The sequence below is a fragment of the Triticum urartu genome, chromosome 7A (assembly GCF_056163025.1).
Source record: "Triticum urartu cultivar PI428250 chromosome 7A, HENAU_Tu73, whole genome shotgun sequence".
Lineage (NCBI taxonomy): Eukaryota > Viridiplantae > Streptophyta > Magnoliopsida > Poales > Poaceae > Triticum > Triticum urartu.
Window position 1 is genome coordinate 315,987,787 of NC_141879.1, and position 72,089 is coordinate 316,059,875.

General features: G+C 45.3%; 2 protein-coding genes across 2 annotated transcripts; one reads left to right on the forward strand and one right to left on the reverse strand.

The window, feature by feature from the left end:
• Window positions 1-30,397: 30,397 nt before the first annotated feature.
• Window positions 30,398-31,511, reverse strand: LOC147959459 (uncharacterized). Its single transcript, XM_087532661.1, has 3 exons — window positions 31,436-31,511; window positions 30,999-31,323; window positions 30,398-30,890 (listed from the first exon to the last, which is right to left on the reverse strand). The coding sequence occupies exons 1-3, from the start codon at window positions 31,509-31,511 to the stop codon at window positions 30,398-30,400; spliced, it is 894 nt and encodes a 297-aa protein (XP_087388787.1).
• Window positions 31,512-33,596: 2,085 nt separating this feature from the next.
• LOC125518873 (uncharacterized) lies at window positions 33,597-37,159 on the forward strand. The gene is made up of 3 exons (XM_048683750.2): window positions 33,597-35,457; window positions 35,804-36,796; window positions 36,893-37,159. Exons 1-3 carry the CDS (start codon window positions 33,616-33,618, stop codon window positions 37,034-37,036), a joined length of 2,979 nt encoding a protein of 992 aa, XP_048539707.2. The 5' UTR covers window positions 33,597-33,615; the 3' UTR covers window positions 37,037-37,159.
• The last annotated feature ends 34,930 nt before the right edge of the window (window positions 37,160-72,089 follow it).

The following is a 72,089-nucleotide window of genomic DNA, read 5'->3' on the forward strand; positions in this document are numbered from 1 at the left end:
GAAGAAGACAAACCCCAGACCACAGGCATCATACGGTCCAAAGGCTTCATACAGACAGAGGACTCACTTGAGTCGCACTAACGCAAATGTTTTGCAGGGAAACCATACTCAGGCCTATGAATATGAGCGCGGTTCATCAAACCGCCATGTTCATAAGACCAAGAACTATTCTTCTTATTCTTATGAGTACTATTGTCCTCCTGCAAGACTTTTTGCTAGGGCTCCAAAGCCAAAGTTCTCAGATGCTGCACTTAGACTTATTGCTTCTAAGCCACCCTTGAAGATGTGGGTGGCTAAGAAAGCTTAACTCTCTTTTGCAGGGAAGGGTCTCCAGCAGAAAACCAAAATTGTCTGACGCTATTGCTGGGGACCTTAAACATCTTGTAGGGCGCAAGATCAAATGCCCGAATGGTCTTATTATGTACTTCGTTCCTGAACTACTGTCCCTATCAGTCCAAATCTCGATCTAAGCTTTCATAACCCACTAGTTCGTCAAATGTTTTTGCTTCACAATTCTCTTCGTGAAGCCTATCCACCTAACTGCACTATAGGGTACGACACCAGCAGCTTCAGAATGGATTATTGATAGTGGGTGTACCAATCACATGACTGGCAAGAGAAGCCTTCTTATGGACTCAACCTTACGTCCATCCGACAAGAGTCACATCACATTTGCTGACACTGGTAAAAGTAAGGTATTGGGTCTAGGTAGAGTTGCAATCTCAAAGGATCAACACATGGATAAAATCATGCTTGTTGAATCCCTTGGCTTCAACTTAATGTCTGTCTCAATGCTTTGCGATTTAAATATGATCGTGATGTTTGGAAAATATCGTTGCCTTGTTCTAATGGAATCTGACAAGTCTCTAGTGTTTGAAGGGTATAGGAAGGATGATTTGTACGTGGTAGATTTCTCAGCAGGACCACAGCTTGCCGTATGTCTTCTGGCAAAAGCTTCAAAATGCTGACTATGGCATCGGAGGCTAGGGCATGCTGGCATGAGGAGCCTCCACACCCTTGCAAAGAAGAAGCATGTCATAGGCATCGAGGGCGTCAAGTTCAAGAAAGATCACTTATGCGGTGCCTATGAAGCAGGAAAGATGACGAGGGCCAAACATCCCTCGAAGACGATCATGACAACAACTCGACCCTTCGAACTGCTCCACATGGATCTTTTCGGTCCCACTCATTACTCAACTCTTACTACTACTACTTGTCTCTATGGCTTTGTCATTGTTGATGATTATTCTAGATATACTTGGGTGCACATAATCCTCTACAAGACTGAAGTGCAGGATGTCTTCAGACGCTTCGCCAATCGAGCAATGAACAACTATGGCGCCAAGATAAAGCACATAAGAAGTGACAATGGCACTGAATTCAAAAACACTGGCCTTGATACATATCTTGATACTTTGGGCATCACACATGAATTCTCAGCTCCGTACACGCTACAGCAGAATGGCGTCGTCGAACGCAAGAATAGAACACTCATTGAGATGGCCCGAACGATGCTTGATGAAAACAAGACTCCAAGAAAATTCTGGCATGAAGCCATTGATACTGCATGCCATACAATCAATCATGTTTATCTTCACAAGATTCTGAACAAGACATCTTATGAGCTCCTTACTGGCAAGAAGCCAAATGTCAGTTACTTCAGAGTATTTGGCTCCAGGTGCTGGATCAAGGATCCACATCACACTTCAAAATTTGCACCAAAAGCACATGAGGGTTTTATGCTTGGATATGGAAAGGATTCGCACTCCTAAAGAGTATTCAATCTCTTTCATTATAAAGTGGTTGAAATAGTGGATGTGCGGTTCGATGAGACTAACGGTTCACAAAGAGAGCACCTGCCAAATGTGCTAGATGAAGTTCCATCCAGTGAATCAATAAAACTAATGGGAACTGGAGAAATCATACCCTCTGAAGCTCAACCTGAAGAGGAACTTATCATCTCCGCACCTGGTCAACCTGAAGACGATGCTCATCCTGAAGACAATCTCTCTAACATTGACAATGATCAGCAAGAGCAAAATCTTCGCCATGTACATCCTCGTGTTGCCAATGAAGTGTAGATTGAGAGAATAATTGATAGCATCAATGCACCCGGTCCTCTCACTCGTTCAAGGGCAACACAACTAGCAAATTTCTGTGGGCACTTCGCATTCGTCTCAATAACAGAACCCAAGAAAGTTGAAGAAGCCTTCATGGAACCTGAATGGATTCAAGCTATGCAAGAAGAGCTTCAACAGTTTGAGCTGAATAATGTATGGGAACTGGTTAAGCGTCCTGATCCTTGGAAGCACAATATAATAGGCACCAAATGGATATACCGCAACAAGCAAGATGAGCATGGTCAAGTTGTCAGAAACAAAGCTCGTCTCGTTGCTCAAGGATATACTCAAGTGGAAAGGATTGACTTCGATGAACCATTTGCTCCTATGGCTCGACTTGAAGCCATACGCATACTGCTGGCCTATGCAAATCATCATAACATACTTCTATATCAAATGGATGTGAAGAGCGCTTTTCTAAATGGCAAGATTGAAGAAGAAGTGTATGTTGCACAACCGCCTGGCTTTGAAGATCCAAACCATCCTGACATGGTATACAAGCTCAACAAGGCACTGTATGGCCTCAAACAATCCCCTCGGGCTTGGTATGACACACTCAAATACTTCCTGAAGAGCAAAGGCTTCACACCTGGTTCCCTCGACCCCACTCTCTTCACGAAGACATATGATGGTGAACTGTTTGTGTGCCAAATATATGTGGATGACATTATCTTCGGCTGCACCAATCAGAAGTACAGTGAAGAGTTTGGATATATGATGCAAGAGCAATATCAGATGTCCATGATGGGAGAGCTGAAGTTCTTCCTCGGTCTTCAAATACGACAGCAACGCAACGACATCTTCATATCTCAAGAGAAGTATCTCAAAGATTGCCTGAAGAAGTTCGGTATGCAAGACTGTAAAGGCTTCACGACGCCAATGCCAGCCAAACATCATCTGGGTCCCGACGACAATGGTAAAGAGTTCGATCAAAAGTTATACCGCTCCATGATTGGTTCTTTACTTTATCTATGTGCATCTAGGCCAGATATTATGCTTAGTGTTTGCATGTGTGCTCGATTCCAAGCGGCACCAAAGGAATCGCATCACTTAGCTGTGAAGCGAATTCTTCGATATTTGGCTCACACCCCAACTCTAGGATTATGGTATCCAAAGGGCTTAGAGTTTGATCTGGTTGGATTCTCGGATGCTGATTATGCTGGTGACAAGGTGGATCGCAAGTCTACATCAGGCACATGTCATTTTCTGGGACGATCACTTGTATGTTGGTCTTCAAAGAAGCAGAACTGTGTATCTCTCTCCACTGTTGAATCTGAATACATTGCTGCTGGATCTTGCTGTGCTCAGCTTCTGTGGATGAAGCAAACACTCAAAGACTATGGCATACATCTGAAGCAAGTGCCACTCTACTGCGACAACAAAAGCGCCATCAAGATTGCCAACAACCTAGTTCAACACTCGAAGACAAAGCACATTGAGATTCGTCATCACTTTCTCAGAGATCATGTTGTGAAGGAAGACACTGATATCATACACGTCAACACTGAAGAGCAATTGGCAGATATCTTCACCAAGCCCTTGGATGAGAAGAGATTGTGCAAGTTACGGTATGAGCTAAATATCTTGGAATCCTCAAATGTCCTGTGATCAGGCACACATCCTAACACTTATGCATATTGATGACTTAGATGTGCAACACACGAAGTAAAGTATATCTTCAATCAATGAAGACATGCATTCTAAGTGTGAATACATTAATGAGGAATTTGACTTCGGAGCGCCACGATAATTGTGCGCCGTGTCTAGGTCTAATACTTCGTATACGGTGGGTAACGCCACCACCAAATGTTCTGTTTGAAGTGTTTCACTCATGGCGTTACATTTGCTATGTCTTCACATTTGGTTTGGCTTCAATCTCAACATGTCTTCATGATTATCTTCACTATGTTGATTATATATATATACTAGTGTTCTGGCCTCTACAGCATTCACTTATAGCTATATCTTCTTGTTGAATCTTTTGAACTAAGTGAATGTGATCGGACCCTAACCTCTCTATGCTTTCTATCTCAAACTCTATCTCTCCAAATCATATGCATTCTTTGGAAACTGTCAAATGTCTTCTCTGCGTCCTTGTCAGAAGAAGATACAGGGACAAACATTAAGTCCGCTTTCAATGCTAATTCCTTCACCTGAAACCCGGAGAAGTGGGAACGACCACCCGACAATCCAGGCGTGCGTGGGACGTGGAACAACCTCTGACATGCTGCATGATGGCCACGTGTTCCTTAGATGTGAATCGCCAGGGGCACCTGTGTAATAACACTGAGCCGCCCCTGTCCCTATAAATACACGCCTCACCACAGTCATTATCTCTTCTTCCACTCTCGCACGAACCCTAGCGCCACCGCTAGCCCTCGACGACGCCGGTGACGAAGCGCTTAGCTGCCGCAACCTCTCCGACGCCGTCTTCACGCCGACCGCGGACATCGTCTTCTCCGCCATCACCGTAGGTGTCCTCCGTCGCCAAGTTAGGGCACGGACGATCGGACTGCTCAGCCTCCTCTTCCACTCCGTCTAGCAGTTCTTCGTGTGGTAAATAAAACTTCCTTTTTACGGCCCCTTTGATCCTATAGATTCGTTACTTTCTACCAAAAGCAGTTTCTGTTCACACAAGTTGGATCTATTTCATACTGCATCTCATAACTTGCCTAGTACATTCACTTATGCTTCACAAAGTAGTTAGATTCCTCAATTGTACTGATTCGTGGATTTGTACAAATCTGGAACCAACTCCTTATCTATGAGTGAATGTCTTCGCACGATGAGGTCAATGTTTTCTAAACTGATTTATCTTCAAAATCTTCTGAGAATGCATATGACCTCTTCCCCTTCCCTCGCACCTTAATGCTGTCACAGGTACATGTCCGTGGGAGAATCCCTTGGTTCTCATAGTCTGCATTCATTTGCAGAATTCTTACAGTATCACATAAATTCTCCCGAAGCCAGTTGCTGTTTGTCTAGCAAGCGAAAGCCTTTGAAGCCTTTGAACGTATTGAAGCCATTCAGTTTAAAGTTCATGGCTACAGAGAAATCAGCAAGGAAGGGTGGCAGAAAGCGTCAAGGAGAAACATCAAGAGATCTGCCCGATGACCTCTCAGAGCTGTACAAGACAGATCCTGAAGAGGATTACAATCAGCGCAAGACACGAATCCAATGGATTCGACGATATTGGGCAGAACAGTGGTTCAAGTACAGATTTGTGACAAAGGAATATGCTGAAAAGAATGCCATCAAGCGACCATGGGGAGACATCCTCTACAAAAATCTTCAACCTAGGTCCAGAGATGAAGCCAATGAACAAGGCTTCTATCCCTGCATGGTCTGTGGACCACAGCCTGCGGATGCTGACCCATCGTCACTGCTATGGTGTCGTGATGACAATCTGTTCAAGCGCAACTTCCAGTTTTCCCAGAATTCGGCAAAGCAGAACAAGAAGTCTTTGGGATTAGACTTCAACCCTGGTCCCTCTGCTCCCCGTGCCGATGGCACCCATGAAGCTGAACCCAATCTTCTTGGGCCCTTCTACAACTTGGAAGGTCTCATCACTCATATCATGGTTCAAGGGACAGCCGTGAATGAGCCTGCAGATGACGCTGAATCAGATGAAGCGCCTACAGCGCCGAAGCCAAAGAAGTGGAAGCAGCCTAAAGCTTCAAAGCCTGCCTCTGCACCAAAAATCTCACGGGCGAAGCCACTGGCTACTGCACCTCCTGAAGACAGTGTGCAGTCTGAAGATTTGTCACGCATCTCCAAGCCCCAGAAAGTCAAGATGCCTCTGCCACACACCAGTCAAGAACTGACAGCTGCTGCTATTCTGCGCAATGATGCCATCGATCTGTCAAGTGATGATGATCTTGCAGATGACGCTCTTGAGCAACTGATCAAGAGCAAGGAAGAAGCAGAAATTTTCAATGATCTGCCTCTCTTTGACATGGCAATCATCCACAACTTCATTGATGAGTGGTTTGACACGCCCAACCTCAGCTTCGAAGATCTGCAACTTCCAATTGGCCTCAGTGTCGCCTTCCATGGCGCCATTGCTTCAGAATTAGCTATTGCCCAGCGCATTGTTGAACTGAAGCAAAAGATTGACTTTGAGAAAGCTCAGTTCAAGAAGCATATGGCCAAGCTCAGCGTGCAAGAGGTGAAAAACTTTAAGATTATGCTGCACGAGCTCAAAGAAGCCTTTCTCAATAAACGTGTAGAAGCTCAGGGTTCTCGTGAGCGCATGAAGAGCCTGGCTGACAAGTGTGTGCAAGGATACAATGAGGCTGAGAAGCGCAAGGCCCTTGGGCATCCGGGCATTGATCCCAGGATGGCTGCTAAGCAGAAGAAGAAGCCCACTGTGGCCGAACCCAACGCACCAAGGCAGGAAGCAGATCACATTGTCTTCCCAACTAGCATGACTGGCTCGAAGCCAAAGGCCAGGTCAACCGCTTCAGAACTGAAGAAGACGAGGACTGCTGAGGCTGAAGCCAGAAAGAGGAAACATCCTGAAGCCTCTGATGCTGCTCCCTCCAACAAGAAGCGGAAGACCGAGAAGGAACGGGCTGCTCCCACAGAGCCCTTAATTGTTGAACCCATCTCCATGGTTCGCCCTGCCACTCAACATCAAGAGCGCCAACTGACTGTCCATGAGCCTGCTTTCACAGAGGCTCATGAAGCTGAAGACTTTCCAGCAGCTGATCCCACCGCTGGTGAAGACATAGGTCACCATGACCATGTTGAAGATGATGCAGTTCTTCCTTAGATCGAGCACCAACAGGTATCATCACCTATGCTAACGCACATCGAACTCATCAGCATTGGTCGTCCTCTGATGCCAATTGCTCAGGATGCATCATGGGCTGATCACCCACAAGCACAAGAGGAAGATGACTTTGAGGCCCAGCCAACTCCAACTCCACAGGCGTCGCCAGTGTTACGCAGGCTTCGCAAAGGACCAAGGCCTCTAGTCTCCGAGTCTGAAGCTAAAGCTGCTGAAGACATTCTGGCTGCATCAGCCGATGAAGAAGAAACCCCAACAGTTGCCACACCCCCGTCTCACCAAGAAGTTGTTCTCGAGGAGAACGTGACTGTGACCGACCCTCCAGCTCATCAAGTGGAGGTTGAGACTCTTGAGGCTGCCACCGAAGCCACTGACGCTGTCATGGCTGAAGCAAATGTGGAGCCTACACCAACCCAAGAACTAGAAGTCAGCGAAGCCAATGATGCTACTACTTCTGTTCCTGCGCCTGCTGCTGGTCCTCAGTTTGACTATCATGTTGAGCACAGGCCTCAGGTACAGAAGCCAATTCCAAGGTTGCCCAGGTTTCCAGGTCCTGCATCAGCACCTGGATCCTCCAATGTCAACGGCTTCAAAGCAGACAACACTTTCTTCAATAGCTCCAAGAACCCGTACTCAAGGGAAAGAATATCTTCTGATCGGTTCTGGAGCTATCCGCAGCGAAGCTATTACTCCTGCATTCTGTACAATCAAGGTCGCATCTTCCCACATAAGTGTCTTGACACCGAAGCAATAGCTGGTCTGCCCTGTCTGGAAGAAGCTCTGGATTGCTTCAAAGAGGTTGGATTGTTGCCGTTTGTCACCGACCAAGAGCACTGGAATGAAGAGTTGCTACTCCAATTCTATGCCACACTTCACATCCCTGGGTACAACAGAGATCCGAAAGACTTGGGTGCTGGAGTGGATGACAGGAAATGTTCATCACGAAGCCAAAGCCTTTGATATCATTGAGCTCACTGGTCTGCCCACTCCTGGCGATCTCTACGAACCTGGCTGTCAGCTTCACAGTGAAGCTATGGAGAGCATCTTTCAGAAGCCTGAACCAAACATGAGTCAGATGCTCAGTATGATGAAGCCCTTGCCACAAGATGCTGCATATCCTAAGGAGTTCTTTGTTGAAGACCTTGAGTATCTGCCAAGGACTATCTATCACATCATAAGGAGAACTCTCTGGCCCATCAAAGGACATTCTCCACATGCCAAGCTGGAAGGTGCAATGAAGACTTTGGTCTTCTATATTCTTCATGGCAAATGCTTCAATGCACAAGACTTCTTCATCCGCCAACTTGCTGCATCAGGCTCTGATCTTTTTGGCTTGAAGTTCTACGCTCCATGGATAATGCGGCTGATTAAACTCCACTCCGCTATCTCATATCAGCCATCTGCTCGCAATCATCGGATCTTTCTGCCTGATGTGGATATGTCCGTTGAAGCCATTTATCCTGAGCCTGCCAAGGAGCCTCTTAGTCTTCAGAATGTGGAGCATCAAAGTTTCTCTCAGCACATTGAAGGAGTTGAAGCAGTCACCCGTGTTTATCCTCTGGCTAGAACTACACGTGCACCTCATCGTGCCCTTACTAAAGCCACTGTAAGCACTATTGCCCAACGACCCAAGAAGCGATCTCGTGTTCTCAACGACCGAGAACTTCTGGTGGCTCTTCATCAGAAACAGGATAGGGATCATGACTGGCTGAAGCACCAAATGCAAAGCCTCTTGGTGGATGTCAGCCGCATTCGCAATCTTGCCACCAAGAATGCCTTTGTTGCCCATGAAACTTCTCGACGCACATGCAAAGGGCTGACGCTTATGTTCTCTGAAGATGATCTTCAAGAGGATGGTTTCTTTGAACGCTTCAAGTTTGACTCTACACCTCCTCGAAGGGCAGTGCTGCGACGAACTCCATCTCTTGATGACTCTGAGTTCTCTTCCTCTGCGGCAACTGGGAATGCCAGAGTGATCGAGGACGAAGACGATGCTACTTCACCGCCACCTCCTTCAGCACGCTTCGACACTGCTCCAAGTTCTTCTGCACCGCCGAACACCACCGACGACCCTGCTGCTTCACCTACTCTTCATGGGAACGAGTAGATGCTCTATGTCTTCAAACCTTTTTGGTCCTTACTAACAAAAGGGGCAGAAGCATATGAGTTTGATAGTCTTCAAGAGGGTCCACATGGGCAGTTGCTTTATATTTTGCCTCGTGTTTGTTTTGATACATTTGGTTCTTTGAGTTGTAACACCTAAACTCGATGGTCGTCTGCTACTTATTTGCTACTTTGTGATGCGATGATAAATTCCGCATGTGCGACGATAAATTCCGCACTTAGATCATTTTGTAGACGTCCATTTTCCATTATATATGTCATTATCTTCACATACCTTCACATGCATAATGAACTGCCATCATAAGTTGAAGAAGATCTCCACGGGTACAACCTGCCATGTGCATTTGCATTCCAAAAGCAAATTACTTATATGCACATCTTCAGGGGGAGCCTTTGCAACTTATGAAGACAATTCCTTATCCTTTTCAATTTCACATATTATATTCCCCGTTGAAAACTTCAACTAGTTTGTCACCAATCACCAAAAAGGGGGAGATTGTAAGTGCATCTAGTGCCACCCCTAGTTGGTTTTGGAGTATTGACAACAAACCTAGTTGAGGGACTAATGTGTTTGTGAGAATTGCAGGATAACACAGGTAGAAGTCCCTCATTGATTCGGTTTTCCTACCAGAGATGACCCCTAAAAATTTATGAAGACATTGATGTCAAAGGTGGTATGTGAAGATATTCATATTGAAGACTATGACAAGAGAAGACATCGCATGAAGCCTATGGAGCTCGAAGACTCAGATCTTTAGTAGTTCTTTTTCTTCTTTATTGAGTCATAGGAACCACCATACTGTTAAGTGGGGTCCAAGAGAACCCGTCAGAATGACTGAAGTGATGCTTAACCAAAACCTATGTCTTCGAGTGAAGACTATGAGAGCAAATCTTGTCCAGAGTCGGACAAGTCAGCTTTGCTTGTAGCCCAAGTAAAGTTGCCGTGTGTGTTTGAAATCTGACCGTTGGAACACGTGTCAGTTCCTTAGTGACCCAGGGTCATTTCGGAAAAATCAGGTCGGGTTGCCTAGTGGCTATAAATAGCCCACCCCCTACAACCATAAACGGTTGGCTGCTCAGAGTTAGAGTACGGCTTTTGTCGTTTGAGAGCAACCCACCTCGAAGCCTTTGAGAGAGAATTCCTTGCGAGGATAAAGCCCTAACCACCTAGAGCCAAAGAGTGTTAGGCATCACTTAAGTCTTCTTGTCTGTGTGATCTGAAGACTTATTACACTTGAGGACTGTGAATCCTCCAGCCGGTTAGGCGTCGCGTTCTGAGCATCCAAGAGTCATTGTGGATCGCCGATGAACATAGTCTGTGAAGGTTTGGGAGTCTACCTTGAAGACTTACCAGAGTGATTGGGAGAGGTCTGTGTGTCCTTAGCTTAAGGGGAATACGGTGAGGACTGGGTGTCCTGAGCTGCGTGTTCAGGACTGGGTGTCCGGGACTGTGTGTCCTCAGGTTTAAATACCTAGCCGGCCTAACCAGACGTACAGTTGTCATAGCAAGTGGAACTGGTCCAACAAATCATTGTCTTCAACAAGTCACTGGTTTCATCCTTCCCTTTACTTACTGTTGGTCCTTGTGAAGTCATTGTATGATTGCACTATCTTCTGTCTTCATTGAGTGACTGCTTGTTCCGATTGGCTTCATAATATCTTCCTACCTAATCCTTACTACCTAGCTGCTATTAGTCATTGTGCTTTCACTTCATTGAATACTTGACTATGGTTTGCCTAGTGTAGTCTACCTTCCGCTGCATGGTAATAGGTTTATTTCTATCGTTTGTCTACGAAACTTCCACGTTTTGAAAACTTTCATAAAAATCGCCTATTCACCCCCCCTCTAGTCGATATAACACACTTCATTCCTCCCCATTTATAGCAAGAGAAGGCCAACCGGAACCTCTCACGATCGCAGGGTCTTGTCAAGTCATGCAGTTGCCGAGGCAGCATGGGGAAGCGGAGACGCCCACGTCGAATCAACCACCATGCGTCAACCGAGACCGCAGGCTTTTGGGGGCCCGCTGTGCTCCATACTTGACCCTTGGCTTCACCGCGAAGCCAAGCCCGAGTGCACCTTGGGCCCGGAGGCTACTGTCGGCGTTCTGGGAACAGGGGTCCCCAGACTTGCCTGCCTGCGGCCCGCTGTGTGGCTAAGCTAGCAGGCCGTACGACCCATCTTCATCAACAAGGCATCCATGACCCTCGCGAGGGGCCAAGCCTCGCGTGGCGGACGACACAAGACCTCCTCTGGAGTGGCCTAGTCGGGTAGGCTCACGAGGAGCGGAGATATCAAGGCGAGGCAAACCTCATGAGGCTCTCGTGACGTGAGCCATTACCATCGACACCAGGCGGGCGCCAGCGCGCGCACCGTCCTTGTTTCCTCTTTGGTACTAAGGAGGCCCGCGCAGGCAAGGAGTACCGAGGCATCAGGCAAAGGTTGCTATATTAGTGCAACAAGACTAGGACCAAAAGGATGGCAATACGGAGGTCATCATGGAGCCCAAGACGGCGTCACCACCAGAGCCTTTCGCAGGCGGAGACCACCTTTGTCAGGATAGCTTGTACTAGCTGCCCCCCTTCAAATTTGCCTGTCGTTGTTGGCTCCCTTCCCGTTCAATATTTGGGAAGAGGACCAGGGCCTCTATAAATAGGACTAGCTGCCACCATAGGCAGGGATGGACCGTTTTAAGACCATCCAGAACCACACAAGTTAGCCAAGCACAAGAACACCTCAACCTCAGGAGGCTGTTCTTCCCCTTGTATTGTTCACCATCAACCCTGGAGGTAATCCACCAACACCACACTGGAGTAGGGTGTTACACCACAACGGTGGCCCGAACTAGTATAAATCTTATGTCTTTCTGTGTTGCGAGTTCATCGAGTTCGTCCGCGAGATCTTAGCGAGCTAGGGCGCAGATCGGTGGGAGCAAAAGACTTCGTGCGCACCCCAGTGTTCGAACCTCAAGGGTTTGCCGGAACCCCACATCCGACAAGGATGGGAAAGGAACTGCTGGCTCAGATTCACAGAGGAATGTGTGGCTCACACATTGGATCAAGGGCATTAGTTGGGAAAGCATTCCGGCAAGGATTCTATTGGCCCACAGCCCTCCAAGATGCAATTGAGCTCATCACGAAATGTGAAGCCTGTCAGTTCCATTCAAGGAGAATACACCTGCCTGCCCAAGCCCTTCAGACAATCCCTCTATCATGGCCATTTTTGGTCTCGGCGCTCGATATCCTCGGCCCTTCCCCCAAGCAATCGGGCGCTTTGAATTCTTGTTCGTTGCCATCGACAAGTTTACAAGGTGGCCCGAAGTGACTGCCATCAGAAAGGTGACTGCTCACTCAGCTATCAAATTCTTGAAAGAATTGGTGTGTCATTTCGGAGTTCCGGCAAGGATCATCACTAACAACAGCACCCAGTTCACGAGCCACGCTGTCTTGCATTATGTTCACACCCTTGGATGCAAAATCTCATTCGCTTCTGTGGTACACCCCTAGAGCAATGGACAAGCTGAGAGGGAGAACGCTGAAGTGCTTCGTGGACTCAAGACAAGAACTTTTGATATGTTGCAGAAGCATGGCAGGCTGTGGATCAAGGAGCTACCGGTAGTTCTTTGGTCCCTCAGAACGACACCTAACCGAGCTATCGGGCAGACTCCCTTCTCCCTGGTCTACGGGGCAGAAGAAGTTATCCCCATGGAACTCATTTATGGGTCCCCTCGAGTGCTTGCCTACGATGAAGTAGCGCAAGATCAGCACTAGCGTGATGACGTTGTTCTACTCAAGGAGAACCGTCTCTGGGCTACTATGCGTGTTGCACGCTACCAGCAAGCCCTGTGTTGCTATCATAGCCGCAGGGTTCACGCCTGATGTTTTGAGGAAGGTGACCTATCCTTAGGCGCATTCAGTTCGGCAAGGGTACAAACAAGCTATCACTGAAGTGGGAAGGCCCTTACCAGGTGGTACGACTCACCAGACCTGGCGCAATACGTCTGGAGACCGGAGATGGCACACAGTTGCAAAACTCATGGAACATTGAGCATCTCCATAAGTACTACCCGTAAGGCACGAGGCTTCCGGGCACCGCCCAGCAGCCGCCCTTTTGTACATGCCTTGCCTCAGTTGCATGTAACCCCTTGTACAAAGCCGGGGTAATGACCCCGTGCAAGATAAAATAAGGAAGCGTTGTGGGGGGGCGGTCGAGATCGCATGCATGCACGAGCACACCCAGATCACTACATAAGCATTTCATGAGCATTTGCATGTGCATATAGATAGGACTTCATCCTGCATTCATTCTCATCTACATGGAGTTCCAGGTTCCTGCCTTGAACTTGACTCCGACAAGGGACGCGAAGATTGTACGGCATAGTGATCCTCGGCAAGCCAAATGGATAAGTTCACCTCTTGTCCATTAGTGTTCTGTAAGCTATAACTTGTGCATAGAGAAACCTCGCCGCTCTTTTGAAACTAGGGTGCTCCCATCCTTGGCTCGAACGCTGCTTCGGCCTGGATGGTCGCAGTGGCCCTTGGAGAAAAGGGAGTAGGCGGGGGGATGGCGCCTCAGTCTGTTCCCCAGTAGGCGAGGTTCTCCGACGGACAAAAAGGGTGCCGGTAGGATATCCTGTCGAGGAAAACTCATTTCATTATAGTAAAGAGGCACTCCAACTCTGCATGGACATATACATGCACGAGTTCTCGTCAAGGTTTATTTCTTTCATTGACATGCGAATACAAGTACAAGCATTACAGAACACAAACATGGATGAAAGGATTACATTATTTGAATTAAAATTTGGCAAGTGTCGGCTGATTTAAGACTGAAAAAAGATAAGTGCCACGTGATCCCCTCTTTTCATTTTCCCTCCTTCAGGCACTATGGAGGAAGGATAAAAAGACGAGAAAAAGAGCACCCAACAAACATTCTCGATTACGGCTCCGAAGACTTCGACTGTACAGATGACGGTGTCGAAAAAGAGTAGGGTCGAAACCCGCCACTCACTGGACGCGGGACAGTCACTTCTTCATACGACGTATACATGGTGGATACACCTAAAGAAACTAACGACGATGACAAAGAAAATCCAGTTGAGGATAAACCTCCTGAGACACTCCCAGATGCCGGTGTCAGCAGCACCGCTCTAAGTCACGTCGTGCAAAAGATAGTAATACCGTCACCGGAGAAAACAACACACCGGACTATGCCGAAGAAAATGAAGCCCCTGCTGGGGCAACATCCGAACATGATGAACTAGAGGACGGACATGATAGATGCTACCTCTTGAGCACTACGTTGGATTTCCCCGAACAGGAGAGGATGATGCAGCAAAGTAGCGTAAGTATTTCCCTCAGTTTTTCAGAACCAAGGTATCAATCCAGTAGGAGGCTACACACGAGTCCCTCGTACCTACACAAAACAATAGCTCTCCGCAACCAACGCGCTTAGGGGTTGTCAATCCCTTCACGATCACTTACGAAAGTGAGATCTGATAGAGATGATAAATAATATTTTTGGTATTTTGGGTATAGAGATGCAAAGTAAAAAGTAAAATGCAAAGTAAAAAAGCAAAGCAATAATAAAGTGATGGAGATTGATATGATGAGAAAGAGACCCGGGGACCATAGGTTTCACTAATGGCTTCTCTCAAGAGCATAAGTATTCTACGGTGGGTGAACAAATTACTGTTGAGCAATTGACAGAATTGAGCATAGTTATGAGAATATCTAGGTATGATCATGTATATAGGCATCACGGCCGAGACAAGTAAACCGACTCCTGCATGCATCTAGTACTATTACTCCACTCATCGACCACTATCCAGCATGCATCTAGAGTATTAAGTTAAAAACAGAGTAACGCCTTAAGCAAGATGACATGATGTAGAGGGATAGTTTCATGCAATATGATAAAAACCCCATCTTGTTATCCTCGATTGCAACGATACAATACGTGCCTTGCTGCCCCTTCTGTCACTGGGAAAGGACACCGCAAGATCGAACCCACAACTAAGCACTTCTCCCATGGCAAGAACAACCAATCTAGTAGGCCAAACTAAAATGATAATTCAAAGAGACTTGCAAAGATAACCAATCATACATAAAAGAATTCAGAGAAGATTCAAATATTATTCATAGATAGACTTGATCATAAACCCACAATTCATCGGTCTCAACAAACACACCGCAAAAAGAAGATTACATCGAATATATCTCCACGAGAGAGGGGGAGAACATTGTATTGAGATCCAAAACGAGAGAAGAATACATCTAGCTACTAACTATGGACCCGTAGGTCTGAAGTAAACTACTCACACTTCATCGGAGGGGCTTGGATGATAATGTAGAAGCCCTCCGTGATCGATGCCCCCTCCGGCGGAGCTCCGGAACAGGCCCCAAGATGGGATCTCGTGGATACAGAAAGTTGCGTCGGTGGAATTAGGTTTTTGGCTCCGTATCTGATCGTTTGGGGGTACGTGGATATATATAGGAGGAAGAAGTACGTCGGTGGAGCTTCGAGGGGGCCCTAGGGGAGGCTCCCTCCACCCTCGTGACCGCCTCGTGGATTTCTTGACGGAGGGTCCAAGTCTCCTTGATCTTATCTGATGAGAAAATCACGTTTCCGAAGGTTTAATTCTGTTTGGACTCCGTTTGATATTCCTTTTCTTCAAAACCCTAAAATAGGCAAAAAACAGCAATTCTGGGCTGGGCCTCCGGTTAATAGGTTAGTCCCAAAAATAATGTAAAAGTGGATAATAAAGCCCAATAATGTCCAAAACAGTAGATAATATAGCATGGAGCAATCAAAAATTATAGATACGTTGGAGACGTATCAAGCATCCCCAAGCTTAATTCCTACTCGTCCTCGAGTAGGTAAATGATAAAAACAAAATTTTTGATGCGGAGTGCTACTTGGCATAATTTCAATGTAAATCTTCTTAATTGTGGTATGAATATTCAGATTCAAAATATTCAAGACAAAGTGCATGTTGACATAAAAATAATAATACTTCAAGCATACTAACAAAGCAATTATGTCTTCTCAAAATAACATGGCCAAAGAAAGCTATCCCTACAAAATCATATAGTCTGGCTATGCTCTATCTTCACCACACAAAGTATTTAAATCATGCACAACCCCGATGACAAGCCAAGCAATTGTTTCATACTTTTCACATTTTCAAAACTTTTTCGATCTTCACGCAATACATGAGCGTGAGCCATGGATAGAGCACTATATGTGGAATAGAAAGGTGGTTGTGGAGAAGGCAAAAAGGGAGAAGGTAGTCTCACATCAACTAGGCGTTTCAACGGGCTATGGAGATGCCCATCAATAGATATCAATGTGAGTGAGTAGGGATTGCCATGTAACGGATGCACTAGAGCTATAAGTATATGAAAGCTCAACAAAAGAAACTAAGTGGGTGTGCATCCAACTCGCTTTCTCATGAAGACCTAGGGCATTTTGAGGAAGCCCATCATTGGAATATACAAGCCAAGTTCTATAATGAAAAATTCCCACTAGTATATGAAAGTGACAGAATGAGAGACTCTCTATCATGAAGATCATGGTGCTACTTTGAAGCACAAGTGTGGTAAAAGGATAGTAACATTGTCCCTTCTCTCTTTTTCTCTCATCATTTTTTTGTTTTGGCCTTCTCTTTTTTGTATGGCCTCTTTTTTTTCGTCCGGAGTCTCATCCCGACTTGAGGGGGAATCATAGTCTCCATCATCCTTTCCTCACTTGGGGCAATGCTCTAAAAATGATGATCATCACACTTTTTATTTTTGTTACAACTCAATTACAACTCAATACTTACAACAAAATATGACTCTATATGAATGCCTCCGACGGTGTACCGGGATATGCAATGAATCAAGAGTGACATGTATGAAAGAATTATGAACGGTGGCTTTGCCACAAATACGATGTCAACTACATGATCATGCTAGCAATATGACAATGATGGAGCGTGCCATAATGAACGGAACGGTGGAAAGTGGCATGGCAATATATCTCGGAATGGCTATGGAAATGCCATGATAGGTAGGTACGGTGGCTGTTTTGAGGAAGGTATTTGGTGGGTGTATGATACCGGCGAAAAGTGCGCGGTATTAGAGAGGCTAGCAATGGTGGAAGGAAGGAAAGTGCGTATAATCCATGGACTCAACATTAGTCATAAAGAACTCATATACTTATTGCAAAAATATAGAAGTTATCAAAGCAAAGTATTACGCGCATGCTCCTAGGGGGATAGATTGGTAGGAAAAGACCATCGCTCGTCCCCGACCGCCACTCATAAGGAAGACAATCAATAAATAAATAATGATCCGACTTCATCACATAATGGTTCACCATATGTGCATGCTACAGGAATCACAAACGTTAACACAAGCATTTGTCAAATTCACAACTACTCAACTAGCATGACTCTAATATCACCATCCTCATATCTCAAAACAATGATCAAGCATCAATTTTTTCTTAGTATTCAACGCACTCAAAAGAAAGTTTTACAAATGTTGAAAACCAAGCATATTATTATTAAGCAAATTACCATGCTATTAAGACTCTCAAAATAATCTAAGTGAATCATGAGAGATCAATAGTTTCTATAAAACAAATCCACCACCGTGCTCTAAAAGATATAAGTGAAGCACTAGAGCAAAATTATATAACTCAAAAGATATAAGTGAAGCACATAGAGTATTCTATCAAATTCCAAATTATGTATGGCTCTCTCAAAAGGTGTGTACAGCAAGGATGATTGTGGTAAACTAATAAACAAAGACTCAAACCATAAAAGATGCTCCAAGCAAAACACATATCATGTGGTGAATAAAAATATAGCTCCAAGTAAAGTTACCGATAGAAGTAGACGAAAGAGGGGATGCCTTCTGGGGCATCCCCAAGCTTTGGCTTTTAGGTGTCCTTAGATTATCTTAGGGGTGCCATGGGAATCCCCAAGCTTAGGCTCTTGCCACTCCTTGTTCCATAATCCATCAAATCTTTACCCAAAACTTGAAAACTTCACCACACAAAACTTAAAGTAGAAAATCTCGTGAGCTCCGTTAGCGAAAGAAAACAAAAGATCACTTTAAGGTACTGTAATGAACTCATTATTTATTTATATTGGTGTTAAACCTACTGTATTCCAACTTCTCTATGCATTATAAACTATTTTACTAGCCATAGATTCATCAAAATAAGCAAACAACACACGAAAAACAGAATCTATCAAAAACAGAACAGTCTGTAGTAATCTGTAGCTAGCGCAAGATCTGGAACCCCAAAAATTATAAAATAAATTTCTGGACGTGAGGAATTTATCTATTAATCATATTCAAAAAGAATTAACTAAATATAACTCCTCAAATGAAAATGACAGCAGTTCTCGTGAGCGCTAAAGTTTCTGTTTTTTACAGCAAGTTCAACAAGACTTTCCCCAAGTCTTCCCAATGGTTCTACTTGGCACAAACACTAATTAAACACAAAAAAACAACCAAAACAAAGGCTAAATAATTTATTTATTACTAAACAGGAGCAAAAATCAAGGAATAAAAATAAAATTGGGTTGCCTCCCAACAAGCGCTATCGTTTAACGCCCCTAGCTAGGCATAACAAGCAAGAATAGATCTAGGTATTGCCATCTTTGGTAGGCAATTCTTCAATGAGGCATCTATCTCCCTTAGGAATTTCTTTCTTTCTAGTGATTATCAAACTCTTAGGAACAAGATCGGAAAATTCATTTGTAGCAATTGGTTCCTTCATGATAGCAAAAAGATTGGTATGAATACTTATAGATTTAAGATCCGCAGCTTCCTTACTAGATGATTCACCCTTATTTTTAGGAATATACATAAGCTTGGCAATTTTAGTAGGAGGACTTGGAGTATTCTTTACGGAAGAAAAAGTTGTTCCCAAGTTCGTAATGATACCCTCAAGTTTATCGATTCTAGTAGAATCTAAGTTTATTTTCTCATTAACTATGGGTTCCTTTTCCTTAATATTTTTCAAAGTCATTCCTACCTTAGATCCATATTGGGTAATTTGATTGTGGATCTTTTTATCTAGATTTTCAATTAATTCAATAGTAGAAACTTTATTTTCAATAATTTCAAGTCTTGGCATAATATGCTCCAAAGTTAACATAGTTCCATTAACCAAAAGAGGTGGTGAGCCAAATAAATCTAACATAGCATTATAAGAATCAAAAGTATGGCTACCCAAGAAATTGCCTCCGGTAATGGTATCAAGGATATATCTATACCAAGGACTAGCACCTACATAAAAATTGCAGAGAAGAACTGAAGTAGATTGCTTCCTGGTAGATCTATTTTGAGCATTGCAAATTCTATACCAAGCATCTTTTAGATTTTCTCCCTCCCATTGTTTAAAATTTAGAACTTCATTCTCGGGAGACAACGGAGAAGATATGAGACTAGCCATGACGACAAGCAAACAAACTAACACACAAGCAAACAAAATGCAAACGGGCAAAAAGAGGCAAAAAGAGAGGGAGAGGGAGGATAGAGAGAGATAGAGCGAATAAAACGGCAAGGGTGAATTGGGGGGAGAGGAAAACGAGAGGCAAATGGAAAATAATGTAATGCGGGAGATAGGGATTGTGATGGGTACTTGGTATGTTGACTTTTGCGCAGACTCCCCAGCAACGGCGCCAGAAATTCTTCTTGCTACCTCTTAAGCACTGCGTTGGATTTCCCCGAAGAGGAGAGGATGATGCAGCAAAGTAGCATAAGTATTTCCCTCAGCTTTTGAGAACCAAGGTATCAATCCAGTAGGAGGCTATGCACGAGTCCCTTGTGCCTAACAAAACAATAGCCCAACGCAACCAACACGCTTAGGGGTTGTCAATCCCTTCATGGTCACTTACGAAAGTGAGATCTGATAGAGATGATAAATAATATTTTTGGTATTTTGGGTATAGAGATGCAAAGTAAAAAGTAAAATGCAAAGTAAAAAAAGCAAAGCAATAATAAAGTGATGGAGATTGATATGATGAGAAAGAGACCCGGGGGCCATAGGTTTCACTAGTGGCTTCTCTCAAGAGCATAAGTATTCTACGGTGGGTGAACAAATTACTGTTGAGCAATTGACAGAATTGAGCATAGTTATGAGAATATCTAGGTATGATCATGTACATAGGCATCACTTCCGAGACAAGTAGACCGATTCCTGCCAGCATCTACTGCTATTACTCCACTCATTGACTGCTATCCAGCATGCATCTAGAGTATTATGTTAAAAACAGAGTAACGCCTTAAGCAAGATGACATGATGTAGAGGGATAGTTTCATGCAATATGATAAAAAAACTCATCTTGTTATCCTCGATGGAAACGATACAATACGTGCCTTCCTGCCCCTTCTGTCACTGGGGAAGGACACCACAAGATCGAACCCAAAGCTAAGCACTTCTCCCATGGCAAGAACAACCAATCTAGTAGGCCAAACTAAACTGATAATTCAAAGAGACTTGCAAAGATAACCAATCATACATAAAAGAATTCAGAGAAGATTCAAATATTATTCATAGATAGACTTGATCATAAACCCACAATTCATCGATCTCAACAAACACACCGCAAAAAGAAGATTACATCAAATAGATCTCCACGAGAGAGGGGGAGAACATTGTATTGAGATCCAAAAAGAGAGAATAAGCCATCTAGCTACTAACTATGGACCCGTAGGTCTGAATTAAACTACTCACACTTCATCGGAGGGGCTTGGATGATGATGTAGAAGCCCTCCGTGATCGATGCCCCTCCGGCGGAGCTTCGGAAAAGGCCCCAAGATGGGATCTCGTGGGTATAGAAAGTTGCGGCGGTGGACTTAGGTTTTTGGCTCCGTATCTGATCGTTTGGGGGTATGTGGATATATATAGGAGGAAGAAGTACGTCGGTGGAGCTTCGAGGGGCACACGAGGCAGGGGGCGCGCCCTAGGGGGGCGCCCTCCACCCTCGTGACCGCCTCGTGGCTTTCTTGACGGAGGGTCCAAGTCTCCTGGATCTTATCTGATGAGAAAATCATGTTTCTGAAGGTTTAATTCCGTTTGGACTCCGTTTGATAATCCTTTTCTTCGAAACCCTAAAACAGGCAAAAAACAGCAATTCTGGGCTGGGCCTCTAGTTAATAGGTTAGTCCCAAAAATAATGTAAAAGTGGATAATAAAGCCCAATAATGTCCAAAACAGTAGATAATATAGCATGGAGCAATCAAAAATTATAGATACGTTGGAGACGTATCAATAGCCCGCATGAACAGGCCATACACGAAGACTCGGAGGATAGTAATTATCTTCCGCTCTCCGAGGACGAGGAGAGCCTCGGTGATGAGGATTTCATCCTGCCTGAGGAACCTCTTGAGCAGGAGCACTTTAAACGCCGGCTATTAGCCATGACAAGGAGCTTGAAAAAAAATAGCAGCAGCTTCAAGATGACCAAGACCTGCTCAAGTATAGATGGATAGACATCCTAGTGGCCGAAGAATACGGCCCCAAGCACATTGCTAACTCAGTTCGATGAGGACGCGTTGGCACTTGTACCACGCGGTCAGGACAACGCGGCTAACCGACCACTATGCAGTCGGGATAAAGCGGCAGCTCAAGCTGAACAGCATCCCGCCTCACCCCAAAGAAAAAGCAGAGACAAACAGCTCGGGGTCATACATACGATCCTTGGCAGAACCTGGACGGTAGAACACGACACAACAGGTCAATCTACGGATCGCGAGGACGTGCCTCGACACACGATGTCGGCTACCTATTCGGACGGGACAATTCTAGTTATGCCCAGGCGGAAAACTGCAGACGGACTCCATTTGAGCTACGTCGCGACATGGCCAAATATAGAGGCGCCACACACCCACTCTGCTTCACTGACGAAGTAATGAAGCATGAATTCTCAGAGGGGTTTAGAACCATGAATATTGAATCGTATGATGGAACAACCGATCCCGCGGTATGGATCGAGGATTTTCTTCTCCTTATTCACATGGCTCGCGGAGACGACCTTCATGCCATGAAATACCTCCCACTAAAACTCAGAGGACCAGCAAGGTACTAGTTAAACAGTCTGCCTGAAAACTGTATCGGCAGCTGGGAGGATCTGGAAGACGCTTTCCGTGACAACTTCCAAGGTACATATGTACGGCCACCTGACGCCGATGACCTAAGTGACATCATCCAACAACCCGGAGAGTTAGCCAGAAAGCTCTGGACTAGGTTCTTAGTTAAAAAGAACCAAATCGTAGATTGTTTGAACACGGAAGCCCTAGCGGCCTTTAAACACAGTGTCCGGGACAAGTGGCTCGCCCGCCACCTCGGTCAGGAAAAACACAAATCCATGTCAGCCCTTACCGCTCTGATGACCCGCTTTTGCACGGGAATAGACAGCTGGCTCGCCCGTAGAAGCAACAGTGCCCGCGACCCAGGAACTTCTGAAGTTCGAGACGGCAACGGGAAACCACCACGCAATAAGCACAAACATGGAAATAGTAATGAGGGAGCACACGACACAGTGGTGAACGCCAGATTTAGCGACCCCAAACCCGGTCAATGGAAGAAGCCATTCAAGGCAAACCGAGCCGGATTATCCAATTTGGATAATATGTTGGATAGGCCCTGCCAGATTCATGGCCACCCCAATAAGCCAGCTAACCACACCAACAGAAACTGTTGGGTCTTCAAACAGGCTGGCAAGTTAAATGCCGAATACAAGGGGAAGAAGCCTCCCGGTGACCGCGATGACGATGAAACTTGCCAACCAAACACCGGGGATCAGAAGAAGTTTCCCCCCGAAGTAAAGACAGTGAACATGGTACACATGGTACCGTCTCCAACAGGGGAATGCATGGAGCGTTCTCTCCGTGCAGAGGATCACACTACGGCTATCTCAGCCAAACTACACAGCGGGGGCATTACACCACATACCTCGTCGGCCATTAAGCCACCGGTCTCCATTCAACATGACCGTTCAAAATCCATACAGGACTAGTAGTTCGGCTTCCACCGTCCGCCTCATATACCTGGAAAACCTGTACCGCGCATACATAACTACGCACGTAAAATACCCTAGGCACCGGCGGAAGCACAACATGGACGGACTTGAAAGTACTCCCATAATTTTCCTTTTTTAGTTATTTTCTTCTTCTTCTTTTTCTTCTTTCTTGTTTCCCTCCACAGGTGGCTCAGTGGCTGGCCTCGAACTCTATCAGAGTTCGGGTTCGTACACTCACTTAAGGGCTATTTCCGTCAAGGAGTCCCTTCACCGAGGACAGGCACCGCAGAGGTGCGACAAGAGGTCCAAAATAACTTTTTGTAGACCGCACTCTCTATTTTGAGCCTGTAAAGTGGCTTTTCCCTCCGCCGTCGACCCCTGGCATATCAAATAGTCGGGGTTGCGGCTTTGTTATCTATATACACGATTGGCACATCACTCAGATCCGAGTAAAAATAATCCATTCTTTTCAAAAAAGACCGAGTTTGGCCCCTACGGTTGTCTCAAAGATACACCTCGGCATAACTTGCCAGGGGCTCGGTATGGGAACAACGGAGTTGCCAACAAGTCCGAACAACTCTATAGTGTACTTCGGCGTCGCGAGTTTGGCCTTATGTGCATCAGCTCCGAATCATGTCTTGGGTCAATAGTTGTGTTGCCCGGCTCCTGTGCTTGCTATCCTACGTTCCTCTCTATCGGCTAGGGTAGTAAAGGGAGAACTACTACGATTGTGCTTCCGGTTCACCTGGTTAAGCACCTTAGTAGAGAAAGCCAAAAACCGACTGTCATGATGTGACGAGAGCTGGTCAACCACTCGATGACCTATCAGAATCTTTCGTGATTCCCTCCGTGTTACACGAAGGACCTCTTACCAGTCAAATATGTAAACACATCGCATGAATAAGCCGCATACATACCAGGGGCTATGTCGTAGACCCACCATAAAACTCCTATGGCTAAGTGAAAGAGTTAACGCCCTATAGCCTGGTTGCCTGGTTCGCCGCATTGACACCTCCTTCATGGACCAAGACGTTGGGTCAAGAGTGATCAAATGCTTTTCCGAACACCCCCATACTTCCTACGAGGGGGCTGAAGCCGACGAATGTAAAACTTTCAGTTCATATACAAATGGCTGCACAGGAAGAACAAAAGCCTTTAGGCAAAATCAAAATATAAACTGATTATAACAATTGTCTTTTACAACTCGTAAAAGGTTCACTCGAATATTATGCCTTTCGAACATTGACCCTCTATCAAGCGGTCAGCCTCTAAGACGTCATCAAAGTAATGCTCTAGTGCGTGATGGTCCTTGCCCTTGGGTGGACCCTGCGCTGCAACATCGACGGCCTTCATCTTCCCCTAGTATGTCTTGACTTGGGCAAAGGCCATCCGTGCACATTCAATGCACGACGACCGCTTCACAGCATCGATACGTGGCACCACATCAGCAAGCTGCCGCACCAAGCTGAAATAGCTATTCGGAATTGGCTCAGTCGGCCACAGCTGAAGTATGACGTTCTTCATGGCAGTGCCGGACATCCTGTGAAGCTCGGCCCATTGAGACATCTGTTCGTTCAGCAGCAGAGGGTGTATTGATGCGCCGAACTGTGACTAGAAAAGCTTCTCCGTTGCATATCCCTCTTGCGCTTGGTAAAACTATGCCGCATGGGATGAACTCTTCGGCAGGTCCAAAAACACGTCTGGAGAACTCCACACTTGGTTAAGCTGAGCATAATTTGGATCGCTGAACTTCGTTTGTAATAAAAATGGCCTACCAGCCGCAATCTCCCCAGCTTGCTGGATCTCCTTAAGGGTCGCTCTGGATTTGGACCGCGTTTCTTTCGCCTCTCGCAAGGCCTTGTCAAGCTCAGCCGCTTTGGCTTTATTCTCCTCCTCTAGGAATTCACAGCGGCTCATAGCATTTTTTTAGTTTGAGCGCCATTGAGGATATTTTCTCCTCATCTTGGTGTCGAGCAGCTTGTTTGGCCTTTAACTCGGCCGATGCCTTTTCGGCAGCCACATTACTAAATTGGGCCTGCTCCTTGGCCCGGGCCAGCTCCGCCTGAAGATTCTCAACGGCGGCGGCACCATCTGCAGCCATGCACATTCCAGTATGCAACTTTTAGCGTCACGCTTATATTACAAATACGTATATGTAAGGATTGTTCCGAGTACATACCTTGCGACTCATCAAGTCTCCTGTTGATAAGCGTGTTATCAGCATCTGCCTCATCAATCTTGTGTTGCAAATTCGCAATCTCTAGAGTCTGGACAGTTTCCGAGGATGTCACAACCTGTGTTCCAATTAATCATATTACGTCCTGGGCATACCTTTTGATCCTCTGATCGCCTCCCTCGGGAAGCCAATCAGAGTCTCAGGGGCTACTATCTATACACAAGCGTATTCTTGAATGAAACACAATCGAACAGATTATGGTACAAACCTCGAAGCCTCTTAGCAGGCCCACAAAGGCCTCATTCAATCTACTTTTCTCGGCCAGGACCTTTTCAACCACCGTGCCCATCAAGGTACGATGTTCCTCCGAGACGGATGCCTGTCGTAGCATGTTCGTCAATATATCCGGCGCCTCTGGGTCTCCAGCGGCTGCCGTAGGAGTAAGGCCTCCCTTTAAAGGAATCCGTTTATTCGTATCCGGTTGTAGACCGGAATGTTCGGGGCCTTTATTGTTGGTCCCTGGACCCTAGGCCACCGAAGTATCACCTTCGGGTTGTGTCTTCATCATCCCTCGCACTGTTTGATCAGAAGAGACCCTTCGTGATGACACCTCGAAGTCGTCCGCCCTGTTGGGCGAGGAGATTGGTGGAGGCGTCTCACTTTCCATCATCTTCGGCAGAAAATCCCCTGAGGAAGAGGATCGTTGAGGAAGACAGCGTGCCGAACTGCAAAAAAACATATATTCTAGACATTACAAGAAAGAGGCGGAATGTGTTTAAAACACCCATGTTCACTTACGATTTGGACTGAGGCTTGTCCTTGTCATGGGACTGCGCGATGACATTATCCTCTAAGCCCGAGCCACCCGACGAAGGCATCTTGCCTCGCTTAGGAGCCTTTTCCTCCCAATCTTCAGAGGCGGCCCTTTTCTTCCCATGGGGGTAAGAGACGTTGAATTCCTCGTCATTTTTGTCTTTGGATGATGGACTCTTAATCCCTCTGGACGCGATGTCTGGTGCACCTTCGGGATGGGGGCCATCTATGGTTCTCTCTGCTTTGCGCTCCTTCACAAGCATCTGGTACGGTGCCGGGGCTAGCATCTTTGTTAATACAGGATCCGCTGAACCCTCGGGAAGAGGGGTCGGACACCTAATCAGCTCCGCTTTCTTTATCCAGCCCTGGAAGGAGATAGTTTGCTTAGTAATGTATTACAGCATACTTAAAAAAGAGGGGGGGTGTTCGGAAGTCAAGTGCTTACCGGGGTATCCAGACGGTTGCAGTCGAGGCCTGTGTCCTCAGTAGTGTCCAGCCAATGTTTTCGTTTTTCGAAAAACAATTGCCACATCCCTTCATGCGTAATGCCGAAGAAGTGTTGGAGGGTTCGTGGTCCTTCTGGATTGAACTCCCACATACGGAGAGGCCTACGCTGTTATGGAAGGATTCGGCGAATCAGCATTACTTGAATCACGTTGACAAGATCGATGTCCCTCTCGAAGAGGGTTTGGAGGTGGCTTTGTAGAGTACGCACTTCATCAACTGATCCCCAATCCAGCCCCTTGTTGGCCCATGATGCAAGATGTAACGATGGGCCAGGGCGAAACATGGGTGCAACTACCCACTTGGTGTTGCGAGGCTCCGTAACGTAAAACCACTCTCGCTGCCATTCATTGGAAGTTTCGGCAAAAGAGCCTTTTGGCCAAGGAGTCACTACAACAAAATTGACATACCGTGACGAAAATCCTCGTGATTGTGGTGGACAACGTCACCTAAATGCCTAATGTGTGACACTCTCGTAGGTGGCATCACCAATTACCGTAAATCGGTGATGATAAATGTCACTGAAATGCCCCAGCCCGTGAGCACACCTCGCTACCAATTTCTGTGACGGCTTGGTATATTACATGACAAACTTACTAGTCATCGAACACTACATATGTGTGACGATTACATTTTTTGTCATGTAGCTTCTAGTAGTGGGACCCGCCATAGCTAGTTCATGGTTATTGAGTGGTAGGACACATGGTCGGTTTTGGCGGTGGGACCCGACATAATATTTCAACGGCTATTGGGCGTTGTAGTTATTTTGTTCTATGTAATATAAGTAGGTAGTGGCCATGGAAATACATATAATTATTATTTTTATAAAGGGAAAACCTTGTTTTTTGAGATGGTTATTTTGTTCTTTCTAATATAAATAGGTAGTGGCTCGACAAAAAACCTGTAATCGGGCTTCATGAGTTGATGTTGTTTATCTAAAAAATAAAAATGGATATCAGGGAGTGAACTGGTAATATGAGAAAATATTTTTTAACACGGTTATTTCGTTCTTATATCTAGAACAAGTAGGTAGTGGATGGGAAAAGTTTGGTACAGGGAGTTCGACTTCCACGACCACAATGGTCTCCACTTACGGTGTTGATAAAAGGCTAGAGTTCGGATGCTGATATACGTTATGCTTTTTTTAGGGGGAATCATGTCGCTTTATTAACTAAACAAAGTTTGGGATCTCGTCTGAAATTACATCAAGAACAAAATCTGGCGGAGAGTCCACCAACATCCTAGTTATTTCATCTCCTACACCTACCCTAGCAAACTTATGTGCGGCCTTATTCCTAGTACAACGAACCCACGACACTTTGTACTCTGCAAACGAGTTAAGCATCTCCTTGATCTCCTGAATCCACGATCCAACGGCGGACAGGTTCCGAGTAGTTTGATTTATCATCTGCACCACCGCCTTGCTCTCAAGCTCCACATGCACTCTCGGTATCTGTCTCTCCAATGCCATCTGGATTGCCTTCCTGCACACCAAGACTTGCACCGCCTCTGGATCGCTAATATGGGGGTAGAGCCGGCAGGCTCCCACTATGTAAGCCCTGTGATGATCTCTCAGGACCGCGTCGCCACCCCCCTTATCGTTATGCCCGGATACCGCGCTATCGGCATTGAGCTTAGTCCACCCGTCCTCTGGTGGCTCCCATTTCTGCATCACCACCTGCTCGGGGGCCGATCTGCTCTTCTCATGCGCCAGTCTCCACTCCCTAGTGTGCCTCATCACCTCCTTCGCTATTTCATGTGGTGGCGCCATTCTCTTCTGCTCTCTCGCTTAATTTCTCGCTAGCCACAAACTATAAACAGCCTGGATCATGACTTCCTTTTCCTCCTCGGCTGCCCCGGTGAACCAGCCCAAAAGCCAAGAGGCCACTGCACTCTGGGAGGTAATCTGGCACAGCGGGGTCTCCACCACAGCTCCCAATTCTGAGCACAACTCCTTCCAGACATAGACTGAATGCTGGCATGTCCAGAAACGATGCATCACCGTCTCCTCACGTCCAGATGCTGCACAAAAAACACCCGGTTTGATCCGGCGACGAAACAATTCAGACCCAATAGCTAAACCATTTCGAATGAGGCGCCACATATGGATCTTAGCTTTCCCAGGAGCACTTGTTTCCCATAATTCCATAAAACCCCTGTGTCTAAAGACAGCAGAAGAGGGCTCTGGCCGTCCGGACCTCGCTTGGTTTATTGACATACGAACTGAGAACACCCCATTCTTTGTCATATTCCATGCTAAAAAATCATCCTCTCCGTGGCCTCCAATGGCAATCTGTTTGATATCAGCTGCATCTCCTGGGGTGAACATGGCATCCACCCGCTCTCCGTTCCATCCAGACCCGTCAGGCAGAAGAAGGTCTGCTACTTTTGTCACCCCCGGTACATATGTTTGTCCCAACGGTTTTGTACTCCCCTCCCGTGGTATCCAAGGATCATGATGAATATTAATTTTTGTTCCACTCCCAATCCTCCATATGAGTCCCTCCAAGAGTAGGTCTCTTCCATGCAGCACACTCCTGAAAGTGTAAGACCCCGACGACGGACATTAGGTCATGAGAATAGAATCATCCTTGAAATAACGTGCTTTGAGCACCCTTGCACACAGCGAGTTGGGCTCCTATAGGATGCGCCAAGCTTGCTTGGCCAGGAGGGCTTGGTTAAATGCCTCCGGTTCTCGTAAACCCATCCCACAATCTTGCTTGCTAGCACACATTTTCTTCCACGATATCCAATGAACCTTCCGTTCACCATTCGTTGCGCCCCACCAGAATTTAGATGAGATAGAAGTCAGGTTCCGGTACATCTTCTTTGGGAGGCGAAACAACTCATAGTGTAGGTTGGTGTCGACTGTAGGCCAGATTTTATAAGAACTTCTCTTGCAGCCTTCAAAAGGCCCTGACCTTTCCACCCACTCACTTTCCCTTTTGAGCTTTCAGTGACATGTTTAAAAACCCCATCCTTCGATCTTCCAACCAGTGTAGGAAGGCCAAGGTATCTCTCGCTAAGAGCTTCTGATTGTATGCCACAAATATTTTTTGCTTGTATTTTGGTTTGCTCCGTACATCCCTTCCAAAAGAAAATAGAAGACTTTTGCAAGTTAATTTTCTGTCCAGAAGATTTTTCATACTTGATCAAAATCTCTCTCAAAGTCTCCATATTTTCCTTTGTTCCTTCCAAAAACACAATGATATCATCCGCAAAAAGGAGATGTGTTATATGGGGTCCAGTGCTCCCAAACGACACACCTTTCAACTTCTTGTCCTCCTTGGCTTTCTTTAGAAGAGCAGAGAAACCCTCAACGAAGAATAAGAATAAGTACGGTGAGATCGGGTCACCTTGCCTGAGTCCTCGTGTTGGCCTGAACCTTCTCGAAAGTCCACCATTTAACTTGACAGCAAACTGTGCCGACGTAACACACCGCATCACCATCGCCACCCACATTGGATGGAAACCATACTGTAATATCATCTGTTGAAGAAAACCCCACTCCACTCTATCGTAAGCCTTCATCATATCCAGTTTTACCGCACAAAGAGTCTTTTTTCTCTTACGAGTCCGAATCGCATGAACACATTCGTATGCAACCGGAACATTATCCGTAATGAGGCGGCCCGGGACAAAGGCACTCTGTTCTTCAGAGATAAGAGTTGGAAGTATACCTTTCAATCTATTGGCTAGCACCTTTGTCGCCATCTTGTACAGAACGTTACACAGGCTAATGGGGTGAAACTGTGATAGAAGCTCTGGTGAGTTAACTTTGGGGATCATCACAATGATAGTGGCGTTGAACTCCTATGGTGTAGCTGCCCCATTCAAGAAATCATGCACCGCCTGACACACCTCGCCTTTTAATAGGGCCAGTGCCTGTGGTAAAATAGAGCGGGAAGCCCGTCCAGACCCGGTGCTTTAGTAGGTCCCATTTGGAAAGCGCCACCTCTATTTTGTCACCAGTTATTGGTGAATTGAGCTTCTGATTCATCACCGGAGTGACAAGAAGTGCAATGTTCTGTAGCAATCCTTCAGTGTCCTGTGACCCCTCGGACTTGAACAAGTGCTCATAAAAGCTTGCTGCCAACTCTCTCATTTCTTCATCTACCGTACACCTTGTGCCATCCTCCTTCCTCAATGCTTTTACTGTGTTTTTCCTCCTACGATGGGACGCGCGGTTTTGGAAGTACTTTGTGTTTTGATCTCCTGCCTGTAACCAATCCACACGTGATCGCCGTTTGTAGAGCAGCTCTTCCTGCGCGTAAATCTCTCTAAGTTGCTCCTCCAGCTCCCGGACCTCTAGTGAGGATCCGGTCTGCAAGGCTCTGGTTCAAGCGTCTAGCAGCTGCCCTGTCAGCTTCGATATCTGATGACGGATGGAGCCAAACACTTCCCTCTCCCATCGATGCATATTCCCTGTCGTCGTGCTTAACCTCTCCCATATTGCTGTGAGCGAGTGATCACCCGTTGCTGCCGCCTCCCACGCCTCCTGGACCATAACATCATAAGATTCATGCCTCTTCCATGCCTCTTCGAACTGGAAATCTCTCGGTCCCCTCCTCTCAGGTCGCGGAGCTGTCTCCAACGCCCTGATGAGGATGGCCTGGTGATCAGATTCTTCCGTGATCAAGTGTTCAACAGAGGTCTCCGGGAACATATCTGGGAACCTCACTGTGCATGTTGCCCTATCAAGTCGGACTTGTATGTTATCCTCCCCGTATCTTTTATTATTCCATATGTAAGGATATCCCAAAAAACCTAGGTCAACCAGACCACAATCAGCCAGCACTCTCGGAAGTCCTCCATTTGTAAGAATGGTCTCGGGTTGCCTCCCTTTTGATCCGTTTAAACATGGCTTCATTATAGTCACCTGCACATATCCATGCCAGGTTGTCTTGCACTCTCAAGTATCTGATAGCATCCCATGATTTTTTCCGAAGTACCATTTTTGACTCCCCGTAGAAACCGGTGAATCTATAGGTTTTGCCCTCCCAAGTCATCTCCGCATCGATAAAGTATTGGCACCACGGCCTAATAGTCATCGTCACCGAGTCTCTCCACCATCCTCGACTAAACCCCACACAATCCACCGCTACTCCTCATGCTAAAAGATAGGAATATTTACTTTTTCGGGACTATAAGAGATGTAGCACTGGAAATAGCAACCGGCGGCATGTGTGCACACAGCGCACCAAGTTTACCACCACACAAGGACCTCACGTGAGCGTACGGTTGGCCAGCCCAAGTAGTGTTTAGTTTAGTTTCGTTCTGTTTTTTTATTATTACCCTTTTCCCCCTTTTATTTACATTTTGAATACCCTAAAAAATTTGAAAATATTGTAAAACCATATTATATATTTATAAAATTAATTTACTTAAAACACTCATCATGCATTCGAAAAATATTATGTGACATATTAAAAAAATCTTCACGCCTTTCAAAAATATGTTCGTGATGTTAAAAAAAATTATACAACGTAAAAAAATGTTCATGTAGTTTAGAAAAATGATTTTTGCCATTAAATATTTTCAATGTGTATTGAAAAATGTTTAACATGTATTCAAAGATATGTCCACAACATGTTTTTGAAAAAGGTGCATCATGTATTTGAAAAATGTTCAGCATGTATGAAAGAAATGTTCCATGAGTATATGACAATTTTGCAAAGTGTTAGAATAAAAACCAAAGAAACCCAATGAAGGAACACAAAAAATAGGGAAAAACCGATTAGACGAACTGAAAACTGGAAAAGGAAAAAACGGAAAGGAAAACCGAAATAGCACAACACAAAAAAAATACTAGGTCAACCCACTGTGGAGCGTTGTAGGCGATCATTTGTTCAGGATCGTAGTGGGCATTTCGAAATGATATATGTCGCGTGGATCACCTACAACGATTGTACATATGCACCAGCCGGTTAATGCACACTTATAAAACCAAAGAATGAGAGAAAAAAGAGCGAATCGAGGGATCGGACCCGGGCCGGTTATGTGGTTGGTAGCATTGCTAGTAACTGAATCATGGTTGATTCTTGCTTAACTAGGAGGCGCGAACAAATTGGGGGATCAGGGCCGACTTTGGCTCGAACCTTTGAAGGATGAAAATTGTTTTCTTCTCGGTTTTCTGAGTTTTCTACCAGGTTTTAAAATTTTCTTTTCTTCCTTTTCTTTTTTTATCCATTTTAAGTTACTTTTTCTTCCAGTAAAAGCACGTACGGATGGCCGATTAACTCTCACATTAAACCTTCCCGGGACAAAAACAAGTGATCCGACGGTCCGACGAGTAAAAACCAAAACCGACGGTCTCACAGGTTTGGTCACCGGTCCATTCTTTGTCCTTAACTGTAACTCTGATACTTGTATAATTTATAAATGGTATTGATTAGATAATAAAAGAATAGAAAAAAAATACTTTTTCTGAAATACTGATTGACAGTGACAAGGGATTTATTTCTTGGGCGCAACCTAGCAAAAGGGCAAAAGTCTAAAAAAAACCTTGATTTTGTTCTCCAAGTCTGAATCAAACCCTGAATTGAGAATCCCTGGAATTGTCACCTTGTCTTTGTTAATCCCGGTTTATCCCAGCCCATTAGTGCTAATAGATGGTTTGGGCGTCGGGATTGCTGGCGTGGCTGGGATTAGGGGTTAATTGGACGCCATGATGGACGGACTATGGGCCCTACTGTCCTCATAAACCCCACCACGAACCTGCTCCTTCCCCTGTTTCTCTCCCTGGACGTCACCCGTTCCTTCCCCAGCTTGCAGCGGCAATGGCGTACATGCATTGATTGATCACGGGGACGGCAAGACGATCACGGCGGTTGGAAAAATCTCTGGTAATCCCCTTCCATCTTCTATTCGTCTTCTCGTCCTTGTTTTTTTCACCAATGATTGTCTCTAGTTAGGGTTTGTAGGCGCAGAAAAATCTGGTTTTTAGGGCATTTACTTTGTGCAGAAACAATAGATTTTTCTTACATCTAGTTCGGAGTACTTGTATCACTCGTTGATTTTATCAAAAAATCTGTGGCAATGCAGGTTCCTCATGTCATCATGGATCCTTGCGACAAACTACATGTGCGGTTTCATTTTGGTGGCCAATTTGTTCGAATTGGGCCTACTTTAGACTATGTTGGTGGAGATGAAGCAAGTTCAGAGATTGAAAGGGATAGATTGTCTTTGCCAGAGATCAAAGGCTTTCTTGGTGATCACATACCAGTGAAAGAAAGTATGAAGATTCACTTCCTGATGCCTGGTAAAAAACTAGTGGATGGCCTATTATTTTTGTGTGATGATGCTGGTTGTATGAAGATGTCTGAATATATAACTGATGGAGGAGTGGCTGAGGTCTATGTGGAGTATTTTGGGGAGCAAGATGATCAGAGTGCAAGTGACAGTGGTAGTGATTTTGAAAATGAGATGGACAATGATTTAGAAGGAGAGACTGATGTAGAACCAGATGCAGTCATAACTGCAGATGATGATGTGCAAATAATTAGTGTGGATTCATCATCATTGACCGCAATAGAAAATGTGCTCGAACCAAATGAGAGTGCTGTTATTACCCAGGTGATTAGCAGCCCTACAAATCACAATTTCTGTAGGAAACAGAGGACTGAAACTTCACAAGTTCAGATATTGAGTTCCCAATTTCAGATACAAAGTTCTCAGGTTCAGATATATAGCTCTCAGGTCATTAATCCAGTAATAGATAGTGGTAATGCAGCAGCTCAACAAACACAAGAACATGACAATGATGACAATGGCTCTGCAGTTTCAGACAGTGAGGAGGATGATAGTGATTATGTGGCAGGAAGTGATGACAGTGGACTGGAAGAGGAATATGTGGAACTAAGGGAACAAGCAAAGGCTTTTAAGAAGAGAATTAGAGACTCAAAGAGATGGGCTCAGAGAAATCCATCTGGTGTTGTTCCAATAGATCTAGTGGCAAATGTGGAAGAAGTGGTAGGAGAAGACCACTTTGACTTAGATGATGAAGATTACTCATATGATGAGGAAAGTGATCATGAAGGAGAATTTGTTAGGAGGAAAACTAAGTTCCCTAGGTACAACCCTAAGGTAGATATTCCACTATTCTGCTTGGGAATGGTTTTCAGGAGCAAGGAACAGATGAGGAAGGCACTAATAAAATATGGACTTCTGACATTTAGAAGTATAAACTTCATGAAGTCAGAAGAAGGGAGGATCAGGGCTAAGTGTGGATGGCCTGGATGTCCGTGGACTATATATGGTGCTTATAGTAGCAGGTGTTCTAGATTTCAGGTGATCACATATGAAGATCAACATGAGTGTGCACCTAACAGAGACAATCACCTTGTCACAGCAAAAGTTATTGCTAGGAGATATGAGCACATCTTAAGAGCCAATCCGACATGGAAAATTGATAGCATTAAAGCCACGGTTCTGAAAGATTTCTTTGCGGATGTTTCAACATCAAAGTGCAAGGCTGCTAAGAAGATAGTGTCAGAGAAGCTACTTGCTGGACTGAAAGATGAGTACACCAAGGTGTTCGACTACCAGCTTGAACTACTTAGGAGCAATCCTGGGAGCACAATCCTTGTTGGCTTGAACCCTGAGTACATGGATCAAAATATTTTCCAAAGCTTCTATGTATGCTTCAATGCTATGAAAAAGGGTTTTAAAGCTTGCAGAAGAGTTATTGGGCTTGATGGCTGTTTTTTCAAAGGAGCATGTCAAGGTGAGCTTCTATGTGCTATTGGTAGAGATGCTAATAATCAAATGTATCCAGTAGCTTGGGCAGTAGTGGAGAAAGAAACTAGTGAATCTTGGGAGTGGTTTGTTGGCCTTTTGATAAAGGACTTGGATATTAATGATCAAGGTGAAGGATGGGTGTTCATATCAGATCAACAGAAGGTATGTTGTTCACATAGTTGTCCATATTGGCTTTTTGTTAATTATTTACTTGTTAGTGATATCCTATTAATTACTAGTTTGTTTAGGTTCATGCTATGTTGGTTAGGTTCACTCGTCTTGTCGAAGCATGACGTACTCACTTTTATGGTAGGTTGCTTAGGTTCACTCTCCTTGATGAAGCGTGACCTACTCACTTTTATGGTAGGTTGCTTAGGTTCACTCGCCTTGTAGAAGCGTGACCGACTCACTTTTATGCTAGGTACACTTTTTTAGGCTAGGTTAATTTGTCCCATCTACATTTGTCCTATGTACCTATTGTAATATATTTTTTGCAACTTCAATGTAGGGCCTTATCAATGCAATGCAAAACTACGTACCAAAGGCACAACATAGAATGTGTGCTAGACACATCTATGCTAACTGGAAAAAAATGTTTAGAGAGCATGCTCTGCAAAAGAAATTTTGGGCAATTGCCAAGGCTGCAAATAGAGAAGATTTCATGTATAGGAAGGCCAAGTTAGCTCAAGATACACCTGAAGGTGCAAGGGACATAATGAGGACAGAGCCTAAGCATTGGGCAAGAGCATTTTTTCCTGTTGGGTCCCTTTGTGACTCAGTTGATAACAATCTATGTGAGTCCTTTAACAATGCTATAGTTGAGGCCAGATTATATCCTATCATCTCTATGCTAGAGAGGATTAGACACAAGATGACACTTAGAGTCCAAGAAAATAGGAGCAAAAGTGAAAAGTGGACATCTAGTGATATATGCCCAAACATTTTCAAGAAGCTTAAGGTGGCCATCAAAATGACTCAGTTCTGTGATGTGCTCTGGAATGGCAAGGAAGGGTTTGAGGTGAAACATGTCAGTGGCAGAGGAAGGAGCTATACAGTGAACTTGGACAAATGGACTTGCTCTTGTGGTTACTTTCAGCTAGCAGGGATGCCTTGTTGCCATGCCATCAGTGCCATATACAAGAGTGGAAGAAACATAGCTGACTTCATTCACAAATGCTATTCAGTTGAGCAATTTAAGAAGATATATGAGCACTGCTTGGAGCCAGTAGAAGGACAAGAGAGATGGCCTATCTCTGACAAACCTAGACCACAAGCACCTGGGTATGTGAGTATGCCAGGTAGGCCTAGGAATAATGACAGGAAGAGGGAAGAGGGTGAAGCACCAAAAGGAAAGAAAATGTCAAAGCATGGCACTAAAATTACTTGCAGCATGTGTGGCCACAAGGGGCACAACAAGACAGGTTGCCACAAGAATCCTGAAAAGGGGAAGAAGAAGAATGCCTTCCTGAAGAAAACAGGCAGGAAAATGAAGTCATCTAAGGTAAATACAAGTTCACTCTCTTGTTTCAAATAGTTTTGCTTTTTCTTAATCACTTGTGCATTCACATGCTTATGTACTCTCATATTTTTTTAACAGCAAGCAAACATTGATGCTCAAATCAGATCAAGCCAGCAAGCTAAAAGCATAGGAGAAGTTCAAGCACAAGCAGGATCAAATGGTGGGAAGAGGAAGGCTACCAAAAAACAGAATGTGCAATCCAAGAAAAAATCAAAGATGTGATATGATGGAGTAGTGATTTTCTGTTAGCATATTACTGAATTGCTATGTCCTTTTGTTCCTTATGTCACTCTGGTCATATAGTACCTATTGTGTGATGAACTTATGCAAAAATACGGAACTAAACTGCTGTACTAGTGATTTTCTTACTTTGGACTAGTGATTTTACTAGATATGTCACTCAGGTTATGTCCTTTTGCTGGTTACGTCACTCTGTTAGCATATTAATAAATTACTGGTTATTTTGGTTTACTCAAATTGTGTTTGTGTAAGCTGAAATGTCATATATGTTGTTGAGAACATGTGATATGTTCTCACAAATTTACCTACTGTTTATGTGATATGTTACCAGAAATTTAGCACATAGTAGCACTTCCTGTTGTTTTCTCAAGTTGCAGTCTAACAAAATGAACCATCAATTACCACATAAATAGCAGCATGGAATATCATTACATCATCCAACCATTACATCATTCAGCCATTACAAGATTTTGGCATTACATTTTTCTTCTAGCTATTAATGCAGTACAAATCCTGTAAATACACCTGCCAATAACATTTTTGGTTCAATCTCTGCATTCTTCTCCAGAACTTGTTGACTCAGTGCATCCTCTGTTCCAATTCTTTGGCCCTGTTCCAATCATGGTTGCCAGTCATCACCACCTGCAGCTTCAAACCTCCTGATTGCAGCCCTGAGATCGAGCAGTAGTTCTGCAAGGATTGGGGAGCAGGGATCACTATGCCACTGAAAAATCCACAGCCAGCCTCTGATTCAAGTGTTCATACCATAAGAAATGGAAAGAAGGACGAGGAAGAATTGGTAGAGAAGATTGGGAGCTCACAATTTCATGGACGCAGCACTAGTATCTTCCAGGGAGGAGACTTCTTGCACGGGCGACCTTGATGGAGCCCTACGCCCGCGACCTCCGCCTGATTACGACGCGCGGGAGGAGGAAGACATCGCCGATTGCAGCCGCCGCCGCCGTCGCCGCCGCCGCCAGCCAGCCAGCCTACTGACGGACCCTAATTTGGTTCCCCTGCTGAAGCTCTATTTTTGCCCGTCAATAAAAAGCTCTGTTCTTTCCCCGCCGCTGCACCTTATGTGAGTACCCAAAGAGGCCCGCAGTCAGTTCATCGTTGCGTCCAGTTAACCCTAATCCTAGCCACATCAGCAATCCCAACGCCCAAACCAGCTATTAGCACTAATGGGCTGGGATTAACCGGGATTAACAAACACAGGGTGATGATTTCAGGGATTCTCAGTTCAAGGTTTGATTCAGACTTGAAGAACAAAATCAAGGTTTTTTTTAGACTTTTGCCTAGCAAAAGCATGGAGACAGGAGAAGAAAATTTCAAAGAAAAAGGAGGTAGAGCATGAAATCTGCACGGGCCAGCCATATATGTGACATGTTCTCCTAGCACAAATATCTCCTCCCATAATTGCACGACTCTTCAGTATAAAAGCCAAATCGCTATTCATTAGGCTATGGTTAGACGCCGCCGCCGCGACCACCATGCTGCGATCTCGATCTGGCACCACCGGTGTCATCATCAGCTGCCAGCGACATACGACATACCTGGCCACCTCTCCAGATTATCACTCCTTCCTTCCAGCGCCTGAAACTCGCCCCTCCTACACGTTGCAAAGGCTGCCGACAGGGAGTTCATCCACCTTCGAGCTCACAATCGATTTGACCGCTGCGGTTCGATTGCCGCCCGGCCAGACCGCCATGGCACTTGACGCTAGCAGCGCCTCCACCCTTTACGAGCACCTGACACCGCTCGGATCTCGCTCTGACGAAGAATGAAACCGCCGCACTATCTTCCTTTCTAGATCCGCTTGTCCTTATCTCACTCGCGGTATCGTGTGCCAGTCACGAGTTGAGTAGCAGGAGAAAAACATGAGGCATCGGTGATCCGGCGCCACTGTGTTATTCTTCGTTTGTCTAGGCAAGCCCTCTTCTTGCCGCCTCTGGTTTGTCCTCCGATTCAAAAGATCTCGATCTGACGTCGTTCCTCTGTTCTGTAGTAAGAACAGTGCGTCACTCCCCATACCCCCTCCAGTCGGATCCAGCAGCGCATCGCAGCAATGACTATAGCGAGCTTCCTCTACATCCATGCAGTTCCAATTTTTTTGGTTTTTTACAATCCATACCGTACACGGTTTGTTCCGTCTGTGATTAGACCTCTTGACGGTGTCCTGGATTAGGGGTACTCACCACGTCGTCTCCCGATCAGTTAGATTGGGCCAAGGACCCCATGGCCGCATATTCGTGGGCCAGTTCGGAAAACCCCTGCCGCATACAAGGAAGACTCCACAAGACTTGGCGCCCAAGACAAGGACTTTCCTAAACCCTAGCCCTCCGGTGTCTTATATAAACCGAGGCCAGGCTAGTCAATAGACAAACTCATATTCATTAGATCAGTCTCGTGGTAGACATATGTCCTCTGTACTACACCCATATGAATACAATCAAAAGTAGGACGTAGGGTTTTACCTCCATCAAGAGGGCCCAAACCTGGGTAAAATCCCGTGTCCATGTTACCATCACTCCAAGACGTCTAACTTAGGACCCCTACTACGAAATATGCTGGATATTGAACCGATATTGGTGCTTTCATTGAAAGCCTGTTGGGTGATTGTCGCGGATCGATGGGATGATTAGGTGATATTTTTTTAGTTAGATCTATTCTATGTAATTTTGCTTTCCTGCAAAATCATTGTTGTGTCTTCTATTTGTTTGTAGTCGGATAAGATCGTAAAAATCTCAACAGCAGCGGTTGTATCCGCCGTCTGGTAATATGTCCGATCTGGAGTGCCATATCGTAAAAATCTTGACAGCAACGGCGGTTACCAGCCGAGGAGACCATGCAGGGCGTACTGCCCATGCAGATTTTTCTAGGATGGGCCGGCCAAGAGCTCACATCGGCGGTTGCACTGGGAGATCACATCTTTTTTTTTCTCCTTACTATTTAATCAAGCTATACTTGTCATCAATTATTTATCCTTCATCTGCTCACGTGCTACAGCTAGTTTGCTTTAGCTTTGCTATATACCCGTGTACAGACCGTCAAAGCCTACCTTTTTTATATTATTCATATAGCAATGCTGCCCTATGGGTCGGTACTTTCTGCTGGCGTAATATACTGATGGCAGATGAATGCTAAGTTGCTGTGAAGTTTAATTAATCCATGGCTGATCAGCTGATCAACAAAAGGACAAACGCCTTGGGGAGCTCAACATGCACAGGGAGTACTCCACTAGGAGTAGCACGTTGAGGACTCTATGCAAAAATACTATTTAGTCATCACGTGAGGCTTGATCCGTCTTCGTGCAAGGCAGTACTAGCCCTGTCTTTTTACCTCGGATTCTTATGCCTCGTCGTCTGAGTGACGAACATCAGATTTCTCTGCCGGTTATAATTCGGTCCGTTGATCGCATCAGCGTGGTGGTCCGTCCCGTTTCCAGCCACCCGGCTTCCTCCATAGTTCGGCGGACACCATGTTCGCGGCCCGTCCTGTCAGATGAATTCGAACTAGGTCGCAGGGTCACCACATTGGGTCAACGTGTCACCGAACCAACCTCGGACCTTAGGCCATGTTTATTTATTTATTCACTTCGCATAAACTACTTATGCATCATTTTTTTCTTTAATTATTATTCCGTGCTTGCACTATTTTATGTGTGCACGTAATCAACTTCAACTGTGTCACACGGTCAACTCTATGGGACGATGGCGCCGTCCTGCCTGCATCGATGAAGTTGTGGCGTCGCCTTAGCGCGCGTCCTTGTGCCAGCATCTCCGTGGCAAATCTGTCGGGACGACCTTGGTGTTCAGGCCATATTTCTTTAATTATTTACTCTACTTAAATTCATTAAGTAGAGGATTATATATATATAATATTATTATCTCTGGCTTGCACTATTTTATCTGTCCAGGCAATTGACTTAGACCGGGCCGTACTGTCACCTCGGTGTGCCGAATTCCGCAACCTAATTGTGTCATCGCCTTGGCGCGCTGCCCTGTGTTGACAACCCCGCGTCGCCGCTTCATCAACCTACTCAGCCGAAGACTCTGGATCACCCCGCCGACCTGCTTCGTCACCTCAGCTAAACTGGGAGCTTCAACTCTCCACAGCGGCCATGCTGTGTCGCCACTTCGGAGTGCCCAGCTCTCCGCTCGGCCACCTTGGGGCAAGCTTGGGGGCTGGAACCCTATCCCGCATCAAGCTCGGACCGCGTCATCAATGCCGAACACATTAACCAGCTAAGTCGCTTTCATACTCAAAGTTTTAAATTTTAAATTTGTGTTCGGTTCGACCAAGCATTATACTTTTCTAGCAAAAAGTTGTTTATGAAAAACTTCCTTGTCAAAACTTTGTTTGTGACACACAAATTCAAATACCCTATTTACTTGGGGGTTTCCTTTATGAAGCATTTTTCTCTTGCATTTGATTATATTTGTACGGCTTCGTTCCTTGTTCATGTATTACGCCACAATATGCACCATATTGACCTAAGCGATTTGCAAGCTGGGTTGCCTGGCTCCTGTGCTTACCCCTACGCTCCCGATTGTTCGGCTAGGGAGTAAAGGGAGCACCTCTGCGATTGTCACGACCGGGATCCGAGCTCTGACCTCAGACTGGGTGAAGCCGAAAGCTAGTGCTCTTATTGTTTTCAATCATGGTCGGCACACAACGGAACTCATGAGTACAAAAAATCTATTGCACAAGTCTCATAGTAACAATGAGGAATCGAAGAAAGGTATCGGTGGAGGTACTATTTTCTTTGAAGATGCTTCTTACACTTCGTTAGTAATATAGCATAAGTTCCCTGAGCGCGCTTTGTCTGTTACAGCCTTATGGCCTGATTGCCTGGTCATCGGAAACACCGTCGATACTCTCGATAGGTGGAGTACATGAAACTTTTCGGTCCTTGACCGAAGAGGGAGAAGCCGACGGTCGGTTAAGACGCGTTTAAAGTTCGGGTAAACACAGATATGATATAAGTACATCGGTACATACAATCATTATACATAAAATTCTTTTACCCAAGTCACTTGGGGGCTCTTAAAATTTATATGAGCTGTTTAATAGTAAATGTGTTTTCTTCTTGGTCGTTGCAAAGTCTTTTTCTACCGCTCCTTTTTCGACTTGAGTGTATGGTCAATCGCCGGATAGCCTGTCTTCTCTCTAAAACCTGCTCGAATTTAGTTTGCTAAACTGACCTCGGAGAAGTACTTCTCCTTTGGGATAAGGAGCTTGAAGTCGTAGGCTGACCCACGTGATGTCTTGAGATCGGATGTGTCATGTTAAAGCGCGACAGAAGCACAATTCTTTTTTCCAATTTTCGGATTGGCACCGAACACTTGATCTTGTTCGGACGTCATGTTTTTACTGGCGTTTTTTGGTTTTCCAAGCTTTTGGCACTTTTTAACTATTTGTGTGTTTCCAGCACAAGTCTCGAAGTGCAGCACTAGACATCTTTAGAGATTCGGCAAAACATTCTCGGGTATTGCTTTATATGCATCGGTTTCGAATTGTGTCTTTAGTCAATAGTTGGGTTGCCCGGCTCCTGTGCGTGCCTCCTACGTTCCACTTTGTTCGGCTAGGTGTGCAAATGGAGAACCACTGCGATTGTGCTTCCAGCTCACATGGTTAAGCACCTCAGTGGAGAAAGCCGAAAACTGACTGTCACAATAAGCGTAAACTGGTCAGCGATCTGATGACTATGTTAAATGACGGGCCATTCATAACATTGGCCGAAGTGTTTATGGCTTGAATTCGACTGTCGCCGAACACTACTGGGGGCTAGTAGCTGGCCTCCCAAACTAAATCCTCAATATTTTGCACTTATATTAGAGCTGAGGTTTCATGATCATGCTTAGCATGACAACCCAAAGAAAGGAACCGATAGTGGGACTATTTTCTGTGGAAGACATTTCTTATATTAAACAGTCATACAACATATCTCTCTGCGTATCTTTGTTTATAAAACCGTATGGCCAGATTGCCTTGTTTGTCGTAAATCTTTGGCCTTGTAAAGGCTTTATAAAGTAGGACAAACACTCCTCGGCTACTTGCCAAGGAGGTGGAAGCCGATGGTCGGTCAACAAAGTTTTGTACAATGCGGATCCGGGCATTGATGATGAAAAGTATTTGGATACATAGAATCATTACCCATAATTTGTGATTTTACTTTGGATATCGATCCTTAATTCGGCCACCCATGCCCACATTAAGGCTCGGGGGCTACTGGACTTCGTGCTTATTATTTACAAATATTAAAGGGGTACATCGATCCCCTGATTTGGTGTTGCCACCCGACCAGTGTCTCGGGGGCTACTGCATTGACAATCCAATGCAGAAAATTAAAAGTGCAATATAGTTTTCAAGGAGATTATTATCCTCAGGTTGGTCGGCCGCACGCAACCTGAGTCTCGAGGACTTTGCACACCGCGTTTCTATTCCTAAATATGCTGCCGAGCTGGGAATTGATCCTCAGGCTGATTTTATGAATCGACATGAGTCTCAGGGGCTACTAGGGTCAGCGGTTTGATTTTTTCCTTCAGGTGCATCCCGGATATTAGGCCAACACGCACCTTGAGGGCTACTGGCTATACATCTCAGCAGAGATTACATTGCACAATTCGAGATTAAATTCATAAAAATCAGCCCATGGACGAGGTGGTGTACTACCTCGGATACAGTCCGGCGTTGGTGCTCGACTACAATAGACACCCCGGAAGCAGTCCGGCATAAAGCTCGGACGCCAGTTGTTGGCTCCGTAGAGGGCATTTCTGGCATTAAGCTCGGCTAAACTCCTTTGACATTTTAGAGCCAAGGTGATCTATGACACCTCGGATATAGTCCGGTGTTGGAGCTCGGATACTCTCTTGCGTTGGAGCTCGGATACAATCCGGCGTTGGTGCTCGGCTGCAAAAGATACCTCAAATGCAGTCCGGCATTGGAGCTCGGATGCAAGAGGACACCGCCGCATGGGGACAACTTCAAACCCGAGGTGGGCGTGAAAATAACAAGGCATTGATAAAGGCCGAAAACTTAAAGGGGCTCCTCGGATACCTGACGTGTAAACTCTTCGGATGCACTTTGGCAATCCTCAAGATCGAAGATGGGAAGATTTGTTGAACCAGTTTTCAAGACCGACAACCGAAGATGAAGAACAATTCGGAAGAATCGAGGAGCATCCCCAACTTGAAGACCGGTTTAGGGGGCTACTGACGGTGTCCTGGATTAGGGGGTACTCACCACGTCATCTCCCGATCAGTTAGAATGGGCCAAGGACCCCATGGTCGGATACTCGTGGGTCAGTTCGGACAACCCCTGCCGCATACAAGGAAGACTCCACAAGACTTGGCGCCTAAGACAAGGACTCTCCTAAACCATAGGCCTCTAGTGTATTATATAAACCGAGGCCAGGCTAGTCAATAGACAATCTCATATTCATTAGATCAGTCTCGTGGTAGACATATGTACTCTGTACTACACCCATATGAATACAATCAAAAGCAGGACGTAGGGTTTTACCTCCATCAAGAGGGCCCGAACCTGGGTAAAATCATGTGTCCATGTTACCATCGCTTCAAGACGCCTAGCTTAGGACCCCTACTACGAGATACGTCGGATATTGAACCGACACCCCTCATCAGCCAATCATTGATTGTTTTGCAGGTGGACTAGATGAGCATCCAGAATCGAGCGTAATCTGAAACCACCGCCGTTCTCTGTGGATACCAACAGATACCGGTGAGATTGCTGACCTCCCCTCTTTGTCTGCCCACTATAAATCAACCAAAATTCCTCTTGCGTGCAAGTAGTTACGCGCAATAAATCTTCATGGATTAATGGATGTGCTCATTGTTGTAATGTGTAAGTATGTTAGCTCCAAAAGCACGAGATAGCAAGCCACTACTAGCATTATGATCGCAGCATTTCCTCTCCTTGTCGATCTGTTTCTCTGTTTGTTGCGGATTCTAATCATATGCTTGTGACAGGATGGTAGGCAAGTCATCATTAAAGAAGTTGGGCTGGAAAAACCAGGGTTACAACAAATTTAGCTACATTCAAGAAGAAGAGGTAACGAACAAATGTTCCTTTCTTTGATGAAGACGAAAGCTAAAGAATTATATTCAAGAGTCAAGACAATACAAATTTGTTAATTCCTTAGAGTCTATTGATGCTACATGTTTTATCGGGTTTCTATGCAACTTGTGCTATTTTGGCTTATGTGGTACATGAACTATGATCATGATGTTTTACCTTTTTAGTAAAAAAATATGACCGTGATGTGTGCTATGAAATAGGCACATTGTTAGAGATTAATTGGGTGTAATATGATGTGTAAATATTATGTGTCAAACGATTTAGCCCAACAATAATGTGACAATGGATAACGGATAATGGATATGGACCAACAAAAATAAATAATAAATTTGAATTAATTAGTGGATAACGGATATGGCCCAACAACAACCCCATAAAACTTGAGTATTTTATCAGACAGTATTGGACTGCAATTGGCCATGACCTGCATAATGGATACAAAATGTAAATTGACAGAATTATTGGGCTCGGCCCATTTAGAAATGCAATGTGCATTGGGCCATCAAAAACCACCCGAGTCATTGTGTTGCCAACGGTGACGATGTATGTCACTAAAGGTCCCATATTCAATGACATTGTGTGCACACGCTGTCACTAGAAGTAATCAGTGACGGGGATTCCGTGACGATGCTCGTGACGCATGGAAAACATCACATGAAGGTATTTTGTGACATTTATCAGTGTTCCATGACATTTTTTGGCTTTTCACAATAGGCTCGATCTCTTGCAGTGAGTGTCAGTGAGCTGGCTGATTACAGCACCGCCGCACTCCACCTGTTCCCCGTCGACTACCTTCAGTTTCACACTGAAGGTCTTGAGCCATAAGCCGAAGTGTGGGGGGTTTCGGAGGAAGGCCTTGCACGTAATGATGAACACCGAGACATGGAGGAAAGACTCCGGGGCTAGATCGCGAAAATCTAGCCCATAATAGAACATTTGCCCCCAGACGAAGGGGTGAAGAGCAAGCCCTAGCCCTCGAAGGAAGTGTGAGATGAACATGACCCGCTCGCCAGATCTAGGGGTCGGTATAACCTGTCCTTGAGCAGGAAGCCTGTGGTGGATTTCCGCGGTCAGGTATCTGTAATGGAAGAAGCCACCCATCGGCCTTGAGGGCTGGGTTCGGACATAATGGGGAAGCTCAGAGCAACAAAGTCGAAACCTGGGGTGCTAGAAATTTAGGTTGGAGAGGCTGTGGAGAAGTTTGGTGTCAAAAGGACGGCCCTTGGTTCCTTTATAAAGGCAACGGGGATTAAACGCCTCCTCCTGAGCCTGAAAGCCTACCTATTCCTAAGGGATCTTTCCAACGGAACAATTGGGTTACCCGCGCTCATATTAATGAGAATCCCGCAATAACGGGACACGGTCTCTGATTCGACAGAACGTGCCAATAGCAACCGCGCCTCGAAACATGGAACGGCGGGACAGGAAACGGTTCGAAAAATCGGGCGAGCGTAATGTCACGTTGTAAAAAGTTGACAGCAGATTGGACTCCTGGAATATTATATTTTTTCTGTGGTTGTGTGTGGTGTGCGTGTTACAGGTCCAGACACATCGACACATCCGAAGACTATTTTGGAGTTCCGAAGGAGGAACCCACCTTGCAATGCCGAAGACAGATCTGCGTGCCGAATACGTTGTCATTGAAGCCAGGTTCAGGGGCTACTAAGGGAGTCCTGGACTAAGGGGTCCTCGGGCGTTCGGCCTGTTAGCCATGGGCCGTACTGATGGGCTGTGAAGACACGAAGACCGAAGACTACACCCGTGTCCGGAAGGGACTCTCCTTGGCGTGGAAGGAAAGCTTGACGACTGAATATGTAGATTCCTTTCTTTGTAACCGACCTTCTGTAACCCGAGATCCTCCCAGTGTCTATATAAACCGGAGGACTTAGTCCAGAGGATATATTATCCTAGACATACAAGCTAGACCTCTAGGGTTTAGCCATTACGATCTCGAGGTAGAACAAGTCTTGTAATACTCATATTCATCAAGATCAATCAAGCAGGACGTAGGGTATTACCTCCATAGAGAGGGCCCGAACTTGGGTAAAACATTGTGTCCCCTGTCTCCTGTTACCATCGACCTTAGATGCATAGTTCGGGACCCCCTACCCGAGATCTGCCGGTTTTGACACTGACAGCCGCTCCCAGGAAGCGCCAAGACTCCGGTCCGGCATCTCCAGCGGACAAAACAGCAAGCAACTAAGACGACCAGGGGGACCGAGGCATGCCGCGCCCCACCGTGGCAGGCAGGAAGGCACGCGTCTCATCGATATCAGCCCCAAGGCCTCCGGGAGGGGCATTGCTGGGATTACCAATGATCTCCAGCTCCTCCACCCAGACGAGCATCAAAGATACCAAAATATTCACCACGCCAAGGACCAGGCTCACTCCCCAACCGTCAGCACTGGCATGAGAAGATGAATGCCCCGAGCCAGGGCCCGGGGGCTAGCCCTTGGCCTCCTTCTCAAGCATGACCAGCAGAAGCAGAAGATGAGGAGAGAAGGATCACGAAGATGGATGACTCCGCCCTGCTCCGTCCCTCAGCAAGGCAGGGAAGGGCAGCTGCTCCATACAAGGGTGACCACCGTCCTCCTCCATCAATTCAAAACGGGTGGGCCCCTTCCAAAGGTACCCTCCCATGCCACGCGCCACGCGCTTCCGTTACCTACCACGCACAATGCATGCTGCATACGTAGGTAAGGATAAGGGCACGCTGTGGGAAGAGTAAATTGGCAGTTTCTACCCCGTGCGTTAAAGTCATTCACGGACCATCACTGGAGCGGCCCCACCACTATTAGCTTTATACCGCATGCGGGAAAACCGGAAACTGGCCCGGAATCAAGGTTGATGAAGCAACAACAGAAAACTTAAGGAGCCAACCCCTTCAGCAACCTTTGCCTGTGCACTTATTAGGTCCTACCCCAGTGATGCTCAGCAACGCGTTCGGGGCAGGCCCGGGGGCTTTTGTCGGTGCAACAAACCCTGGGTCTGTTGACCAACTGTGCACAGGCACAAGATCAAGATTGAAGCACCAACTTAAGTCAGAGATTGAAGAACCAAGAGATTGGAAGAACCAACATGCAGCTCAGAAGGACCAAGATTGAGCCGAAGGAGCAGGATATCGGCAAGAGAAGGGCCTCGCTTGCCGGGCAGGTGAGCCCGGCAAGGGGCGAGGCCACCACCAGAAGCAAAGCAACCAAGGCTCCCCAATAGAGACTGCCGGGGCTTGCAGGGGCAGAACCACCCCACCAACCACTTAAGCACGACTCATGTCATAAATCAGTGCGGTGTCAAGCCGCAAGATGATTAAGTGGCAGCCATTCGCCACATGGTAGCCATTTCCTACAGAGAAGCTACATAGGACACCCGTCCTGCGACGTGTCAAGAGAGCAGGTGCGGAGCTAGCAAGATAGCCCAGCGCACCTTGTCGGGCGCCTAGTGATGTGACACTAAGTGACGCATTTAATGCACCCTGTCAGCCTGCAGAGTTAGGTATGATAGCACTGTTTGCTATCATATTAGTGGATAATGACCACTTTGCCACCATGGTGACCCCTTAATATATAAAGGAGGCCCATGGCACTCGTAGTAGGGGTTAGAGGGTTGGAAAGTTGACAACTCCAAGCCGCCACACGCACGTACTCGCTGCAGGAAAACCTTGCCGGGCAAGTGTACTACGCACCACCACATTCATTCTTCCATCAATCCACTAAAGCAGGAGTAGGGTCTTATGCCTCGCGGCGGCCCGAACATGGGTACGCTTGTGTGCTCTCTGCCGCACTGCCATATGCTGGTCTGCTCTTTGTGCAACGCGTCGCCCCCTGCCAACCAACAAGGGGCCCCCAGTCCCATAGGTGGTCACGGAAATCCTGTGGCAGCTGAGGTGGACGACGGCGCAGCAGGAGCGGGACAAACCACACAAGGTTTTCTTTGACAACTATCTGTAAGAGAAGTAATTCTATAAGGGCTCGTTTGAATTGGAGGACTCTAACAACGCGGGATAGGAAATACAAAGCAATAGGATAGGAATGCACGTGCAAAAGATAGAATTTAAAAACACAGGATTTCGACCAATCTGGGTGTTTGGTTCACAAGAATTGGAAGATCAGAGGATGCAAAGAAGCATGCTGAGATTAAGTCAAACCATAAGAAAATGTACGGTTATAATGCTATTATGCAACTATCTCTTAGTCTTGTGCTTCGTGAATAGGAATTTGAAAAGGAGGACAAGTGGATATTAGAATTCCTATGGGTTTTTTTCAAAGATACACTAAAGGAACAAATCCTACAGTTTTCCTTTGCTCCATTCCTTTGAACCAAATGCATGAATAGTAGTAGCATAGGAAACTTTCCAATTCCTATGTTTTTCCTTTAGTTTTCCTTTCAAGCACTGGCGATTCTAGTAGGCAGGCATGAGCAGGGAAAATCCTACACTCAAAAAAATCTTTCTGTGCTACTTCTACTACTTTGGACCCAGGCCACTGCCCTACTAGCTCAACTCCCCAGCTCATCAACAAATGCACAGCTCAAACACGCAGAGATAAATAATGATGGCATTTAAGAGAGTCCATCAGGGATAGCTAAGTTGCCTGGTACCTCACTGCTTGTCATATAGTAGGAGAAACTAATCGTATTTCACGTTACTACATGTTCTTAGTGGACTATATATATAAAAGCGATGCAACAAGTGTACAACCTCTTTGGCAAAGCCATGTCAATCTCAGCGTGATTGGGTTGGTTGGTGAGGATGCTCCGGCTGATATTGCTGTCGGAGGAGGGGAAGAAGACCTTAGGCATCTGGAGATGGAGCCTGGGGTACTGCTCCACTGTGATGGAGGATTTCGTCGTTGGAGCAGCTCCGGTGAGTTGTATGACGGCGAGGCTGAAGCAGGACAAGAGAGACAATGTTAACCTAAGTGGAATTCTAATAGCATCTCCAATAGATGACACAAAATACATAACCACAAAGTGCTAGATGTAAAATACTACATCAGCCGCTCATCTCTGAGCTTAACTATCGAAACTGAATTTAACTGTCGAAACTGAATTTTGCAATCGAAACTGAATTTTACTGTCAAAACTGAACTAACTAGTAGCAGAAAAGTAGTAGCAGCAGCGCATGCGAGAGCCGAGGCAGCTGGTCGTGTTGCAACATATCGAGTATCAGTTGCAGGGGCTCGAGGGAGAGCATGATCTGCTGCTCGTGTAGCAGCAGCGCGCAAGAGTAGAGCAGCAGTAGCGTGCGCAAGAGTAGAGTAGCAGAATGAGCGAGAGCTAAAGCAGCAACAGCTCCTACTGACGTGGATGTCGCCACCAAGTGAGCGACGCCGTGGAGGAAGTGGTCGGCGACGCCATGTCGGTGGGAACGACACCTATGGGATCACAAGAATCCCTACTACGGTTGCGGGGCGCGGGGTCATGAGAAGAGTGGATCAAACAGATAGCACACGGTTCATTTATCTAGGTTCTGGCCGCGAGGATGTGCAAAACCCTACTCCTGCTTTGGTGGATTGTATATCTGTGTTCTTGAACTAGCTATGGGGCGTGAGGAGCTCCAAAAAGCCGAATCCTCCTCCTGGTCGCCTTGGGCCTCCTTTTATAGGAAAGGGGTTGCCACAGTGGCACACAAGAGGTGGAAAGGGTACAGTGATGTGAGGTTATCCCTCGCATTACATGACAAGGCGCATTTAATGCCTCTTGCCCAGGTGTGCTTGCTTTATCGGGGACAGGGGAGAGCCCTGTCTCGTCCGTCGCCGCTCCCTCTCGTGTCAACACGCGCCCTGGCCAGCGGCACCCGCGGTGCCATGTATGCAGGCAAGCAGCTGAGGTGGCGCGATGGTGGGTCTCCACAAAGATCCGCATGCCGCCACGCAGGTGCCTGCCCAGCTAGTTGGGTCGGCAGCTGCATGCGAACGGCGGTGGAGGTTTGACTGGCGTGGGCCTGATGGTGGCCCTACAGGTGTTCTTGGCAAGGGCCTTGCTGGGGCCCCGGCAAGGGTCTTGCTATGGTGCCTGCTGTCATCCCCGGCAAGGCTCTTGCCGGGGGCCTTGTGGTCCTCCTTGGCTGGGATCCCGCCAAGGATCATCATCTTCTAAAGGGTGTATCTGATCTTGAATGTCTTCACAAAGATCTGCATGCCACCACGGGGATGTCTCCCGAATCCTTGGCCCATGGGGGCAGTGGACTCAAGGGTGACTCACTCCGTAGGTGTGGGGCGAGCTGCCACGGCAAGGGTCTTGCCGGGATTGCTAAAACCGCCTCCCGGCAAGAATCTTGAAGACTTATAGGTTAAGGGACTAATGCGTGTGTGAGTGTACACAGGTCTATAAGTCTATGAGGAGTTTGATATTTACAGGAAAAGTCGACCCCTAAAAATGAATATCTTCGACTGAAGATTTTGGTATTTCTGAAGACTTTCATGAAGACTTTCAAAGTGAAGAAATTGGTGTGTCCGTGAAGACTTGATATTCATGCGAGAAATATGAAGCTTGAAGACTTTCATTTTCATAGTTTTGTTTTTCTCTTTCTTGAGTCATAGGAAACACCGTACTGTTAAAGGGGGTCGAGGAAATACTAAGGAAAAAATTCCATGTGATGCTCAACTCAAAATCCTACACCTACCAATCCCTTCGAGTGAAGCCATTGGAAATCTCATACAGTTCAGTCAATTTCTTCAGTGACAAAGACTAGGTTCTTCTGGTCTCTGAGGAATTTGTCCTCACTTAGGAGTTAGGAATTTGCCAGTGCGGATTGCCTACACAATGAGGAACATGATAGCCCTGAGGATTTTGCTACTCAAAATTCCGACCGTTGTTGTGCTATGCGCCAGCTGTCCCAAAATATCTATCCACCTAACAGTCATATCATTGAAGGGCATTTATGGCTTATCACGTCGGGCTGCTCCCTAGGATATAAATAGCTGCCCCCTACGACCACTAGCCGTTTGGCTGCTCTGAGAGAAACCGACACTTGTCATTTGAGAGCAACCCATCCTCCGAGGACTTTGAACGAAAATCATCAAGTGAGGAAAAACCAAAAATCCAAAACCCAAACACCTACAAACCCCAAGTGATTGAGCATCACTTAAGAGATTGATGCTGAGTGGATCCAATGCTTGTTACCTTTGAGGACTGTGCTTCTTCCAGACGGTTAGGCGTCATGGTCTAGAGCATCCAAGAGGAATTGTGGATCACCGGGTGACCAAGTTTGTGAAGGTTTGGAAGTCGCCTGAAGACTTACCACGAGTGATTGGACGAGGTCTGTGTGACCTTAGTTCAAGGAGAATATGGTGAGGACTGGGTGTCTTGGACTAAGTGTCCTTGACTGGGTGTCCGGGACTGTGTGTCCTCGAGTTTAAATACTCAGCCGCTCCAACCAGCCGTACAACTGAGACAGCAGTTGGAATTGGTCTACCAAATCATTGTCTTCACCAAGCTTACTGGTTCTATTTACTTAACTCTTTCATTTCCTCACAACTGTGCTATATGTTTGTTCATATCTGTGTTTGAAGACTTTGACTGAAGACTCTCTCAATTTCCTCAGTTCAATTTCTTCAGTCTGTTTGTCTTCATCCTGTGTTATCCTGTGATTACGCTTCCTGTACTCTGTGCCTGTCTTCATTTCATCATGATGACTATGCTTGTATTCTGTTGTGTTTACTTTTGAGTACTTATTCCACTGCTAGTAGTTCTTCGCTAAGGAATTTCCTCACCTGCAAATTCCTAAGTGAAGAATTTCATAAAAATCGCCTATTCACCCCCCTCTATTCGATATAACGCACTTTCAATTGGTATCAGAGCAAGGTACTCCCTTGTTCTGTGTGATTTTGGTTTAACCGCCTGGAGTTTTAGTTATGTCGACCGCGGGTATGATCAAGGTCTCTGCTGGGTGTTCTACCTTCAATGGGACGGACTAGCCCTACTGGAAGAATAAGATGCGAATGCATCTTCAAGCAATTGATAACGATCTCTAGTATGTTGTGGAAAATGGTGTTCCCTCAGTCACACCTTCTCTGAATGCTGCCGATGTGAAGAGATTCAAGCAACTCGACTCTCAAGCGAAGAATATCATATGTGGCCATCTGAGCAAAGGACAGTATGGCAGAGTGAGTGCTTTGGAAACAGTGAAGCTTATCTGGGACAGGTTGTCCAAAGTGAATGAAGGAGTCTCAACTCAGCGTGACTCTCGAGTTGTTGTTCTTCGCAATCTCTTCAACTGCTTCAAAAGAGTCGACAATGAAAATGTTCAAAAAACCTTCGATCGACTCACTGACATCTCAAATGAGCTTCAAGCACTTGGTGCCACTGACATCACCGACCATGAGCTGGTGAAGAAATTGCTGAGAGCGCTTGATTCCTCATTTGACACTCTGGCATTGATGATACAAGAACGTGCTGATTACAAGTCACTTGATCCCGCTGATATTCTCGAGAGGCTAAATAGTCATGAGTTCCAACTTGCTGAAAAGAGAGATCTCTATGGTTGAAGCTATGGCAGAACACGTGCACTGAAGGCCAAGGCAGTATCTGAGTCCGAAGATGAAGACTCTGGTAGCAGCCTTGGTGATCCTGACGAACTGAGCCATGATCTGGCTCTGCTCGTGAAGAAGTTCCAAAAGTTCTCAAGACGTGGTCGCCTTGGAAGATCCTCAAGGAGCAATGATTCCTCATCCAGTGACTACAAGAAGAGGCTCTGTCACAAAGGCAAGAAACCTGGACATTTCATTCAAGATTGTCCTCAGTGGGAAAAGGAATCAGAGAAGAAGAAATACAAGGATTATAGTTCCGATGATGCGAAGAAAAAGAAGAAATCCACAAAATCCTCATCATCAAAATCCTCAAAGCCTTCATATCACAAGAAGAGCATCTCCAAGAAGGCAATGGCATTCATTGGCAAGGAAATGGACTCTGAGGCTGAATCTGAAGAAAATGAGGAAGAGGAGTCATCTGAGGAGTCCGAATCCGGAGTGGCGAGCCTTGCTCTCGCTACTGCATTCATCAGCAAGTCTATCTTCAACACTGAGGAAAATGACCTCACCAACAAGGCTGATGAAGGGGATGATGACTACGCTCCCACCTATTGCTTCATGGCAAAGGGTGCCAAGGTACTCAAATATACCTCCTCTGAATCAAGTGAGAATGAATCTGATGAAAACCTTAAGCCCAGCTATTCTAAACTTGCTAAGATTGCTATAAAACAACAAAGGGCTTTAGAAAAGGTTTAAAACATGCTAAATAAAAGTGATGATATGTTGGGTGAAGAAATGGATCGCACTGAAACTTTGACTGAAAATCTTCAGAGACTTCAGTCCAAGATTGACAAACTTCAAAGTCATCATAACACTCTCTTATTGGATAATGAGAAGCTTTCTTATGAATTTCTTCAAAGAAAACAAGACCTTGAGAAGCTAAGAGTGAGTTATGAAGATCTTCAGAAGGAGCGCGATTCATTACTTGCTCAACAAATCAGCGCATCTCAGGAAGAATTTGTTCCTCCATGCTTGAAGTGCATTGAACGTGAATCTGCTAATTCTTCACCTGAATGTTCAAATGCTGCTAATGTTTCAAATTCTTCACATGCCTCTGCTATCACTAATTCCTCATCTGAGGACATTGCTAGTATCACTGACGATGCAGGGCTGAAGGAATTGTACACGACAGGCATGTACAAAAGCCTCAAAGGGCATCAGGCTCTTTGTGATGTGCTTAAAAAGCAGATCCTTAATAGGAACCCTAGGAAAGAGGGTATCTCCTTTGAGAGGAAACTCAATGCTGATGGTACATATTGGAAGCCTGAGCAGTACCCCAAAACTACATGGGTTGCTGCAAAGGGACCTCCAGTTGATCCATCTAACTTATCTGGATTTGCATGTGAAACTCCTCATTCTGATGATGAGTCAATTGACTCCAATTATAAACTGTTCAAAAATCAGAATGGTGAAGTATTTGCTAGATATGTTGGCACTAACTGCAGGAACGGCTCCCCTATGAAGAAAATCTGGGTTCCCAAAAGATGCCTTGAAAATCTTTAGGTGAATGTCATCATGATGCCACCTATGAAGAATAGGAACCCCAGATCAAATTCTTCATATGGATTTAAGTCCTCATACGGACCAAATTCCTCATATGGATCAAAGTCCTCATATGAACATCATCGTGCTAACCCGTCTGTTTCACAGGGAAGATCTAAGGATTATGGATATGTGCATTATTTTTCAAATCATTATGTCCATAAGTCCTCGAAGAATTTCTCTGCTTACTCTTATGCTTACTCTAAACCCTCTTATGTGAAACAAAATGGACTGGCTTCTATGCCATCCTTCTCGTATGGAGCTCGCAGAATGATGAACTCTTTGCCACCCCTTCAGATGTGGGTGGTGAAGAAAAAGAACTAATCTCTTCTGCAGGGTCAGGTCTCCAGACGCACATAATCGTCTGAAGAATTTGCTGGAGACCTGAGCATGCCTGAAAGGACGCAGGCTAATCTTGAAGAAATGAACTTTCATTTCTCACGTCCTCATATTGCTTTATCAGTTCTTTTACTTGATGAAATTGATCTGATGAATTGATGTCATATTCTTCACTGATGAAGTCTATGAGTTTGTAAGCTGCACTAATTCATCTGCAGGATGATCAACCCAAAGCTACTGAGTGGGTCCTCGATAGTGGATGTACAAACCACATGACCAGTGACAAGAATCTATTGATGGATGCTCCATTATCACCGTCGCATCTGAAGCATATCATCTTTGCTGACAAAGGCAAAAGTCAGGTATTGGGTCTAGGTAAGGTTGCAATTACAAAGGATCGACACATGGACAAAGTCATGCTTGTTGAGTCCTTAGGATACAACCTTATGTCTGTCTCAATGCTTTTATGATCTTGATATGGTTGTTGTCTTTGGCAAGTACCGCTGTGTTGTGGTTATGGAAGCTGACAATTCCAAAGTCTTCGAAGGCTTTAGGAGAGGAGACTTGTATATTGTTGATTTCTCTATAGGACCACAACCAGTCGTGTGCTTACTTGCAAAAGCTTCAGAAGGCTGGCTCTGGCATCGACGACTTGGTCATGCAGGCATGAGGAATTTGCACACGCTTGCGAAGAAAAAGCATGTCATTGGCATCGAGAATGTCAAATTCCTCAAGGATCACCTATGCGGAGCCTGTGAAGCTGGGAAGATGACCAAGGCCAAGCATCCAGCAAAGACTATCATGACCACCACTCGCCCATTTGAATTGCTTCACATGGATCTTTTTGGTCCTAATCATTATTCTGCTATCTCAAATGAAGCATCTCAATATGGCTTTGTTATTGTTGATGATTATTCTCGTTACACATGGGTACACCTTGTTACTTACAAACATGAAGTGCAGGAAGTATTCAAACGATTTTCCTCGAGGGCTTCAACCAACTTTGATGTGAAGATCAAGCACATCAGAAGTGACAATGGCACTGAGTTCAAGAATTCTGGTCTCGATGACTATCTTGATGAACTTGGTATTACTCATGAGTTATCTTCTCCTTACACTCCTCAGCAGAATGGCGTCGTGGAGCGCAAGAACATGACTCTTGCTGAGATGGCTCGCACTATGCTTGATGAATACAAAACGCCTCACTGTTTCTGGACCGAGGCAATTGATAATGCGTGCCACATCATCAACAGAGTATATCTTCACAAATTCTTCAAAAAGACTGCCTATGAACTCCTCATAAGAAACCCAATGTAAGTTATTTCAAAGTCTTCGGTGCTAAATGTTGGATTAGAGATCCTCATCACAACTCAAAATTTGCACCGAAAGCACATGAAGGTTTTATGCTTGGTTACGGAAAGGACTCGCACACCTACAGAGTCTTCAACAACGTTCTTCACAAAGTTGTTGAAACTGTAGATGTGCGGTTCGATGAAACTAATGGCTCGCAAAGAGAGCACCTACCTACTGTGATAGATGAACCAGCAACTGAGGAAACTATCAAGTTCAAGGCTACTAAGGATGTCATTCCTACTGAAGAATCTGCTGAAGAATTTGTTCCAGAACATGAAGAACGTCGAGCTAATGCACCTGAAGAAAATGGTGCAAAAGAAGTGCAAATTGAAAAGATCATCAATGACATCAAAGCGCCAGGTCCTCTCACATGCTCAAAAGCTTCACATTTGTCTAACTTTTGTGGGTAGTATGCTTTTGTCTCTATTACAGAGCCCACTAAGGTAGATGAAGCATTTCTGGAGCCTGAGTGGATTCAGGCCATGCAAGAAGAATTACATCAGTTCGAGCTCAACAATGTCTGGGAACTGGTCAAATGTCCAGATCCTCGCAAGCACAATATCATCGGCACAAAGTGGATCTACCGCAACAAGCAAGATGAAAATGTCCTTGTGGTGAGGAATAAGGCACGGCTTGTAGCTCAAGGCTACACACATGTTGAAGGAATTGATTTCGATGAAACTTTTGCACCTGTTGCTAGAGTTGAGGCTATTCGCATATTACTTGCTTATGCTAACCATCATGATATCACTCTATATCAAATGGATGTGAAAAGTGCATTCCTTAATGGTAAGCTTGAGGAAGAAATATATGTTTCTCAACCCCCAGGTTTTGAAGATCCAAAGAACCCTGACAAAGTCTTCAGACTCAACAAGGCCCTCTATGGCCTCAAGCAGGCCCCACGGGCTAGGTATGATACTTTGAAGGAACTCTTCATGAAGAAAGGCTTCAAACCCAGTTCACTCGACCCTACTCTTTTCACTAAATCTTATGATGGTGAATTGTTTGTGTGCCAAGTATATGTTGATGATATTATCTTTGGCTGTACTGACCAACGTTATAGTGATGAATTTGCCTATATGATGAGTGAAGAATATCAAATGTCTAGTATGGGAGAGTTGAAATTCTTCTTAGGTCTTCAAATTTGTCAACAACACAATGGCATATTCATATCTCAGGAGAAATACTTCAAGGATGTATTGAGGAAATTCGGCATGCAAGATTGCAAAGGCGTCAAAATTCCTATGCCCAAAAATGGCCATCTGTGCACTGATGAAAATGGTATTTACTTCGATCATAAGGTATACCGCTCCATGATAGGTTCCTTATTATACTTATGTGCATCTAGGCCAGATATAATTCTTAGTGTTTACATGTGTGCCCGATTTCAAGTTGCACCGAAGGAATCACACCATAAGGTTGTGAAGCATATTCTTCGATATCTAGCTCACACACCAACACTTGGATTATGGTACCCCAAGGGCTCGGCTTTTGATCTTGTTGGATATTCTGACTCTGACTATGCTGGTGATCGTGTGGATCGCAAGTCAACATCTTGTACATGTCATTTCCTCGGACGATCTTTGGTCTGTTGGTCCTCGAAGAAACAGAACTGCGTATCACTATCTACTGCTGAAGCTGAGTACATTGCCGCTGGTTCTTGCTATGCCCAATTGCTATGGATGAAGCAAACTCTCAAGGACTATGGCGTCAACATGAAGAATGTACCTCTCTTCTGTGACAATGAGAGTGCCATCAAGATTGCTCACAAACCAGTTCAGCACTCGATGACAAAGCACATTCAGATTCGTCATCATTTTCTTCATGATCATGTGTTGAAGGGAGACATTTCTATTGAGCATGTGAAGACTGAAGAACAACTAGCCGATATCTTCACAAAGCCCTTGGATGAGAAGAGATTTAGCAAGTTGCGGTGTGAGCTAAATATCCTAGAATCTTCGAATGTTCTGTGAAAAGGACACTCATCCTAACACTGATGCAAAATTGATGACTTAGTTGTGCAACACATGAAGAAGCATTTTACTTCAATCAATGAAGAATAACACTCTTAGTGTGAAGAAATTAATGAAGAATTTGATTCTCAGAACCCTACGATAATTGTACGCGGTGTCTGAAATCATCATTCTTATACAGTGGGTCACGCCACCACCAAAAGTTGAAATTCCTCAAATTATTCATATTCTTCAACTTTGCATAGTCTTCACTGGTTCCGTCATTTTTCTTCATTGGCTATATATATGAGTTTATGTCCTCTACAGCATTCACTTATTGCTATTTCTTCAAGTTTGTTTTCTGCTAAGTGAATGTGATCGGACCCTTCCCCTCTATGCTATACTCAACCCAATCTGTTCACAAATTCTTTGTCTGCGTTCTATTTGAAACTCGTTCAAAATCTTCACTATGTCCTTGTCAGCTGAAGAAATTGCGAACGGAACTTTAAAATCTATCTTATCTAAATTTTCGGCTTTGCCGCTCAAACCGTTCCGCATCCCACGATACACTTATCCACTCACCCACGATCTAACATGATCTCCACCTCTCACTATGTGGGTGACACATGTCATGCGAATGAGAAGGGTCAGGGGCACATTCGTCCAATTTCTTCAGGCGAGCAGTTTTTCACCGAGGCTATAAATACCCCTCCTTCCCTTCCTCACTTCTTTTACTCCGCTCGACCTCTCTCTCTCAAACCCTAGCGCCGCCGCTACTTCATTGCCGCCTGTGAGGAAGAGCTTCACTGCCTCGACCTCGTCGCCGACGTACTCGCGCCGACCGCGGACATCTTCACTCCGCCGCCGCCGTAGCCGTCTTCCTCCGCCAAGTTAGGGCGTGGAAGATCTGCACAGACGAACTTCACTTCTCCTCACTCCAGTTCGTCGTGTTCTTCGTCCAGGGTAAATAAAAGTTACTTTTACTGCCCTCGTTGATTCGAATGATTATCTACAAAATCTTCAAAAGTGTTTTTCTTCATATCTTCACACACTGAACACCTCACAAAGTCATATGTTCTTGATTCGTTTCTCTAAGCATCATTCTTCTTCAAGATTCCTCAATTGTGTGGATTTTCGATCTATACAACTCTGGAACCTAAGACAAAGAACGCGTAGTGAAAATCTTCAAGACTCATCTGGTCAAATTCCTCAAACTTGTTCTTCTTGAAAAACCTTCTAAGAACGCATATGACCTCTCGAAATTCCTCGCAACTATACGCTTTTCACAGGTACACATGCCAGCTTCTGAATCACTAGGTTCTCATCAACTTAACTCATTTGCAGCGTTCCTCGAAGAAAAGTTGCATACTTCTTCAGAGAATTCAATTGTTCAAATTCCTCAACTGAAGAAAATGGCTGAAGGTAAGAAGCCACAGAAGGGAGGAAAGAGGCCTGAGGTAAATACAGCGTTTGAAATCCCTGATGACATATATGCTGGGTACTGCACACCTACTGAGGAAACCAAGAATGAGCGCAAAGTGCGCATTCAGAAGATAGAGAGGAGATGGGCAAGAGAATGGAGGGAGTACAGATATGTCACTCCTAAGTACATGAAGAAATTCGCACTCAATCCTCCATGCCCAAGAGCACCACTGGCACCTGGCCAAATTTCTAATCCCACCGGCCTCAAGCACGGTGAGGACTATCCTGATGAATGGGCCAAGCGCCAAGGCAAGTTGGGTAAGCAAGCCAAAGAAGCAGTGAGGAAATTTAATGAAGACTCTGCTGCTGCTGCTGCCTCTACTGAGGCCTCTGTCAAGCCGAGGAAATCCATGCCTAAGAAGCCTGCTCGTAAACCAAGTGCTTCACCAACAGTGCCCGCACGGCCAAGTTCCTCAGCTGCGCCCTCACGGCCAGACTCTTCAAAGTCCTCACGACCAATCCCTCAAGCTGCTCCTTCAAAATCCTCAGCACCTCCTCCATAGTCCTCGGCTGTTCCGACAAAGTCCTCAGCACCTGCGCATCTGGCCTTGGGCCAAAGGACTGCAGGCATCTCCATTGCCTGTGGTGTCTCAGCAAGCTCCTCATCTGCACCAAATTCTTCATCTGGCCCCACTCTGCTGAAGACCAAGGCAATTGCTGGACGAGGTCCTCGGCCAAGTCCTAAGAAGAAACAGGTCGGCTTCCAAGAGCCACCTAAAGAAGCTAAAGCTGATGATGAACTTGCAGAAATCATCAGAGACAAACAAGTTAGGGCCGCTAGAGCCAAAGGCACACCTGTGCCACTGCTTTTGGATCCCAAGATGATCCTCGACTACATTGATCTCTGGCACAAGGACCCAAATACTCCTATGCCTGACTTCAAGCTGACGCCTGGTCAAAATCACATGCTGACTTATTTCATCCAAGAGGAGAAATGAAAATATGACCAGGCCAGGCAGATCAAGAAGGCCCAGTACAAGAAAGAGAAATTTGTGAAGAACAACATTGTCACTATGAGAACTGATGAACTTGTAAAAATCCAATCTGAAATCAAAACCCTGAGCGATGACTTCAAAGCCTACTATGCTGATTGGCAAGGAGCCAAAATTAGATTTGTAAAGATAACTGAACAGTTCACTTCAAATGTTGCTGCCCCAACGCAACAGGAAATTCCTCAGGCTGAAGCATCTGCTCAGCCGACTGAAGAACATGCCAGCACTGCTGATGACAATCAGGTTGCTGAAGAAAATGTGAGTTCCGGGGCTGATGACTGCATTCCACCCACTGAAGAAATTGCCAGGGCACCCACTAGTGGTGTGCCTGAAGAAACTGAAGAACTCAGGGCAACTGCATCAGTTGTGCCTGAAGAAAATCAACCAGATTCCTCAGCTGCTCCTGCACCAACTTCAACTCCAATCCTTCCATCTGCATCAGATGTGAAGAAGACCAAGGCTGCAGAGCATGCTGCAGTGAAGAAAAGGAAAGCATCACCTGCTTCAGACTCTTCAGCTCCGAAGAAATGAAGCCTATGACAAGTTCATTTGCACATCCGACTGATGTTGTTCCCATCTCAACCAGGCCATCAAAGGACCTTGTTCCTTTTGATGAAGAATATGTGATTCCCAGCAGATCTGATGAAGAAACTCCTTCTGCTGCTTCGTCTGAACCGTTGGAAGAAGAAATTGAAGTGGATGCGATCCCTTCAACACCTATCATCTCCTCGCCTATGCTTCAGTTCACAGTTGAAGAGGCTGGCATTGAAGAAATGGAAGATGAAGATGTGGACATTGGCTGCTCCACACCCGTAATCAGTGATGAATTCTGGGAAAGTCAGCATCCAAATTCTCCAATGTTCACCCCTCTACAGCAAATTCCTCAGTCCCTCACACAAACTGTTCATATGGGCTCTGAAGAAACTCATCCCACTACATCTGTCCATGAGGAAATTCCAGCCACTAGCGCTGAAGAAACTGCTACTGCTGAACAACCAACAATGCGGACTGCCACTGAGGAAGAACCAGAAATTCCTCAGCCTGAAGAACCTGCGATTGAGATTCCTGAGGTCGTGATGCAACTCACTGACACTCCTCTGCCGAATCCAAAGGATCCATTCTCACGCAAGCAAAAGTTCAAGGCTGATGATTTCTTCGGCGAGCACGTATTCTTTGAAGACTACAACCCATATGACTCTACTCGCATTAGGAAGAGGCGTTTCTGGACTGCTAGTCAAGCCAATTTCTATTCCTCAGTGTTGTTCAACAAGGAGAAGATTTTCTACCATGAGCATATTCCTCACATGGATATGAAATCTCTGCCGTGCTTCGCACCAGTCCTTAGTGTTCTTCACGACGCTGGACTGCTCAATTTTTGCTCTGACATCTGCGATTGGAATGAAGAACTAATTCTTCAATTCTATGCAACGCTGCACATCACCGGAAATGCTGAAGATGCGAATTCATGGGTGCTAGACTGGATGTCTGAAAACACTCACTATACTGCACCAGCCTCTGAATTGCTTCGTGCTCTACCACTCAGTCCTCCCCTTGAAGAAGCTCGCTGCATCTACAGTGAACCTGAGCGCACACATCATTACATGCAGGTGCTGATGAAACCTTTGAAGCCAGGTCAAGCACCAAGAACCAAATTCCTCGTAAAGGAATTATTGTACGTGCCCAGAACTGTCTATCGTATTCTTATGAGGACAATCAGTCCTATAAAAGGCCACGACTCATCTGATGAGGAAATTGTTGGCATCATGAAGAATCTGGTATTTAACATCGTTCATGGCATTCCTGTCAATTATCACGATTTCTTCATGAGGACTATGGCCAATGTTGCACTGTCTCCGTTTGAGCTGAAGCCTTATGTACCTTGGATCATGAGATTCCTCAGGACAAGGTCTTCACTCAACTACAAAGCTGATTTCCAGAATCATCTCAGCTACTTGCCCCCAATTGAAGTCCTCAAGCAGACATATTCCTCAATTGATGGAAAGGGCAAGGCACCAGCTGTAATTGATGAAGGCATTCGTCCATTGGATGGTCAGTTTTGCAAAGATGCATCTTGTTCCACCAATGATGACTCTGCCACACATGACTCTGCCAATGCACCCAAGTCCACTCCTCAAGCCACTGCTCCGCGCGTGATGATAGATCGTGAACTTCTTCTTAGTCTTCACCAGAAGGTGGATCGAAATCACAAATGGGTTAAGCGTCAGTTTGGTTCACTTCTTCACAACATGACTGCCACACACGATGAAGTGAAGAAAAACCACTACTACCTCCATCAAGTCTTCGGTTGCACCTAGGCAATCCTGTCACATCTGTATGGTGAAGAAGATCTGAAGAACATGGGTCTTAATGAAGATTTTGACTGGTCTGCACCTCCACCGAAGAAATTCAAGAAGGTCAAGGTTCCTTCTCTGGTGGCCAGCTCATATTCTTCATTGCGCGACACTGATGAACATGAAGATTTGGACAACACTACGGCAGGCCCTACTACAACAACCGACCCCACAACGCTGGCGCTCCTTCATCAACTTGATTATCTTCAGGGGCGTTAGTCCTTAGTTTCGATCCTTTTGGTCATTCGATGACAAAGGGGGAGAAATTTGAGTTAGTCTTCAAGCGGGTCTATTTTAACTCCCATATACAACATTTTTTATCTGCTAAGTTACAACTCTCGTTCTTCTGAAACTTTATTGGATCGAATTGTAATCTTAAACCCGATGGTGCTCTGATACTTTTGATGCACTGTGCTCTGATACTCTTGATGCACTATTCTGCATTCTTATTCCTCGTTGATATTATTGCATGCATGCCGAATTTCATCAGGCACCATATTTCATCATGCATTTCAAATTCTTCATATTATATGTTAAATGCGTGTATGAATTACAAGATATAGGGGGAGATCTCCATGATTCAACTCTTCAAGTGTGCATTGCTTCAAAAGCAAATTCCTCACTATGCACATCTTCAGGGGGAGTTCTTTTATATCTTGCAATCAAATTCCTCAATATCAGTATTTACACTTCATATGTTTATCCCCATTGAAAACTTAACCTATATTGTCATCAATCACCAAAAAGGGGGAGATTGTAAGTGCATCTATTGCCCCTTAGTGATTTTGGTGTATTGAAGACTTATAGGTTAAGGGACTAATGTGTGTGTGAGTGTACACAGGTCTATAAGTCTATGAGGAGTTTGATATTTACAGGAAAAGTCGACCCCTAAAAATGAATATCTTCGACTGAAGATTTTGGTATTTCTGAAGACTTTCATGAACACTTTGAAAGTGAAGAAATTGGTGTGTCCATGAAGACTTGATATTCATGCGAGAAATATGAAGCTTGAAGACTTTCGTTTTCATAGTTTTGTTTTCCTCTTTCTTGAGTCATAGGAAACACCATACTGTTAAAGGGGGTCGAGGAAATACTAAGGAAAAATTTCCATGTGATGCTCAACTCAAAATCCTACACCTACCAATCCCTTCGAGTGAAGCCATTGGAAATCTCATACAGTTCAGTCAATTTCTTCAGTGACAAAGACTAGGTTCTTCTGGTCTCTGAGGAATTTGTCCTCACTTAGGAGTTAGGAATTTGCCAGTGTGGATTGCCTACACAGTGAGGAACATGATAGCCCTGAGGATTTTGCTACTCAAAATTCCGACCGTTGTTGTGCTATGCGCCAGCTGTCCCAAAATATCTATCCACCTAACAGTCATATCATTGAAGGGCATTTATGTCTTATCACGTCGGGCTGCTCCCTAGGCTATAAATAGCGGCCCCCTACAACCACTAGCCGTTTGGCTGCTCTGAGAGAAACCGACACTTGTCATTTGAGAGCAACCCATCCTCCGAGGACTTTGAATGAAAATCATCAAGTGAGGAAAAACCAAAAATCCAAAACCCAAACACCTACAAACCCCAAGTGATTGAGCATCACTTAAGAGATTGATGCTGAGTGGATCCAATGCTTGTTACCTTTGAGGACTGTGCTTCTTCCAGACGGTTAGGCGTCATGGTCTAGAGCATCCAAGAGGAATTGTGGATCACCGGGTGACCAAGTTTGTGAAGGTTTGGAAGTCGCCTGAAGACTTACCACGAGTGATTGGACGAGGTCTGTGTGACCTTAGTTCAAGGAGAATATGGTGAGGACTGGGTGTCTTGGACTAAGTGTCCTTGACTGGGTGTCCGGGACTGTGTGTCCTCGAGTTTAAATACTCAGCCGCTCCAACCAGACGTACAACTGAGACAGCAGTTGGAATTGGTCTACCAAATCATTGTCTTCACCAATCTTACTGGTTCTATTTACTTAACTCTTTCATTTCCTCACAACTGTGCTATATGTTTGTTCATATCTTTGTTTGAAGACTTTGACTGAAGACTCTCTCAATTTCCTCAGTTCAATTTCTTCAGTCTGTTTGTCTTCATCCTGTGTTATCCTGTGATTACGCTTCCTGTACTCTGTGCCTGTCTTCATTTCATCATGATGACTATGCTTGTATTCTGTTGTGTTTACTTTTGATTACTTATTCCGCTGCTAGTAGTTCTCCGCCAAGGAATTTCCTCACCTGCAAATTCCTCAGTGAAGAATTTCATAAAAATCGCCTATTCAACCCCCCCTCTAGTCGATATAACGCACTTTCAGCGGTGACTAGTGTACAACCTCTTTGGTGGCACTGATTAGGCCTCAGCTTCATCCAAGGAAACGGTGATGATGCTGCTCTTTCGATGGTGCAGGTGAAGATGGCGGTGTGGGAATGTAGGTGGTGGGAAAGACGAGGGGAACATCGAGGCAGCTCCTTGGAGGTGGAGGGCGGGGTGGCTGAACCGGCGGGACGATGAGCTCGACGACGGATCCTCACCCGGTACGGTGGATGAGGGACGTCGAGGTGCTGCTGTGGACGACGTCGTCGGGGAAGAGGGTCCGGCTGGGTGGCTGACGGAGGAGGGTGTGGGGCTTCGCGGGTTTTCACGGCCTCGATGTATAAATGGGTGGGCTGATGAGATGGGAGGGGGAACCACGGCTTAGGGACACGCTGGTCCAAACTGTGGGGTAAGTTACGAAAGTACCTCCACCAATTTGAGCTAGGTGGTTCTTTCGGTTCAGGGGTATCACGGGCATTTCACATGTGGGGATTTTGCAGGAGGTGGGAGTTTTCGTGCACGTTGTAATTTTGGGATAGCAAGGTGCGGGTTGAGATGGAGGGAGGTTTTGAAGCACAATGAGACAAATATGTATCTTAAATATTTCAGGGTAACAAGGGGCAGGTTGAAATTTCTGGACAAGCCTAACGTGTCATGTACCAAATCAATTTGCACTTCCGTCGATGGAAAAACAAAAAGAAATCAATTCGCACCACACAAGAGAGTCTAGTCCTATATACTATACCAAATCAATTTGCACTACAGATGCCATTACAAACTTTGAATTCATGTTATTTTGAATTAAAATATTTCACTACGTGTATAATGCATGCAACCTGCTACTCAAATGAACGTTTTTGTGCATTCCAAACGTATATACTACCGCTTCAATATGAACTAAATTTGAATTCATTTCTCTATTTGAATAAGATCTACAATCATGATTGTTGTGAAGTCAAACCATTTGAATTTGTTTCTCTATTTTAATAAGATCTACAATCATCATTATTGTCAAGTTATACCATCATTTGCGTATTATCTTCACATCACACCACATGATGACTGTCGAGTAAGATATGAACTATTAATACATATCCAACGTATCTATAATTTCTGAAGTATTCATGCCATGTTTACAACAGTTTTATATGGTTTTCGTATGATTTGCATGGAACTAACCCAGACTGACGTTGTTTTCAGAAGAACTGCCGTGGTGTTGTTTTTTGTGTAGAAATGAAAGTTCTCCAAATGAGCTGAAATTTTTGATGATTTTTTTGGAACAAAAGAGACCCCCGAAGCTTTGTGGGAGGGCCAGAAGAGCCACGAGGAGGGCACAACCCACCAGGACGTGCCTAGTGGGTCTGGTTTGCCCCGGTGGGTTGTGCTCACCTCGAGGCCCATCTTCACGTGAAACTGACGCTAAAAAATCCTATAAATAGAGAAACCATCAGAAATAACCCTATATCAGAAGTTTCGCTGCCGCAAGGCTCTGTAGTGACCGAAAACCAATCTAGACCCCATTCCGGCACCCTGCCGGAGGTGGGAATCATCTCCGGTGGCCATCTTCATCTTCCCGGCAGCCACCATGATGAGGAGGGAGTAGTCCACCTTCGGGACTGAGGTTTTGTACCAGTAGCTATGTGTTTAATCTCTCTCTCTCTCTCGTTCTTGAGATGTCACGATCTTGATGTATCGTGGGCTTTGTTAATATAGTCGGATCATATGGTGTTTTCCTGTGGGGACCCCGACTCATAAGTCGTGATCACCGAATGCACGTGTATAGTGATGCAAGAGATGAATGCTCACTGAACACATAGAAGTTGAATAACAAGAGTCTTACATCCATACATACCGTCTTACATAAATTATGACTGTTATGGTCGAGTCTTGAGTATAACTTCGCAGCGGAAATCTTTGTCGATAACTTGGACCCATGCCATCTGCCTTAACCGTACATGCATTCTGACTGGGAAGCGTCCTAGCTCGCATGTTCGTCACCGAAGTATTCTTCATCATATCATGTTCTTTCATGACGGCCAATAAAATAACCAGTGGCAAGCCAATGAGTACTTTGAGTGTACTCGCAAGCAGCCCAAGGGTGATACCATAATAATTATGCAAGGCTCTACTGCTAATTTGGCATTTTTGAGGAAAGCTAGTTTTTCTCATGCAAGTATGATCATCATTTATCATGAACATCGAGAAAGAGTTATGAACAACTCATGCTCAAGCTCACCGTGACCTTCTCACGAATCACATCAACAGATTTACCAAACCGTATTGTTTTCCAGAAACTTATGGACATAGTCTAAGCAGCACCACCCAACTGTCCTTGACCGTGGACACGGCAACTTGAATAGTTTTACACTCTTCCGTGTCATCCACGACCCGCGGTACCTCAAGTACCTGGGGTAAGCATCCGATCACTATCTTTCCCTAGACGACACTAACATAGAGTCCACTCGATTGGTAGCAACCCCCGTGCCCAACATTTCTCATCTTAAGAATTTGGAGCCACGCTCCCATATTCATTTCATACCACAAGCACGCGGTACCAACGGTGTGTCCGGTGCCCTGTAAAAACAGTCATGGCCGCCCTACCTGGCACGACCCCGTCCCGAGAGAGCACAACAACAACTCCCCTGTCACTAGTAATGCGGTCTCCAAGCTAGTATCGGCCTAGGTAATCAATAATGCCCTTTCCCATATAAGGGTAGAGTGGTTGCGCATGTAAGGTTGGGACAGTCGACAAATCTTAAATCTAATCCGTTTCTGTAAACAACACTTTCATCAAGCCTCGGTACACTACCTCTCCACCAAGTAGTGACCTAACTCATCATCATCTCCCAGGGGCATTATAGCACCCACTGGGCTATATGCAAGTATGTCATCCACACTTGTTTCTTTCCATGCATAACCCTGACACCTTTTTGCATAGCCAACTACTATAGAATATTTCTACAATCCATTAGCACAACTCTAAACCAGGATAGAGTCATGAACAATGCAAGTATCAACGGGTATGCAACAGAGGCAAGCCCAGCAAGGTTGCCATTCAAGAACCATCATGCACTAGATGAAACAGTGAAAATGTTCTCATGATATAAAAGGGTTTAACATGGACAAGTGGCTGCTTGCCTTGTTCGTCAGAGTCTTCAAATCTTCTGGTCCATCTCCGAGTTTTTCGTCTACTTCGTCAACTAATGTCGGAAACAATCATAATAAGCAACACAACAAGGCAGAAAATAAAAGTGCTCCAAAAATATTAATTGGACTTTTATAGGATACCTTTGGTCATATGAGGAATGACCAAAGTGGTTTCATTGGGATTGGGTCAGTGGATATTTCTGAACATTTCAATATGATGGAATCAATGGACTTATGGATTTGCAAGAAGTGTATAGAAATATTTTTTTTGAAAAATGAGCAGAGGCACCCATTTAACAAAGGATTATTTTAGAAACATCTAGGATTTGGTTTCACTGGATTTGGAGTCAAAATGAATATTTTATGGATTTGCAAAGTTGACAAACATGAAGAAATGGCTCATTATTTTGTGTGGCACAGAAAATATTAAGAAAAATGTTCATAACCTAAGTTATAAACTCAGGAGCATCTAGAAATTTGAATCATGGCAATTGGATCAAAGATGATATCTCTGTGATTTTCTAAAGTTCATCATAGAAATGGAAAATGGGATTTTATTTAATTTGTGTGAGGAAAGTTGTTCTGGAAAAATGTGCATGTTGCACCAAAAGGTAGACCAAGATTTATGGAGTCACTAAAATTTAAATTACTAGATTTGGAGTTCATAAGATTTATTTATGAATTTTACAAGTTTACAGAAAAATAAAAAGCAAAGGGAAAGGGTTTTACCCTTATCCTGCGCACCGGGCGGGAGATAGCAGTGAGCCGGCCTAGCGGCTCAGCTGCACGGGTGGCAGGGCGACGTCGAAGGCGCCACTGGCAGAGTATGCCTTCGCTGCGCGTGTAGCGGGTTTACTCCCGGCCCGTCTCCACTTAAATGGGCGGGGCCCGCCCACCGGGTCGCAAACGAGCGGGGCTCGGTGCTCAGGCCGTCTCCTACCTCCCGCTCGAACAGAGCAGAGGCAGGGGAGGCGAGGCCGAGCGGATACCAGCGTTCTCACCAGTGGCACCGGCCACCTCCGGCGATGCCCACCACACCGGCGGGTTCAGGAGGCTGTGCCGCATCCGCCGAGGTGCGCCAGGTCCGCAGGGGTGGTCGGATGCGAGCGCACCATCGGCCGTGGCGGGCGAGGCTGGCGGTGGTGATGGAGCTCGATGGCACGGCCACGGGAAGGACAGAAAGAAGTGCGGGAGGGTCCCTTTGGGATGTTGGAGGTGCTCTGGTGTGGTCTAGAGGGGAGGAGGAGGAGCGGTGGGTGCAAATTTAGGCAGGGTCCGGCGGCTCAGCTCCGGCCATGGGGAGCGACGGAGGGCATGAGAGAGGTGAAGGTTGGTCCAGGGGGTGCACGGGAGGGAGAGAGAGCCAAAGGAGTAGAGAGGGGGCTTGGGGTGGCCTTAAATAGAAGGGGGCGAGGTGCATAGCGGGGTCGTGTGCCGGCGAGGCTGTAGCCATTGCTGGAGGGCACAGGAGGGCTTGGCTTCGAGTCGGGGGTCTTCCTGGTCGTGGTCTACGACCAGGGAAAGAGAGAGGAAGAGAGGAGCGAGTGCAAGGCGGGCCAGGGACGCGGGCAACGATTGGCGGATGTGAGCGGCGCTTGGGCATGCGCCGCAGGGGCGAGAGGAGGGCGCGGGAGCAAGTGGGAGACCTGCTGGCGTGATGCGGACGCCAAGGCGCATCGACTGGTGCGAGGGGGAGGCTCGAGGTGGACGGGAGCCCCGTGTCAACGGTCGGGAGCATGGTAGCATGCTCCAGAGCGCGTCTTTGGCTGGCATGCGCGGCTTTTCCACGCGCACTCGCGCGTCCACTTGTGTCTAGTGGCTGTAGGGGGAGTAAACAAAGTGGAAATGGCATTGGATGCCTTAGGGAGCAGTAGAAGAGAGGAGGGGTAGAGAGAGAGTGAAAATGCTATTGTCCAGATAAGAAAAATGGGGTTTCACCCCCCTCAATCATTGCCCCTTGGGCTGGAAAGCTTGTGGGAGGTTAAGAGGGACTAGATTAGGGTGTGGGTGGAGTTTCAACTCATGGAGATTAGTGGAAGGGGCTGAAACATGGAGTTTTAAATTTTGTCAGAAGGTGTTTGATGGTAGTTTGGGAAAGCAAATGCATTCTCCTTTCCATCATATTTAACAGGAGTGAGTGGCATCACATAAAAGTAGTGCCCACCAATTTTGGAGGTCAAGTGGAGAAAGTGGCCAATGCAACTTTTGTAAACCCTAGAAATCAACAGAAATGAATTTTCCAAGATTTAGTCATGAAAATCTATTCTCCTTGATGCACCACTTGGTGTAGTGTCATCATTTGAGGATTTGAACATGTCCACAAAAATTCAGATCAAAAGGACACACTTGGCAATGTAGAGTTGTTCAAATTTGGTTCTGGACAGAAAGGGTTTTAGAACACTTTGATCATGATATCCTTCTCTCCACTTGTGCCATTTTTACTAGATGCATTATTACACCATTTGAGCATGTGCACCAAGTTTGAGGGCATTTGGACATGTTTGGCGGTGCAAAGTTGTTGAAACTTGAAAAAGGACAGAAATGGTTTTGAGAGGGTTTGGTGTGGCTATATTGTTCTCCATGACATGAGACTTTGAAGGATCCTCAAGTAGGTCATTTTGGACATGATAGAATTTTCCTGTATTTAATGGAGAATATTTTCTTTGTAAACATTTCAAAAGCTTGAAATGTCCAGAAATAGTTTTTGAGGGATTTGACCAATAATTTGAACATGACCATGTGTTGAAACTCTTATATATGGACAATATATGTCCACTGAGCTTCCCTGAATTTTCTAAAATATTTTTGAAACATTAAAATAATTTTAACCTATTAAAGAGCATTTTTGTCCTGAAGAAAAAGCCTTTAATAAAATAGGAAAATAACTTCTAAAATTATATTTTTGTGGTTTATGGGAGCCCTATACCTAATAGGTTTCA

Bases quoted from the DNA above. Each gene is read 5' to 3' on its own strand.
- LOC125518873 (XM_048683750.2), top strand. From the start codon at position 33,616: ATGGATCCTTGCGACAAACTACATGTGCGGTTTCATTTTGGTGGCCAA. The intron at 35,458-35,803 runs GTATGTTGTTCA...ACTTCAATGTAG, and splicing joins TCATATCAGATCAACAGAAG to GGCCTTATCAATGCAATGCA. The intron at 36,797-36,892 runs GTAAATACAAGT...TTTTTTTAACAG, and splicing joins GGAAAATGAAGTCATCTAAG to CAAGCAAACATTGATGCTCA.
- LOC147959459 (XM_087532661.1), bottom strand. From the start codon at position 31,511: ATGGTACTTCGGAAAAAATCATGGGATGCTATCAGATACTTGAGAGTG. The intron at 31,324-31,435 runs GTGACTATAATG...TGGTTGACCTAG, and splicing joins CCTGGCATGGATATGTGCAG to GTTTTTTGGGATATCCTTAC. The intron at 30,891-30,998 runs GTTAAGCACGAC...CGCTTGAACCAG, and splicing joins CTCACAGCAATATGGGAGAG to AGCCTTGCAGACCGGATCCT.